Source organism: Gambusia affinis, linkage group LG11 (assembly GCF_019740435.1).
Source record: "Gambusia affinis linkage group LG11, SWU_Gaff_1.0, whole genome shotgun sequence".
NCBI lineage: Eukaryota > Metazoa > Chordata > Actinopteri > Cyprinodontiformes > Poeciliidae > Gambusia > Gambusia affinis.
In genome coordinates this window covers 13,106,480-13,171,323 of record NC_057878.1, presented here as the reverse complement: position 1 = coordinate 13,171,323, position 64,844 = coordinate 13,106,480, and the positions used below count along the sequence as shown (strand labels likewise).

Below are 64,844 nucleotides of genomic sequence, written 5' to 3'. Positions count from 1 at the left end.
CTTTCTGTAGGAGCAGCACAAGAAAGAGTGGCACCTTGGGGCCACGAAGCCTTAACAATAACACTTTTCCTACAAGGATAATGATTAATGGAGACTGCAAGATTGGGGGAAATTGTTCAAATAATAGATATCATTTAAAATAATAGCTTAAAATTGTTAAACAATCTTTCTGTGGAGGGTACAATCAGCAGTTATTTTTTATGGTACAAAGCTGTGTGAACAACCTGTGTTTGAGAAACTTCTAACTGAAGCATCAAGCTGAGCGCTGGTATGGGATCAGTACACAATACTTTGAAAACATCTTAAAAGAACTCTACAAACACAGCTGCTGTGTTCAATAGCATTTTGCTCTGAATGTCAGCGACTTTTGCATTTTCTGTCTGTGGATTTCTGTGTAAAAAATCTGATCACAGAGAACAAACAGACAGGGAGCTGACGCGGCCAAAACAGTCTCTCTTTCACTGGGAAGTCAAGTGTGGAAGACGCAAAGTAAGGACCAGATTCGTTAGATCATGAGAACAGTATTTACAGTATATAATGCAGTTTTCCAAGTTGTTAGTGGTTGAATAGATCGTGAGTTTTAAATATTTCACTGGCTGACGTAGAGACTTCAGTAATCCGCCAGAACCTTTACCTATTAAATTTGTTCAAATTCAAACTCATGTTGCTCAAGAGTTTGAAAGTCAGTCAAGCAAATTATTTTTATTTTTATAACTGAGTGTTTAATAATTTTAGACTGTTTTCCTTATATATATACCTGACAGGCTTCACTCAGCAACAAGTTTTTCAGATGGAACATTATAGGTAGCAGACTGTGGCCCAAAGTTCATTTTGAAGCACATAGTCACTCTAACCTGGATATTCTTGACATATTCTGTTTTTCACAGAGCATTCACATGTGCAGATTATTTTTATGAATCCTAAAACACCATGATCCATTAAAGCCTCAGAGGTTTGTTAGAGCACCTTCGAGAAACGCCATAATAAAAACCAGAGAACACAGCAGGCAGGTCAGGGATGGAGTTAGTGGAACATGTTTAGGCTATAACACAATACTCCAAGCTTTGATCATTTCATACAACATTGTTTAATCTAAGATCGAAAATTAATAGGAGTATGGCACATCTGCAAATCATTAAACTAAATTGACGGCCAGGGTAAGATAAGGAGAGCTTTAATCAGAAAAGCAGAGAAGAGGCCAGTGGTAACTCTGGAGGATCTATAGAGATCCACAACTCAGGATGGAAAATCTGTGGACATCTGCAACATAAATAAAAAAGAAAGCCATTACTGAAAAAAAAAACAAAAGTCGATTTCATTCATAGTTGATGACATACAACAGGTCTAAAAAAATCCTGCCCCGTTGAACTGGTTTAGAATAGTCCATGTGCATGTGGCCCAGTCAAAGCCTCCAAACTCCAAATGAGATTATGTGGCATAACTTGGAAAACTGATGTATACAGATTTTAATCTCCTCTGAGTGAGTTTGAGACCTTTTGCAGGTAGAGACACTTCCGCTATACCTCTCCAGTCAGAATTAGCTCCTCTTTTCACCAAACTAAGATGACTGCAAGCAAAATCTTCTGCTCTTAACTACTGCAATCTACTGCTCTTCATAACGCACTCAGAATTGAACTAAACATCCTTCATATTTGCATCTCAGGAGCAACAACAAGCTAGGGTTTTCGTAGACAGAGAGAGAGTCAGAGAAAGAGAGTTAGAGGTAGAGAGAGAGAAAAAACCATTTTAAACTGTGTTCTTGAATTGTATTAACCAAGTAACTGAGAGAACATAACCTAATTACTGACAATTAAACAAGAATAAAGCTAAATTACCTCCTAATTGTATCCTAACATTTATGCAGTGCATTTAAGCCTCCATGCACAGAACAGAGCCTTCACTAAAAAGGCCTCTTGAAGAAGAAAGCTTTCACTTTCACTACAAAAACATGTCTGGTTTGAGAGTCTTAATCAGTTCTCATAAGGAGAAAAGAGGCAGGGCGCACACACGCACACACACGCGCACACCCACACACATACACACACATGCTGTCACACAATCAGGCCAGTTAATAGTGTGCACACTTAAACACCAATTCATCCAATCCCCGGTTGTCTTGATTATACATTTGGGTTAGATTTGAAATGTATCTTGATTAAATATTGAGAAGGACCACTCTCGCATCGCATGTCCTCAATGTTTCACTCTTCCTCCGAGGCCTCTGAATGTCACTCTGTGAGGAGTATGTGTGTGTGTTTTTGCCCTGTAGCTAAACATGATTTTATTTATCAAGTGTCATGTCATTAGCTACTTGGCTCATCATGAGCACTAATAAAACTCCACTGCACTAAATAACCCCAGGTTATGACAACGGATTAAGAGCAACACAGTCACACATAGTCTAATTTTAGCCTTTTTAAGCTTTCACTAAATTAGAGATGTCCTATTTTGTACACTTAATTTCACTTCACAATATTAATTGGTGAATAAGACTTTGTGTTCTTATTTTAATATGTTTTAACACTTTATGGTTGACACGAGATTTAGCAATCACTCTTGACAAACGTTTTAAATTAATGCTGAAACTAAAATTCAGTTAAAGTTTCTTTCTTCGAGAACTGTGATGGACATTTATCCCATGTAAGAGTAAGTGTGGATGTCTTTCCCCCTAATTTGCAATAAAGGTGAGAAATGCACGTTTAATGTCCTGAACCTTTTTTTTCAAATTCAAATTAAATTAAAATACATCATATTTCCCTCTTTGGTACAATGTTGCCCAGGAGCCTTCGGAAGCTCTGCTGATAGCTAATAGCTTTGTTAATAAAAGATTATCTGGATAAAAAAAAAAAAAAAAGATGAAATATAGAAAAGCTATGTATGCCAAAAACTCAAATTTGTAAATCTTTGTGAATTTTGTTCATATACAGTACAGACCAAAAATGTGAACACAACTGTGTGTCCAAACTTTTGGTCTGTACTGTAGGCTAAACATTAGTAAAAATTATTCTGAAAACATTCTAAAACCTGCCTTATTTTTATGCTCTGGTTCCAAGGAAAGCATTTTCCGCTGGAGTAATTGTTCTTCAGATGTTTTAAAGGTATTTCTTTTGACTCTGTCTTCACTTTTTCCTTTTGTGCAGACCTTTACCTGAGTATCACCTGGACATTGTAGAGTGGGTGATTAAAAGATGACAAAGGAAAATAACTGGAACAGTCGGGCCAAGAACGATCCAAAGCCCATAATGAGCATTTCATGGTGACCTGTTTATGAAATAGGATAGAAACACACAGCACCTGGGAGACGGATCATCCTTCAACTGTTTTTCCAAGTCTTCATACTAATGAGTCTTTGAAAAATCACTTTATTTGTGTTAAAATTTGACAGTGTCTATGACAAACTGCTTCATTAATTTAAAGGAACAAGTTTGTCAGAAAATTCAGACTTTTCTACTTGAAGTTCGAACTTCAGACTTAACTTCTGTGTAAAAATGAAATGCTTGCCCTGCAGCCTTCATACAGGGTCAGTGAGCAAGAATTTGCTTTTTTATTTGTTTAAAATGGTTTTCATGACACAATATTGGAAATGGAAAAAGATTGTGTTTGTTATAAAAGAATTTCAGAACCATATTCAAAAATTTCTTCGTCAATGCAGCGTGGCACGGATGTGATAATTTTGTGATCCTGCTGATGTTGAAGAAGCCCAGTTGTTTTAATAGTGACCTGCAGTGTCTCTTATCTTCCTCTTGACAATAGTACATCACTTGTCTGAGAGGTCTAAGTGCTGATCAATCAAGTAGTGATACTATGACCTTTACAACAAGTATTGGTGCTTCTGGCAGTATGAGCAAGAGCAAAGTCCAGCTGAAGAAAAAGCAGTCTTTCCATGATCAGTATCTGGTTTGATAGGTAAAAGCCCATCAGAACTACAGGTTAAACATTGTATCTGATTACTGATACAAGGTTTAACCAGACAATGGCTGGACATACTCATATGACCAGCCATTGTTTGGTCTATAAATCATCTGTGTGATTTCCTGTTGAGTATTTCATGTGTTTTCCTGTATAATTGTTTTGCATGGATTAAATAATTGAGAAGAAGTGCTAATTATTGCATGTTTACATTAATGCTTTTGCTCAAATATCCATAAAATAAAGTAAAGAAATGCCCTCTATACGGTGGCTTTTGAAAACATGACTCTAGCTGTGTATATCTCCTCAACTCTTGAATAGGCTTTACTTCAAAACCAAATTATAATCAACCTTTTATATATAGAGAAATTTAAATAAACAAGAACAACATAATGTGCCGTACAGAAGAAACAAATTTGGCGGCATTAAAACGGCAGCGATAATAAAATGAAAGACTTACTGAGCTAAACAAGGATTTTTGTTTCCTCTCAAGGCTAAATGTTTTCCTGTTTCTTGTGCACCTTTTTCAACACAGGTTTTCCTTCCACACAACGTTCTATTAATGTGCTTGCAAACAACAACGTGGGAGGAGTTAGGTCTTTATTTGGAGGTTGAAGCTTTTTATTGCCCTTTCAGTAATATTCTTTTCTTTTGATCAAATTAATATTTTAAAATTTTCACTGTCTGTTTGCCATAATCATAACAATTCCCCAAATAAAAATCTGAAATATATCATTCTTTTTGTAATGAATGTGAGCTTCACTTTTTGGATTGAATTCTCGTAATATATTATAGATACCTTTTAAATTATATTACAATTTATTAAGACACGCCTGTAAATATCGTTACAAAATATTTCACAGACTATTACGACAAGACAGTTTGAAAACTTCCACAAGTTACATCCCAAACTTTTTCTACATTCCTTCATATGGAGAGATTTGCGGTAACTTATTGTAAAATATGACACCAGATAAAAACACACGCATGTTGTAAGTGACAGTATGTATTTACAATGTTGACTGTGTCACATGAAAGTGGACATTTGCTGCTGTCCGACGGTAACATTCTCACTGGCACACAGACCTGACCTAGAATTGCTACTTAGAATTTGGACTGAACCATCTCGCAGGAACGGAGGGGGAGGCGAGAGGAAATCTTGACTGGGATGTAATGGAGAAGGACCACTGGAAAGCGAAAAAGGGGGGAAGACATATTTCTATTTTATAATGTTACCGTGATAATGTTGTGATTTGATAATGTTTGCGATGTAAAGTGGAGGAAACCGGAGCCTGAGCTAACATCCCAGGTGAGTGCTTCCCTTGTTTTGTTCTCGGTGCAGCTGGAGAGTGTCGCCGCCGCGGCTCGCCTCCTGGCAACGGGCACACGCGGGTCCTCCTCCCGGGGACATCACACTCCGGTATCCGTTCTTCTCTGCCTCTGTCCCCGAAGGCTGGCTGGCTGGCTGGGGCTGCTGACTGGCTGGCTAGCTAAACCCACACGTCGCGTCTTGGCCTCGCTCACACGGCGAGCTAACCCCCCCTCCCTTACTCTTTCTCTTTTTTTCGGCTCGCAAATGACGGTTTTTGCGGCGCAACAGAAGCGGATTATTCACGATGTTTTCGGCGTGGTGTGAAACCCGCGGAGAAATATTGGTTTTTACCCCCATTATCACACCGGAGGACCGCCCGTGCTTCGTGAAAATGGAAAAAGGAACACAATGCAGCATGCATGTTCTGCATTCTTCAGGAGCTCCACGCCGTCGGTATTGTATATCATGTGTCTGAAATGTGTTTCATATGATTTATAAACGCGTAACGAGATTACAGGCCTCGGCTTGTGATTGTGTCGGCCAGCCCCTATCATCTGCCGAGCGATTTAATTGTTACATTGTTAGCGGAGCTGAACACAACTTGGGGGAAAAAATGAAGGTTTACCCAAGGCGGGCTTTGAGTTGTCCTTTTATTATCCGACAAAAAGCCCCCCAGGATGAGTCTCATTTAGGACGTGTTTTTTGGTGTGCTTGTTGTCGTTTGTTCTCGTTCTCATCAGCCGTCCACTGCCTCCCTCTTCGGGGGAAGACTTTGTTTGCGCTGGCCGAGGCTCCATGAATGTGAGCGCTGAAGTCCTCCCTTCCCCCCCGCACCACCGCCACCACCTCCACCAGTTCTCTGGCGAAACAGGAACAACTTCTTTTAGGAAAAAGGAAAAAAAAAAAAAGTTCCTGGAGTTTCAAGCGCCATGGAATTACTTTGTCCGCCAAGAGTTGTCCAGTGAGGCGCTGAGATTTCAGGAGAGGGGGGAAGAAGCCTGAGTCCCTGCAGTTGTTGCGTGAGGAGGAGGTTTAGTTGCAGAGTTTGGGAGATGCATATTTTTTAAGGACTTCCTCGAGTAAGACCCGTTTGTGAGCAACTTGTGGCATTGTCCTGAGTTATCTTGGCTGGCTTTGACAAAGAATGTCTTATTTAACTGGATCCATGAGTGGGAAGAGAATCTACAGGTCCTTTGTTGGTTCACTTACTTGCTTTCCTTGATTTGCTCCCAAAATGGCTTGATGAGATTTACTTAGTAGCTTCATAAAACTATGAACCGATCAGACCAATTTTTCTTAGATTTGTAGGGTAATTACTGATCCCACTCCTTACCCCAACTTATTAAATCTATCAAAACTAGCAACTCCCATTATTTCTGTTCCATAAATGCATAAACCAACATTTACCTTACCCACCTTCTTGAGCTAAATAAGAAAAAAACAGATAGAAGTTAGAAACAGATGTTATCATTTGCTGTTAAATCAAAAAATACTGATGCAAGCTATCTTTTCTAGATTTATAGGTCAAAGCAATCAATTTTATCGGAAAGAGCAGAAGGAAAACTTTCACATCAGGCCATACACTTAAGCGGGGGTAAAAGTGCTTTAAAAACAGACATTTTGGGGGGGATTTCTGTCCCTTCGTTTACAAAAACTTCCTGATACCACAAAAAGTGCCTAATTTAAAAAATATTTCAGATATTTCTACAAAACACCCAGCAGTCTTTTGTTAATGTTCTACCTTTTTATTTTTAGGATACATTTTGTCTAAGTGATAGTGATAATTAATAGTCCTTTAATGCAGCCAAATTCACGTTTATTGTCCTTGATTATGATGAAGAAAGTCTTCATATGTTACAAACCCAGGTAGAATCTACAAGTTCACAAACTGGGTTTAGAAAGTCTAGATTCCCTCATCTATATATTGAAACAATTTTCTGCAAACAGGATTGAAAAGCAGAGAACATTTGTCTGTAGCACCATGAAACTTGAGATGCAATTGAGCAGGTAAAACAGTTTTTTGTGTGTCCCATTTGTTAAATAAAGCTTAGTTCTCCCACTATTTTCAGTACTTTTAACCCACTGACCAACATCAAGTATTTTCATTCCCTTTTGAATTTAAGAAAAACATTGGTGACAAATAAATCTGCAGTTCACATATTTATCTAATGCTACCTTTATAATGTGACAAAATATGTGATCTGTCATTACATTGTTTATGTGACCCATGAATGAGAGAAGAACCTACAAAATCCTCCAGTGGTTTCAGTTCACTTACTTAGTCTCAAGTCCAGAGGACTCCAAAGCACGTTACATTACTTTCAGTCATTTACACACTGACGGTCGTGAGCTACATTGTAGCCACAGCTGCTCTTGGGCAGCCAGTCACATAGCGCCACTCTGATCACCACTAGCAGGCAAGGCGGGTGAAATGTCTTGCCCAAGGACACAATGGCTGAGTCACACAGAACGGGGGTTCGAACCCGCAACCCACCGTTTACATCTAAATATACACCAATGTAAAACATCAACTGCTAGGACATGCCTTGATTAACTTTGTTTTAGCTAAATAATATTGAGTTTCATGTTGGACAGATGCTTTTGATTTTCTGATTTATTTAAAACACTACCCATATAAACAGCAGAAATTTTGAATTTATCTGAAACGGCAATTTATGTTCATTTATGTCCCTCCATTTATTTTGAAACTTCTTAAACGATGATTTAAATCACAAGAAATGACTTAATTTCAACTTATGTTGTTGGATATTGACATAAAATCTTCACCAATGAGCTTCGATGAGTGTTTAGGTCCATTTTTTCCCACCAAATTATAACATTTGTTACTGTAAAGCACATCATCTTAAAAAAACAGCAACAGAGAATATTTTTGTCTGAAACAAAAAGACGTTTTATTTACATTAGAAAATTAAGCAACAAATGCTATTTTGTTGCTGTTGTGTTTACTTTATCATCTGAAATCCTCAAAATGGAATCCTGTAGTAGAAAAATTACATTAAAAAACTCTTTTTGAGAGGATGGTGGAGCCATTTGTGTAACCACCAATCAAGCAGCAGAAGCATAATGATAACATACCTTCCACTAATTGATCAGCCAGCTTTCCCTGATGGGTTCTGATCAGTCATAGGCAAGTCAAATATTGCAAAATCATCATTCACCCCTTATTTATTAATTATATCAAAACTAACAATTTCTAGCTTTTCCGGTCTGTAAACACATCAACCACAGAAGGTATTTTGAGGCATTTTTGTTGTCTGAATAAATAACAATTAAAAGTTTGGTTGGGATGAACATGTAGTTAAATGCATCATATTTTCACTTTTTAATGGGACGAAAAAAAGGTTGAAATGTGAATTGGCTCCACAGATCTCAAAGACAACGGGAAATCGGTGTCAACTCTAAAAAGCCTACCGTAGTTGGTGCATCTGTACATAAAACCATTTCTGAGAGTGGGCTTTTGACTTGCTGACCTGTTGCTCTCATTCAGAACCCAGAGTGTGAAGGATTCAGAGTCTAGTCCAAAGCCAGTTTTGAAGCAGGTTCTGTGTTTGCCCAGAACCTGCCCAGCAATCTCTTCAATTGCCGGGCAACGATGCTGTCTGATTGCATTGGATCAGTTTTTTTTAAAAGTCTTTTTATGTGATAAGGTCACAAAATGCTCAAATTTCACATAATGTAATTTGATTGTGTAATATTTTTTGGAAAACACTGCATTTGCGCCATTTCATTAATTTTGATTTTGATCTCCATTTGAACAAGTTGATTTGTTTGATTTCCAGTTTTTTGTTACTAGAAGCTTTTGGCCTGCTTATACTGAAGCAGAGGCAATGTGACATCTAGTAGTTTCCCTTTAATACCATCTTTTGCTAATTCACAACAAAAGCAAAAATCATTCCCAGTTGACATTTAAAACTATCTTGCCAACGTTTCTAAATCGAGCATCTTCAGTAACTGCGTCTGAAAGCTCACGAGGATAACACAACAATGTCGCTGTACTCCATTGAGTCTTCTCGAGATCTACTGAAATTCGCTGTGAGCTAATTCGCCCCCTCACCAATATGACAAAACGTCCCTAAGGAAGGTCCGATGTGATGTCCTGTGGCAGATGGTTCCTTTTGCAGTTTTTGTCTTCCCTTACCTATTTTTTTTTCGGGTAAGAGAAGACAAAAACCACAATTATCTAAAATGGTGACAGAGCTAAATGACCAACACCTACCAAAGCCAGCGGTCTCTTGTAGCAGCCTGAAGAAATGGACATGCCTTTGAAGAAGATGATGTCGTTTTCCTCCAACTCTATGTTTTAACACCTTTACTCGTCAAAAACTTTATGATTAAGGTACAAGTTACTGTTAGTCCATCATAATGATGCTTCCCCTACTCTCCTTGAGCCTTACCTTCTTTGTCTCCAAAATCTATGTCTGAACATACAAGATGGTAAAAGTCCGCCTAACTGGTATTCATATTAGCATGCAGAGTTTCAATCTGTAGCACTGAAAATATTATAAACTACCAAATATTGCATCCAAGCATCCAAGGATTTGTGATATCAGTATTGCAAATATTGAAGCTGCGTTTTTCCGTATTCAGTTCTGGTGTCCAGCAGGTCACTGGTCATGAACGATTGAGCTGAAAATCATCCAGTCCTGGTCGCCAGCTAATTTGTGGAGTATGTGATCTTTATATTACTTTCAAGAAAACTTAAAAAAAATGTAATTTGTACTGCAAAAATGTGTATTTTTAGTGATTTTTGCCACAAACGGATACTGATTCCTGTCTATTTCAGTTTACTTCTTTTTTTTTTTTTTTTCCCCGCCAGGGGGTCTTTTGTGGGCTCTAGTGTCCCTTATTCGAAAGTAGGCTGACAGAAAAGGGGGAAGGAGAGGGGGAAAGACATGCGGCAAACGTCAGCCGGGTCCGGGAATCGAACCCACGGCCGCTGCATCGAGGACTGAAGGCCTCCAAATATGGGTCGCGCTATCCCCTACGCCACCACAGCACGCCCCGGTTTACTTTCTATCTCTTCAAACCTTATGGCCGTGCTTCAACTGTGCATGGTCTGCAGTATAACATTTCCAATTTCCCAGTTGCTAACTGTAGCACGCGTGATGATTGTGATTTAGATCAACATACCGCGAGACATCTAGCCATTGGTTGTTATAGCGATGCTTTCTGCCTCATTCAGCATCTGAACAACTTGCAGTGCATACATATTGATTGTGTCTTGTCTGCCTCTTTGTCCCCATTAATAGTTCCAACTGGAAACTCAAAATACTGCCAAGCAAATGACTTAAGAGCAATTGGAGCATCTTCTGCCACAGCTTCGTCAGACGAAGGCATGCTACACACATCTGACTAGCGCCATACATCTGAACAAAAAATGTTGCGATGTTTTAGTATCACGAGATCTTGTGTGCTGTATTTTCCTTTACAATGCTTTCTTTGATGTCTTAGAAATCACAGTTTCTCTCTCCTCTTGGAGTAACACCAGCGTTCCTGCGATTTCTAATGTACACACTGGTCGATAAGTGAAGTATAAATGAGTGCCTGGGTTACTGTAGTCCCCAAAGAACCCAGCTGTGCTCTGGTTATGTGTTTACTACTAGCTGGTCTTGTCAACATGAGCGACGGAGTGCTTTTTCTTGCCGTTTCCTTGTTTGCGCTTCACCCAATGAGCAAAGCTCTCTCCTTTCTGTTCCAGGTGTGAATGACTTGTGGCTGTAGGTTGTCCTGAGCGGGCCAGGTTCCTGCGCGACAGCCTCCGCGGCTGACTGGGAGGAGTCGAGTGGAGAGCAGACATCAGTGCCCAGGGGACCTGAGGCCTGGTTCTCCATATGAGGCCCTGCTGAAAGGGCAGGGGGGCTTCTGAGGTAACCCAGCTTGACTCCGGGATTTTTTTTCCCCCCTCTCTTTTGTTTTCCACTTTATCATGCAGGTTTTTTTGTTTGCACGTCTTCCTCATGTTCTCAGGAATGTGTGCATTCGAGGCAAAGCGTAAATGTTATCCTCATTTCTTTCGTTGCTATGCAGCAAGCACAAGATGAGACACAACCATGTAGAGGAATAAAAGCTTAAGTATCAAACAGCTGAGTATGAAGGCAGTCAAGAGATTCGTTGGGTGTTTTTTTTCTTTAATGAATATCAAAAAAGCTAAGTAATCAAGAATAAAATGCATGCTTGTCTATTTTAATGCGTTCACCACAACTGCCATGGAAACAAACCTTGCTTTCAAAGTCCAACTGGTGCCATAAACCTACAGCTTACGGCTGCTCTGCTGCAGCAGGAACAAGCCAGACACGCGCTCTTCCTAACGCTGGTCATTATCTCTTTGACATTTATCTAAGAAGGTGCCTGCATTCTGATTAGGAGATCTTTGAGCTGTGGAGTGGGTTTTGAAGGTGAATATTCTCAGCGTTTTGGACAGTCTTTGGTCTCCGTGTGTTTTATCGGGGCGTGTTGCTGGTGGACAAGATGCTCTCCCTTAGAATGCCACGCTCACTGTTTATTTATCTACTATCTAATCCAGAAGAGTGTTAACCAAAAAAACCACAGCGGGGTGAAGGACTCTGGGAAATGGATATCGATGTGTAGCAGCAAAGATTTATTTTTGCCTCTGTGTATTGGCTTCTCAAGTTTCCATGCATTTGTTTGCTTCATGGGTTTTCTAATTAAAACTCGGTGGGTTTGTCTTGCATCTGACGTGGAGGGCCGTGTCAGGGAGTCAGTGCTCCTCTTTTTTTGCTTGTGTAGTCAGTAGGCGGGGGGTTGTCGGTTCCCTCCCGAGCCGCACAGCAGATTAGACCCCATCGCGACTGGTTGTCTATTGCTTCAAATGTTTATTTCCACTCCGCTGCATTATTATTGTTTTGCTGTGGTAGTCTCTGAAACTTTAAAGTGTTTCCATTAAGAGAACATATGAGTTCTCCATGTACCTGAGTCTTTGACTAAGAGGTTCATTCACAATTCATTAGCGATTTTAATTCGTCCACATTAGCTGTTATACTGGAGTAATTATGAAGGATTCCCCCAGGACAAATAAAAATACAGCTTGGCGTTAAAATGATGCTGAACAATGGCCAGATCTCATACTTGTGTTTCCCAGACAGATTTAATTAACAAATTGTTCTTGTTATAAAATAATCATATTAAAAAAAACTATAATATCTTACGGAGTTTCAAAGCACTGCTGGTTGGCACTGTAATTGATTTAGCTGTAACATAAAGTGTAGACTTCTTACAAATATGAGCTCAGATATCAGATTTTCATGACTTACTTTCATTTGGTTGACTTAGATCCTCCCTGATGACAAGCTGCAGTAAAAATATCCAATTTTTGTTGGTCTTACATAAAAACTTCAAATAAAAACAATGTAACATGATTTTGCTGCTTTCAGTCAAAACAGAAAAACAATTGCTCCTGATGCTGCAAAAATAATAAGACTATACAATTTATAAATACACAACATTATCATACTTTTATTAAAGGTTGTGAAGACAATTGCAACCAAGCCACATTTTCTCTGAGTTTGTATCAATTCCATTGTCACAATTCCTCCCTCATTCTTCCTCTTGTTAGATCTATGTTAGTTGTAGCTACATGGTAAGTAAAAGTTCATCTTAGTGGCCAGATATCTTATCTGAAGGCAGAAATTCAATGCACAGGACCTTCAAAATATTGTATCCAAGCATTCTTTTGCAATTCGACATTGTACACGTTGATATTGTGATGAATTGTTCAGCTAAAACTGTATTCCTTATTCTAGTTACCATAGTTATCACTAATATGCATGTATTTTCACTGTGAGAAATGTATAAATTAAAAGTCTCCTCAGTTTGGTGGTAGATTTTAAGTGCGCATGCTTATTATGTGAAATATTATATCGTTTTTTAATAAAGTAACACAAGCTGGCTAATTAGTGAGACTGTCTGCTTGGGCAGAGCCTGCAGTCAGCTGCAGAACATGCACGCCTCTTGTAGCTTGCCAACTTTTAAAGCAGCATTTCATGAATGTGAGTCATAGATGCAGCCATGAGTTTTTAGTGACCGGTCAGATTTCTAAATGTTCGACTCCATCTTTCCTGTATGTTCCAGCCGTAGTTCTGTGGCTTTGCTTTATCCAGCTGACAGGCAGTGCACAGCAAAAGGTGAAAGAGGGGCTGCTCTGTAGGACTTTGCTCAGCTTTCTTCTGTATTTGACTTGTGTTAAAAATTTTGGGGATTTTAAAATCATGTGTAAACCACGTGAAACTTCATATTGTTAGAATGCTTGACACTCAGCATTTTACAACACAGTCACTGTAATAAACTCCTTACAATGAGTAAAACAAAAAAAAAAAGCCCTCTGGTAAACCACTGTTCATTTTATTATCCAGCGTTTAGATTCCAAGGCGTACTAAATCCATCTCGAGCGTTTTCATGTCTGTATTTAGTGCTGCCCGCTTGTAATCAGATCACACCCTGAGACAAACGAGAGACGGGACACAAATACTGCCTACGTGAAGTTAAGTGGCATGAAGTTGAGCTGAAAAGGTTACAAAATAATGAACTTGTGTTATTTATCTTGTTGTTTTCCAGCTCAAATTCACCATTTGTGTTAATTTATAGCACCGAATCACACGTTATAAGATAAAACTGTCTTTTCATATCTAGAAATGTATAATCAGATCGATCATAACAACCCAATAATATATACAAATTCAAATGAAATTGTATATATCCCAATTTAATCCTTGTTGTAATACACTGCAGTCAAATTCAGTTTGTAATGCCAGTTGGTAAAAGGTTTTCTATGTCTGACTGCCCAGCTGATTGCAACGAGTCATTGAGTTTGGAGGAGTCGCTCCTCCTCAGCAAGCTTGTGGCAACACCCTGGTTTGTTACAGGGGAGCAGTAGGAGCTTCTCCCACCTATAGTTTTTGACATTACCAGCTAACGTTAGCACTGATATGTCTGGCTAAAAGACGCACTATTTTGGGTGTGTATTTGCAATAATAAACCTAAAGCATTGCATATTTTCCTGATAACTATGCACTTAAAATATGTACTGTAAACCTTAGGTAAGATATTTAAAGATAAATCATAGCTGTTTTGAAATTCTAACCTTTTAAATATCTTAGTATACCTTGATACCAATACTTAGCCCGTGCCTGATTCATCACTGATAAAATTGACTATTTTAAACACGTTCAGTTGATAAGATACCTGAAATAACAAATTTATGAATTAAACGTGATAATCGTGTTCCTAAGTCGGTCTGTAAAGATAAATTCTGCTGGATGATAAATTGCAATAAATAATATTGTTGCTTTGAGACCATTTTCAAGTAATATAATGGTAATTATACCATTCTCAAAGATCTATAGAACTTTAAATTCTGTTGAACGTTTAGCACTGGAACAGCAAGACATTTGAAATACCCAAAATAAATCAACAAAACAACAGAAACAACAGATAAAATGAATCATGAAGTCTGTAAACTAACTGTCCCTCAAAGAAAGGACTATTTGAGACCACTGCACCAGAATGAAGGCTTTGTCATCCCGTTTTTGGTAGAAAAAGAGAAAAACGGTAAATCATACAAATGGAAATGATTGAGTTCATTTTAATTTATCATGCGATTAATTGATTTACTGCTCATTGCGACAGGTCTTTTCCTAAGTGTGAGTTTCATTCATTTTTGATGAGCTTCAGCTTAAAGTACTGGAGATTGACAACTTTAGAGTTTCGTAATAATCGTAGCATTAAAAACAGAGCAAGAATTGGTGACAAAAATTTCTATAGGCCGACATACGGCAACTGCTGGTAAATAAAGTATAAATGTGTTTGTTTTCTTCTCTTACTGGGTGCATTTCATATCTTTTGGTGTATGAGGTCGTGCTCTTGTGTGTGTGTGGGGGGGTGGAGGGGAGAAGACGGTGGGAGATGGTTGCCCATACAAGATCCTCAGGGATGTGTCCGCTGAGTCAGAGTGAACCAGTCCATCCGTTTTCATGTTTCTCTGCTGTGATTGACATTCCTGACGCAGACAGGGAGCCCCCAGAGGACGGGTCTGTGGCGGTAGAGTTGCTGTCTGCTGGAGCTAACCGGCTGCTATAGCTGGGATTCTGATCAACTTTGAATGCATGATGGACAAAATAGGCAATTATGTAAGCTTAGGCGCTCTTTAGCTAGCATTAAAATGTTGGAAGATTTAATTGTCGTGGCTAAAATAAAATAAAAATAGAAATAACATTTTAGAAAAACATTTGTGAGGGATTTGTTCACTACGTGGTGCCAAATATATCTAAAATAAATGCTTTTTGAGCCAAATCTCATCTTATTTCTATTAAACCTCAGTTTCTGTTTTAACATAAACTTTCTATACTTCACATCATTCAAATGGCTTAGTATTGAGTTCTGTGTTATTATTGTTAACAGTGTAAATTGAGGTCAGCCCACTGGAAATAAGTCCCTTTCTGTTCTTTGAGCTCCCGATGAGGGATTTGTTTGAGTAAATCAATGATTTGTTGAGAATTTTAAGTTGAATTTTTAATAATAAGCAAAGTCTAACAGGTGAACTCAGCGTGCAGGACTAGTTGTTAGTATGCTTTACTGCTTTCTAGAAAATAATCTTGAGAATTTTTCTGGCAGGCATCTGAATGCTTTTGAGGGTAATATGTTTATATATGGTGTGTGGTTTATGCTGTGTGGCTGTACACCGCTCTCCAAAGAACCAAGTATTTTATATTTATGGTTATGTATTGCCATGTGGGAATCTTTCAGGTCTTGAAATTCAATCGACAATTAAAAAAATATCTTGCTCTCTTTTGTTGCATTTGACAAAATGACAGAAAGTTCAAAAATGTCTTTTTGCTATGCTGATTAACCTTTAAAAAGGTAATTTCTGCATGTTTTGGTACTTCCTGCAGAAGAATTACTTCTGTTATTTTAACAAAGTGGTAAATTAGGTAGATTTTGATTAATTCTACCAAATAAATTTGATTGGAAATGTGTTGGCTTTGTACTATTTTATTTAAGATTTATGTAGAGCTGCATAATATGTCAAATCTTAATTATGACACTCAATGACAACAATATCAACATCACATGAGACTGCTTGAGCTCATTAAATATTACATGTTCATTCTGTGCATGCCAATATCTCATCAGTTTGATACACCTCATGTAAAATAGAAGAAAGTTACTCAGATCCTAAAACTCAAAGATGGGATGTAATGATGGAAAAGACAGAGGAGATCAGAGGGGAAATGTGGATTAAATCCAACCAACATTGTTCTTGTGATGTCGGCGTTCTCCAACTCCAGTGCTTCATACTCCCTGTCCTGCAACATCTCTGTTCCAACACGCATTAAATGAATGACTCATAGTCGTCTCTGCAGAACCTGATGACATGCTGAGCTCATTCATTCAAGGTTTGATGGAACAGGTATGTCATAAAAAGATTTAATGGAAAGTCAGAATTAGTCAAACCGATGAGCAAGGGTGTAAAACGATGTTTGGATTCAGGGACATCAAAATAAATGAGCTGGTTGTTCCAATGCCCATTCTACCTGGTACATTTAGCAGGTAGCACTGCATTTGCACCATATTAGCATTGTGGGCGAACAGGTTTTGTAGCTATGGATTCAGAGTGGAGGAGCCTAAGAGAAGCTCGGACAGTAATGCAAATGAGCACGCTGTGACTCATGGGAGTAGCGCTTGCCATAAACCTCACTACATCTCGGACATTATTGGGACAGCGGAGTACTGCTGCGTGTGGGCATGCATGTGTGCATCTAGCTGCATGTTGGTTCTATATTTAGTTGGACAGATCTTCAGTGTAAACTTAAGTTAGTCATGAAAACACTCTGACTTGGAGCTAATTTACTTTAATTATGTGGTGTAATAATGGAATCTATTGTGTAATTGGCCTTTTTGTGACAAATTTGTTCAGTACTAGGGCTGTTGTAAACTAATATTTTAATAATCGAGTAATCTAGAGATTATTCTTACGATTAATCGAGTAATCGGATAAAAAAAATTTATAAAATAAAATATTGGTAAATCTGGCTTAACACCGGTGTTACTATCGGATATCAATATCAGTCCAGTTTTTCCATTTTTGAGAACCTTAACAGTTACTTTTCTGTAGTTTAGAAATCTAACCTGTAACAATAATAGTTCACCTTCTAAGTTAACTTGAAGAAAAGTTACACAAAGATCTGAAGTTATATTCAATTTAATAATAAAGAGGCAGGCTCACAAATACGCTTATAAAAAATGTCTGACTCCAGCTTTTGGTTTATGTATTCATCTTCAGTCAGTTTAATAGATGAATTCTCACCTTGCCCCATACATGTCGAGCTTTGGGTTTGAGAGTACGGGAAATGTCGTCTGGAGTGGGGTGGGTGGTAGGCGAGCGAACGAATGTAAGATGGGGGTGAAATAGACTAGGGGAACTTAAGTCTGGGGACCGGTAGACCAGGGGACGAAAGTACGACCGGGGTGGATCAATACGGGATATTTGTTCGTCACACTCAGAAACTCATCAACCAGCCATGTACCACCATGATGATTTCTGCCACCTTTTTGTTGAGACCGGGATGATATGAAATTTATTGTGCGGTTCGTCCGTAAAGCTAAACTTACGGACGTAAGTTGATCGCTAAGCATCAACTACTCAGTCTTTCCGCTCACCTGTCTAAATAATCCTGCAGCGCTCTTCCCGCCGTTAGGTGGTTATGAACCATCAGCTTCCGGAGGAGAAAGGCTATCATACTCCAGGCATCGTGCCATTCATTTTAAGCATGACTATTGGTCCCCCAAAAACAATGAAAACCCAGGCATTATCATCAATCAATAAAATCCCCATAGGTCGAACTTCAAAATTGTACGTTATGCCGCTAACACTTAGCTTTTGTCAACAACTCAGAGGCGGAAGTCAGAGCTCCGTGCAACGCACATAATGTTCTGGCCGGAACACAGCGCGCTAAATAATAAAACATAAATTAACGAAGCTTCGAGGCAGGTAAATTTTCCTTGAGTAATTTTAATAATTGAGGTACTTGAATCATTTGAGGAATCGTTTCAGCCCTATTCACTACAATATATTTTGGTGATGGTTGAACATGTTGGTGGAGAATCCTGAACTGTGAGACACGGTTTTACCAGTTGTGAAACCGGCTACTTCACCTTCCCTTTGGTTTTGATGCTCAAAAATATTTTTTCTTTAGCTGTATGCTTTCTCTATGTGACAAGTAACCAACAGATGTCTTCTACATTCTACCTCAACGGTCTGCTTGGCCTCTGAAAGTCCTTGCTGTTGGGACTTCCCACAATGCTTGTAGTCAGAGGGAGACGTCCTCTCAGCATGAGCGGGGCAGGAATGTGGCCAGAGTGTGGGAGCGAATGTGCGGACAGAGGAGGGGAGGGGGTCACGGACCAGAGAGAACCATTAAGGGTAGGGAGGGTAGACGAGGGTCTCTGCAGAGGGCAGCAGAGTTTCTCTTTAGGGGTCTACAGGTAGGGAAAGGTCTCAATAGGGAAAATTTGTGCATCAGTCCGTTTTACATTGCAGTATCTGCTGTTTGCAGGAAAAAATGTTCACTTTGCACAGCATCACATCCTGAATCAGCTTTTCAACAGGAGGTCTTATTGGTTCCAGCATTTCTTACCGTAGAAAACTTTCAATAATCATAGAAGACATTTAATTAAAAATTTTGAAAGATTTATCTGAGCTAATTTGCAGCTGGACAGACTAGCAAGTTCTAAACGCTTTACAAATTTTGTGCATTTATGGTTTCTTTAGCATGAGGAACTCCCTAGACAGAATCATTATTAGCTGCCTGTGACTTGAGCTGGTTACCAATATAAAGGTACAGTATATCAAAGTTTTAAAAAGTCAGTTTCAAAACCACTAAAATCTTTTGTCTTTCCTGCAGCTTAATAGCTTTTTAATGAGATGGACTTTTCTCCATCTGGATGGACCATAAGTTGCTAAGCACTGCCGGTCAGCTCGCTGAAAAAAGAATAACCACGCTCTGTGATTAACATAGATTTTGTCTGATTTTACTATAAACCATGTTATGGTATTATCTGTTTTTCCAGTGCAGTAGTACTCCTGCAGGTGGAGCACCTCCACAGTGTCAGGACATAATCTATGTAATGGCTCGTATTTCAGACACAAAATCACAAAAACAGCTTCAAGGATAAAAAAAAGTTCTGGGAAATAAAGCAATGGAGAAAGCTTCCAGGAACTGTATCGTAGAAATGTACCATATGCTGCTGGTTATTATAATTCTTCAATAATTTGACCAGAAAATATGAACTTTTTGTAGGAACAAAACTGTAATGTTAAGCAATAGAGTGCAGATTTGTTGCGCAATCATCAGAAGCCGTCTTAGCTGCACACACCTGTGGTTAGCTTCTAGAAGTTAGCATTAGCTCAGCTTTTGGTTTGTCATACTAGGCTTTCCTTGAAAGCCAACCTATCCAGCAGAGTTAGACTGAGGGACTATTTGAATTTCTTCAAAGTATTGATGAAAAACAAAAATTGTTATATATCCCCTCTAAAACGGCTTGTAGCAAACTGTTTTAATTGGTCACACACCAAATATTCCTGAATATGCATTAATACACACACTGTGGAAGCTGTCTTAGCACATCTATGGTCGTCCTTATCTCTCCTCCTTGGGGTACAGCCAATCAGCACCAAGCAAATGAAATGGCTCTCCAGGATTGTTTACTTTTCAATTGGCAAACAATACTGTGTAAAGTTGCAGTGGTATTTTGGTATAACTAAAGCTGTGTTTTAGCTCCACAGCTGCATTTTCTTTTGACTATTTTAGATATATGCTCGATGTGAAAAAAATCTACAAATAGGCGGGTTTTCCATGACTAACATGGAGTTGCATTTTTACAGAAAAATCTGAAAGCAGAATCTGCAAATGCTGAACCGCGATTGTGCTTGGGTCCACACTCCATAATGATTTATGCCTGCTAGCATTTTAATTTCAACCATAGGCTTAAGCAAAATTATAGAATAGACATCTGCTAAGCTTTGAAGTAGTTTATTGATTTTGTAATATTATCCCTTTCAGCTGTGCTGTTTAGAGAGTATAGCAAACTAATATTAGCTGGATAGCTATTTTTTGCTTTGTTTGCTAGTTTGCAGTCAGCTGCTAAGCAGATATGCCTCTCATACCTCATCAAATGAAGTTTTAAAAGTTACCTTGCATGACAGTAATGGTTGTCAGTTAGTTGTAGCCTCTGTTCAGCCAGACACATGGTAGCAGGCGGAAGAGATGCATTACTCTGTACTTTGTACTTTTTCTTGCCTTTGATTAAAAAAAAACTTTACACCAGTGGTGCACCAATCAACCAGATATAAGAATTTTGCTGCTTTTTCTTTAGTCTTCACATGATACTTTTACTTTTTAAGCTGCCAGTGAGTGCATTTCGCATGCCTTTTGTTTTAAAAGATCACAGTATGTAGTTTCAGTACAGTCATAGTGGACAAAATGGTATGAAGATTTGCACGCAACACATTCGTTTTGTTTATGGCAGTAAACAGCTCAGCAAAAACAGTGTGAAATCAACTACAAAGAAGAATCACATCCACAATTATGCAGTCTTATTTTATGCTGACATTTTAATAGAGATGCACTAATTGATTGTTACTGAAACAATTAAGATTTTTTATTGCCTCAAACTAAGAATTCCAACCATTTTCGGTCAGTACGTGCACCAACTAGCAGTGGATTCCTTGCACTTTGTCATGTTATATAAAAATCAAATAAAAATTAAGGACATAAGTTGTAATGCATGCACAGGAATAATGCACGGTAACTAGAGAAATGTATCTACCAAAAAAGTCCGATTGGTGCATCGCTACTTTAAATTGTAGGAGTTGTGTGATGGAAAGTGTTGGCAGTTTTGAAACCATTGCAAATTAAACATCTGTATTTCCTGATGCCATTAACAGGCTCCTCCTTGGTCCTAAAGCTAGTGCATATCACATATTAATATGCTATATTAATATGTAATACAAGACAAAGGTAAAAGCACTGTCATTGAAGCACAAATTATGCAAGTTTCTTGGATTAATTTTCTTGTTTTTAAGTAACAGTGTTTAATAATGCTACTCAAATTATTGTAAAATACTTATCCTTCATTCCAATTTGACATTTTTCTATCGATTTTACGCCCCTTTTTGCAACCAGAGGTACACAGTTGCTGGTCTATCAGTTTTATTGTTTCATTTCCTTTAGAAGATCGAGTAGTTGTGCGAGAAAGACCTCTTGTTGAGGAGACGAAGGGCAGATGGGCAGAGATGGAAGTGCGAGGTGAAGTGTGTGGGTGTGTGTGGGTGTGTGTGCTAGACAGAGCGAGCCAGGGAGCCGATTGCTAGGTCTGCTGCTCGAGCTGGCCGCCACACATGGCACCGTGCCCAGCTTACGCTAGCAGATGTGTCACTAGTGACTCAGCTGTGTGTGTGAGCGTCCACGTCTGGGACACAGACACCCACCCTCTCGCTCTGTGAAGAGAGGGAGTTGTTTAATGACTCCCCACCTCTTTCCCCTCACTTAGAGCAGTAAATCTGTGTGGCATCCCTCTCCTGTCCTGTTTGCATTGCCACCTCTGTTCTTGTGACGGACATGGTGAGGCTTCTGTCAGCACGTTTATATATGACAGAATGTGACAGTATACACATGTCGCCTCCCTGGGGATGGAGGGACATCGTCTGCTGACCAGAAGAGCAGAGGAGCCAAAAGTGAGGGTGACGAGTGAGGAAACGCTGGGCAGATCAGCAGAAATAGCTGCAACTAGTCCTAATGATTCAATTCAGGGTCAAGGTAAAACCTGGGAGGAGGAGGAAGGAGCTGCATATTTATTGTTCTCAGGCTGAAGCTATTCAGCGTGGAGAATGCGGAACAGTTTATGAGTTCATGGTAAATATTTGAATGACCTGGTTTCAGTGGGGACAGGACAGCCGTCGTAGATTCTGAAAGTTGAGTCTCTGTCTTCGTTTCTGTCAGGGAAGATGCATCACATCAAATGCTGAAGCTCTATCTTTAGCGACACGCGGCATTCCTCGCATTCTGTGTGCACCGAGAGCTAATGATGAGTGCTAATGCAGGGTGTGGCGTGCTAAAATAGTGTTCTCAGGAAGTCACCTCAACAGGTGAGTGTTTCCTGAGTCAGAGGGGGAGGTATGGCTCTCTAACCGATGTCATTGTTCTGAGCATTGAGCAAGTCCTTATTTGCATTTGTGTTATTGCCTCATGTTCTGCCTTTTGTTGCATCTCAAGCAGAGACATGAACAGCAAGTTGTACTGCAGGTTTTTGTTTTGTTGTTATCAATAAAGACCCAAGTACAAAATGGATGTCCTCAATTTATTATTGACCCTAATAATTCAGTAAACACACTTCACTGCTAAAGGTATTGTACTTGAAATGCAGTGTAATACAACATATATAATATAATAATTATTATATACTGGTTGGTAGAACGATTGCCTTCAGCTTGAAGGCTATTGGTTTAAATCCCACAGTGGGGTCTCTCTACATGGAGTTGCCAGGTTTCTCTACTCAAACATGTGGGTTCTTCCCGGGTATTCCTGCTTCCTCCCACAGCCCAAACACATGATTGAAAGGTTAGTTAGTTACTCATAATCGCCCAATGAGTTTCTGTATCCCTTGTGTCTCTTTGTATCACTGTGGAGAACCTAACCCGATAGATCGCTGGAGAGGATTTGAGTATTTTAACAATTAAAGTCTCCAGGTGTGTGCTGCTTCAATAAAGTTTTTTTTGGCTCTGATCCCATCATCTGTACTTGAATATCTGTTGAAACAAGGCCTGCGTGACATCAGGAAAACATGTAATTGTGTTATTATTTCTGAATATTGTGATGACAAGATTGAGTATAATTAACCTCTATTTTCCTAATTCTTTTCTTTTTTTAATTATTACAATTGCATCACTATTTTTAGGCACCTTCAACATCTCATCCACTAAAAATGCGACAACCTAAGTGATTTATTTTCAAAAATAGTCCATATAAACTTATGGTTTCCTGTGTTTGAGGTTGTGGTTTGAATTTTGTCTAACTTGCTTAAATTTTCAAGTTATAGGCATAAGTTGCAAATACACTATTTGATGAGCAAGTTATTAGGTGAACTTATCTATATAAGTTCACCTATATTTTCAGGGGTTTTGTGTAGAGAAAAAGTGAATGCCTGACACCTTAAACACATTCAACAATAAATATTGCATTGTTTGAAATATTAATATTATTGATCTTGGTAAAATACTTGTAATATATTACAAATACAGTGCTGTTCCCTTGAAAGCCTCTGGATCCAGTGACATTACTTGGTAACAGTTCTCCTGCAGTTAAGTGTTAATTGTTAGCATGTGAATGTAAAAGACTGAAAACGTGGCACCAGAACCAGCCCAATAAAGAGGAGCTGTAAGATATTTGTGACACAAAGTCAGAAATGCATAAAAGTGACACTTTTGAACAGTGTTAGAGACTTTTGTGGGCGATAAGCACCGTTAGCATTGCTAACTGTAAGCACTGCCACTCCCTGTACTTACCAGATGGAAAATATTTGACCTGGTTTCTTCCTATGAGCTCTTGACATTTCCAGTTCTTGCACATTTTATGACAGAGACTTATAATAATAAAGCAAATTTCTGAAAGCCACCTTGTTTATTAGCCAAAGATAATTTCGTGTCTGATATAACTTTAAAAGCTCTTAATGTTTGCTCAAAACACACAGCAAAAACTATATGTAAAACTGTAAAGCTGTGACATTACCATGTATAGTTTAATTTTATTTTTTTGCCTGCAAGCCCAACCCTACAGACTAAAATCGGCCAAAAGATGATCTGCATATCACAAAACCAGGGACTCTGGATCAATGACTGTTACCGTGGCATCAACACGATATCAGCTCTATGATTGACCATCTCTTTTGGATACAACTTTGATATCCGATTGGATCCATGCCACCTGGAGTGCGTTGGATAAAATAGATGTCACTAAAAAAATAATAAAGTTGATTCTGATGGATTCGTAGAAAAGTATAAATCACTAATAACTGCTTTGCTATCTGTAGCTTCTAATCAAAATTCGATGAATCATCCTGGTAGAATTTTAGACATTGAACACAAAAAATAAGTCATTGGAGAAATATTTTCAACAGGTTGTGTTCTCAAGTTTTACATTACTCTCTTGATTTAGTTTGTTCAATCACCAGCAGGGTGCAAATTGTGATCCCGTGTGAAGACACACAGCGGTTTTTCTACTATTGACAGTTAGCTGCTGCTTCTTCACAATGTCGCTGATGGCCGCTTGTTTTGTGTATTCTTGTAGAAAACTGCGGGGAGAGGTGGAAATAATGTGTCTGATATCGCCCTAAGCAAATAATGGGCTGAGGTGGCTCTTGAGATGGAGGCCGAGCAGACAGAGGGCGGGTAGGAGAGAAATGGAGCTAGAAAGAGAAACCAATACTCTATTTTGACTGAACTGCAAAATGGGATTTGCATAAATAAGGCTGAAACATCAGTGGGGCCTTTTTTTGCAGCCAACAGCGAGGCTAAGATGAGGGAAAAGAGATGATTTGTGTGTTTGTATGTGTGGGAGATTTTTTTTCCCTCTCCTCACTTTAAAATGAAAAACAAGCTGGCAGCAAGGTCAGAGTTTCCTTCTTCTTTTAATCCTTCACCTTACCTGTGGAGAAAACTGCCGGAAACGACGCTGATGAAAAGCTCTTATTTCCTCCCTCTCATAAGGAGATTTGCTGACGTAGCTGGGAGGGCTCTACCCTTTAACCAGAGTACCATGACTGTTACATAAGCATAAAATAAATAAACCCCAAATCCAATCAGACTATTTTCCGCCTTCCTTTTCATCTGGCGCTCCATATTTATAGGAAAAAAGCTCACATTTGGAGCCTCATTATGTTGTTCTCCCATTACCTATAATGAACTTGAGCGCCACGTCTTCCTCATGATAGACAGTTCAGTTTCTTTTACTGCAGAAAACGCGAGACTGATCTCTCCGATTACTTGAATGAAGCTTTGTTGTCTTTGTGCTTGTAGAGTACACACCTGGTGCGTTTGTGGATCAGTGTATTCCTCGTGACAGTCATGTCAGCAAGCTCTCCAATTAGTGTCTCGTTAGTGGGGAATTAGAGGCAACAGATGATTGACACTTCATACTGTTTGTGACTCTGTGCGGGCACATCCTCGCTTCAGACACATTTGTGTAAAACTTCATGTTTAGGCTTTGATGGAACCGCTGGAGGGCACACATGCCAGTTGGGGCTGAATGAGCTAGAGGCTGGACCTTGATTTGCTATAAATTATGATTCAAAGAAACAAAATAGGATTTTCTGTGGATTCGTTTTTGGAACTGGCACAACTGGCTTCAAGACCTTACTTGGATAATTTTGCTGACTGGAGAAATGGAGGATGGAGCTGAAAGTGGAAGAGTTTAAGTACTGGTTAAGGCCTCCTGTGTCAAAGCAGGCATGAAGAGATTGCCTCTTTCCTCCACCCCTGAAAACAACTTAACTCCAGCTCAAGTCTGTGTGTATCTCATATTAGGCAAATTATGAAATCTTAGCTTGGATTCTCTTCTTTATTTTTATTTGAAGGTGCAACACATATAAAACATCCAGGTGGACCAATGTCATTCTTAAGTAAATTTCATTAACCAGATATTCACATATTGCAGTGAAACTGTGGACCAGATGTTTATTGTAGGTTTTTGAGGTTGTTTTATACCGGTGTTACAATAACTGACTTATTCATCTGAGTCATGTAAATTCCTACATCTGTACCAACCCACTAAGGTCTAATAGATTTAGTTTTCGGTGTTAGTGGACAGAATCTTGAGGTGTAGTCATGAAAAGAAAGGTGTCATGTTTGCTTTTTTGCAGATGATGTGGTTCTGTTAACGTCTCAGCTGTTCAGAGCCAGGCATGAAGCGGCTGGGATAAGAGTGGGTCTCATTACCTGTCCTGTTGACTTTATGCAGTGGAAAATCTTTTCTAGGGTAGTATAATGGACTAAGACTATTGGACTGCAGTGTTTGGTCTCAAAAAGATTGAGCTGATCCGTTTTGTTAGTTTTAAGTGGTAGGTTTTGCTGTTAGTGTTGCCTAGATGGGTGAGTATTTTATAGTTTATTTAAATCTGATATAAATAAACTATATGCCTCCAGTGGAAACCATTATTACAAATGTGAATGGGAATCTCAAAAATTAAGGGAACTTATCCTTTAATCTTCTTTGTAATTCACTGTTCATTACTATCTGGACTTTTGAAAAGCCCTTTGTTTATGTAGTCAATATGCCCTTTATATTTATATTTTCCAAATGCAATAATTATTTCTGTCATCTGTCTATGTCTGCTTTCTTCCAGTTTCTTGAAAACCTAGAGATTCCCATGTGTATCTTGGGAGATAATAAGGCTGCACTGTATTAGAAAAGCATAAGGTTGCAATATTATTGTTGAATATTTCAGTGGTGATTAACCCTCATTTTCATGGCTTTTTTATTTTCCATCTTCTTTCAGCATCTTGATGAATATCTGTTTCAGGTTTGGGTATCAAGAACCCATCCAGCTATCTAAATGTCTAATCTGCATGCAGATTATAAAAACAGGGCAACTCCTACATCTCTGCATCATACGAAGACTGATGATTACAATCTGGCATAGTGAAGCACTAAATGAAGTCCAGTTACACTAAAGCTCAGTAATTTGGATTGTGAATTTTATTTGATGATCAAGTCTTTATGGTTTCTCTAAACTTTTACGTTTTTTGTTTTATTTCTCTTTGGGCCGGCTTGTGTCTAATCACTTTTATCTCTGCCTTTTACCTTCATTAGCTTAGTCTGTTGAACTCCCATGATGCTGAGTTAGCTTTGGCTTGAAACGAAGCTCATCTTACGCTGTTTTGGTGACACGTTTTTGTTCTGTCTGAAGAGGATCCTCTCTGGTGTCCCACAGTTTGATTTGGTTTCGGTGAAGCCGGCTTCTGTTTGTGTGTAGCAGCTATCTGCAGCGCTGACGGTTGTAAATCACTCCTCCTGTAGACCAGCTGAGAGGAGCGTGTTGCTGTCCAAGCAGGAGCCGCTGTGTTTGTCTGCCCCCCCCTCTCAAACACTCCACACAGTCTGCCTCTCTCCAGGGGAACTCTGGAGCCAGTTACAATGTTGAGTGTTTTTGGAAGAGCTCCTAAATATTTGCAGGATGACAATGTAATCCGACTGCCTGGGCTGCCTTCTTTTTTAGCAGGATTGTGCTCCTCGTTGTTCAGACACGGGCTAGTTTGGAGTGGATTGCAAACCTGGGCATTTGATTCCTCGTGATACTTTAAATTCAATCTCTGTTGTCTCAAAGCGTACTACTATGATATCGTAATCATATTACAGGTGGATTATCTTAGAGACTGTTCTGTTTTTCATGGGGAAAAATTAATTTTCTTAAGTATTTAAAATTAAGTAGTTGTTCAGCAACCAGAGAAAAAAGGCAATATTTAGTGTCTCTGTCCAACATAGTATATGCTGAATATAAAATAAAATATAATGCCTGACGTATTAGCAAAAGATCCATCTTCACAAAGTAATGGTAAAAATATTGTGCATGATGATTTCATCAATGAAAAAAATTACTTGCTTACAGTTTTGAACCTGAATAGAAGAAAGATCTTTTTGGGATTAAGAGTTTATCACTTTCCAGTCAACACTTTTGACAATTCTACAAAAGTTAAGCAATTAGAAAATTGTGAATTTTGCTTAGAAAATTAAAGCTGCAATAAACCTCAAATTTTTTTCCACTCTACTCTGTCATCTGTCTTGAGCCCTTTGGAAACTGTCTTCTGTCTAAAATATGGGCATCTACTTCAGTGAGACAACATCCGTAGGGCTTACAATGATTGACTTGAAAAATATGAGTTCATGAAGCTTAGAAGATAGTCATCTCTTCTTGCAAACATTCCAAATAGTCCTTTGCAATGTTAACATTGTGCTCCCTGATATTGCAGTCATGATATACAGTCTTGTTCAATAAATAAGAATATGTGTTCCAATAAGGCTCATATGTAAATAATTTTTAGGCTGGCATTAAACATGCTTTTCATTAAGCTAACATTTCCATAACAATGTTTATTAATTGGTCTGATGTTATATTCTAATCTTAAATGTTGTGTTTTCATTAGCTGTAAGTGGAAAATCATCATAACTAATAGAAACATATATTAAACATCAGTCTTTGTATAATTAAACAATATAATGTGTTTCACTTAGTGAATTGAATTACTGAAATAAATTAACATTTCAATAACATTCTACCACAATCCTGGCCTCCATCTTATTACATAGAAATAATATTCATCCTTGTTTATACTACACTCACAAAATACAGCACTATAAAAATCTGAATGCTTGTTTTTTTTACTGTTCTGTCAATTTTTTGTCTCAAACTTAGATCTTTTGTTGGGTTTATAACTTCAAAAAAAACCCCTCCACATTCAAAAGGGAAACGTCTTTCTTTGACAAACTGATAGAACGTGCTGTTACGCACCAAAATTCTCTGGGGATAAAAATCTCATTTTTATTGAGCATTAGTGATTTCTCCATAGAGTGAGTAAGAATTTAATTTGCTGAGCTGTTCTTCAGGGGGAAACTTTCCATACTCGTTTATGTGATGTGATAACGACCAGAGTTGAATTGGGGTTAAATTGCTTTAACAAAATATATACACTCCAACCCTCTGAGTTTGGCTGAGTTCAGTTTTCTCAGCTAGCATCTTTTTTTTTTTTTTTTTTTTTTTTTTTCTCTTTTCACCAACAGGGACAGAAATGTTTTGCACTAGTCCATGACTGAAAGTCTTAGGCTCCATTCACACCAAGCCACTATTTAGTCAAACCGTAACATTTTTGTGGATTCAAAGGACATTTTCCTAATCAACCTCTGAAAATACTATCAGTTTCCAGACAGCGGTCTCATGTAAACGTGCCGTTGGGGGCATTCAGACCAGGAACTCCAGTGTTGCATTCTGGAATCCAGTTCATCGGTATTTAACATGTCCCGAACCATCGCAGTTCATGCAGCTCGTACAAGCCTGTCTCCCGTTGTTGGAATTTTGTTGAACTACAACCACAGTTGAAGCATGGCATTTATCAAACTCCTAATGACAAACACGTCCTCTCAGGATGTGTTTGTCTCTTTTAAAAAGAATCAAAGATTTTATCAATAAACTAACATTCACTGGATTGTTAGTTGAATCAGTCAAATCGTGATTGTGTCACCGGTTTTGAACTTTGATCAACGCTTCACTAACAAAAACAAATTTACTTTAGTTGAGTTTCAGCCGTTATTTAAAATGCTCAGATTGTAAAACAACATGGGTGGAAAATAAGGTTGACACTAAACTGATGTAGTCAATACCAGATCGAGCCTAAGGAAATTAACAACTAATTACCTTTTTTTTCCTTCTTCCTGTTGATGACTGAATATGTATATTTTTAAAGGGGCCTCATGAGTTTATTCTGGTATCCATGAACTTGAGTCGACTCAAATCATAAAATAAAACTTTTCCAAATTTCAATGTAGCAGTAATACTAAAGTGATTGTAAATGAAATACATGTTTAGTTTTAAGACTGTAGCCCCTCGTTGACTTGCTCTTTCTTTTCTATCCGCAGTGTGCCCAAGGGCCGTTGAAAGCCCCCTTGGGGGAGTTTCATAAATACACAAAGAGAAGAAAAGGCTTCTGGACTATAGTTTTTGTTTTTACACACTTTCCATCTCACACACACACACACACATACACACACATCCACATACACACTCCCACTCACAGACAAGGGCGTAGGGAGAATGTTGGAGGTGCAGGAGGAAAGGCCAGCGGCGGCAGGTACAGCAGCGACACATTTCACCAAGAAGGAGCGAGCAAAGAAAGAAAGAGAGGAGGCCAAGGACGGCCGGGGGAACCTGTCCAACATCACCAATCCCGTCTCTGGCTCCAGGAACGTGCGTGCAAAAGCGGCACTCACACACACAGGCAGCCCTCACCAGCTCATCACTCCACCCTGTTCTGTAGTCCTGGGAGCCCCATCAATGCACTCCAATAGGCTGAAGAACTCCCCGTCCACCAACACGCAGAGGTAGGCGGACTTACACACCCGCCCACCCTGGCTTTTGCTTGCTTGCAAAAGTATTGACACCCTTTGAAATATTTCACAAATTATGTTATTATAACCCATTCCGTGTGTTTTATTGGGATTTTATGTGGTCGGAGAAGACAAATCGGTAAAAAAATATGAAGTGGAAAGAAAAATATAAATACGCTCTTCAATGTTTTTTGGGGATGAATTAAAACTCTCATCCCCATTTACTCTGCTCCACCTAAATAAAATTTAGATCCATCAGTTGTTTTTGGCTAGTAGATGGAATCCACCAATTTATTTCTGGTATAAACCCAAACAGTTGCAAATGCCTCACAGAACATTGTTTATCATGAAGACCAAGAAACACCACAGACGGGTCAGGGAGAAAGTTGAGAAAAGTTCTATTTTACATAGGCCCCATCTGGCCTTTAAGGCTATCGCTAGTGGGTTTATCCCTCATGTGCAGCGCAGCACTGAAAAAAGCTTGGTCCATGCCCACCTACTGGGTGTGCCCCTCCCTGGTTTGTATAAATAACAGTCAGACCAGACAAACGGCTCCCTCTTTTTCTTCAGCATAAGATAGCACTGTCTTAAGAGCGAAGTTGTTTTCTAGTGGTACCGTCCGTTTGTGCCCGTCTTGTCAGAAAGGGTACATCATTCCCTTTGATGGGCACTGGATCTGCAAGGGATGCCTGGCCCCCCAGCATGCCAACCTTGCCCTGATGCCTCAGCCCTCTTGCCGCTCCTGTGCTCTCCTCCTGCTGGAGGAGAGGAGGCGGGGACTAGACTTTTTCCAAGGCTGGCGCTAGGTGGGGCGATGGGCCCACCGAGTCTGGTTGGTGCTCGTGGGGAGATGCTAGCTACGCTGAGCGGGAATCGAACCATGACGACAGCGATGAGGATGACAGCAAGAGCAGCAGTGGTTCGGATGGTTCTTCCGCAGTGGAAGAGAGGCTGGCTGAGCGGATGTCCGATTCAACCCCTCTCCCAGCTGTGGGCTCGCTCCTCCTCGAGCTACCTAGCTTGATCGAGGAGGCGGCTAGTGTTAAGGGGCTTTCCGTCCCCCAATCTCCCCTGCCACGTTCGAATGAACTGGCGGGACGGTTTGGCTCCGCCCCGAGTCGCCGTTTGGACCCCATCTGGCCTCACTTTCCCGCCGTAATGGCTTACATAACTGAGGCAGCGGAGCCCATGAAGCCGAGCCCGCCTGTCTCCACTTGTGTGCCCATCACCAGGGTGGAGGGATTCACAGAGCGGAGTTTTCCCTCTGCTCCCCCTCTGGATCCAGGCTTCACTGACGGGTTTCAGCACGATCAGCTGATTACCAGGTTCTCTGACCGGGCCCACCAGTGTGCCTATCAGATAACGGCTGCCACCAATAATGCCGCTTTGTTGGCATACAGCATCTCCAAGAGGGTGAAGGAAGCTGCCTTACCAGTGGGGCTAATGGGCTCTCACATAAATCCTTCTATTTTCCCCTCAAAGATCTGACTTTGTACTAGACTGGTTCAGAGAATCGGGTGTGAAATGGTGAACTCCATCAGTGGTAAACTCAGCAGAAAATACAATAGTGCTGTCTTTGTGGAGCGCAGCAGATCCAGGAAATGATACTCACGCCACTCTGTGAAAAATTGCTGTTTTGTTTACAGCTTCTGGAGAAAAAGCTGATGTAACTTCCTGTTTTGTGTTGGCATCATTGCCCACTCATAATCAGGTAGATCTTCAGTATTGAGAAAGGGAGCAACAAGGTATAGGCGAGTGTACCGAACGTGTGCACTCGCTAGTAGTAAATGTTCCAAATGATAACCTGCTGTGTTGCACATGCTGCAACTTGTTCGTTTTTCCAGTCTTACTTCTTATTGCCACAGATTCAGTTTGTGTGGAAACACCTAAAACTTGACACTTTGTGGCTCAAATGTTAAATTTTGTAGCTGTATAAAAAGTATTTGTTCAAGCTGCGGTTTTGATGTTCCACATCCTGCATCCTGCTGATGCAAAATAGGTATGTTTGCTTAACTTACCTCTTCATATGTGATGGCGAACTGTTCTGGGGTCAGGGAGTCTGCTGGGCTTGGAAGTTCTCCCCGCTGACTCATGGTTCTGGAGTCCCTGGAAACGGCTGTCTGGACTGCCAAGACTCTGGCTTTGTTTTTCTTTCTGCTAGTTGCGCGATCATGTGTATGTTCATACAGTTGCACCAGGCTTGTGGCTTTAGTCTTTGGACTTGTTGGTTTCTGCTTCACACTGCCTGTTGGGAGTCTACACTGTTTGTGTGGAAGAAGAGACAGAAAGATTAGGGTGTGGTGGGGACGTTTTGTGCCAGTTGCATGGTACAACTCCACTGCTCTCCGTAAGAGAAGCCATTTTCTGGATGGTCTATGAATCTCAAGTGTGCCCTGGATCAAAGAACTATGCAAAACTATTCACGCCCCTTTTATGTTGTCACATTTGGTCACGTTCTACTCACAAACGCAATATATTTACAGAGTCTTTTATGTGATAAAGATCAGTGAATAATTGTTAGGTAGAAGAAGAATGATTTTCAAAGTACAAATCTGAAAACTTTAGCATGCATTTGCAATTATCCCTCCTGAGTCATTGCTTTGTAGAACCGCCCAATTCTCCATTTACAGCTGCAAGTCTTTAAGGTCTATGTCTCTGCCGACTCTGCACATGTAGACCCTGGCAGTTTTTCCCATTTCTGTTTGAAAAATACGTTATTGTATTTAAGTTAGTCGCATTAAGCAATTTATCAATTAATCGCACGATGAATTAAAGTGAGCTTGATAACTTCCATTACGATGGTTAATATTTTTTCAAGTGAAGTTTTGTTTACAGAGACTTCATAGTCCATGGAAATTATGGTTTTATTTGTGTGTGGCTTTATTAATTGTTTTAATTTGCTGTGTTTTATTCTAGATATTTAAATTGTTTTCCAGTTCCTGTGTGGAGTGTTTTATTTATTTATTTTTTTACAAAATTAAAGTTTATCAGTCTTTGAGAATCGGAACTTGCATTATTATGCCGCCATCAATATATTACTTGAAAATGGTCTCAAAACAACAATATTCTTGTTTATCGCAATATTTTATGGAACAATTTCTCGTCCAGTAAAATTTGATATGGTGTTATGTTTTTGCTCTCAGTTTTTTGGACTTTGACTGGTCCATTTTAATTATGCTATAGTAGATCAAACTGTGTGTTTTGGGTTGTCCTGCTGGAGATTGACTTCCTATTCAGCCACAAGTCATTTGCAGCGTTTTTTCTGTTTGATCTCTCTATATTAAACTCTGCTGAAGAAAGAAAATCCCTACAACATAATTCTGCCACCACCATATTTCACCAAGGGGGTAATGTATCCAGGGTGGTGCACTCTGTTTCTTATCAGATCAACTCACCTTGACACAGTTGATCTTCTCTTGCTTTTTTCATTAACTAGGTGACATCTGAGCTCCAATTGGTTGACTGGATTTTATTTTGGGACATCTGGTTGAAGTTTGGGTTATTTATCCTCCTAAAACTCTTTTATTTTTGTTCCACTTCACAGTTAGATGTTTCTTTATTTTATTTCATTGAACTATTATTTAACCATTTCTACTAAGAACAAATTCATATTTACGATAACCTTTCTTTCGATCTCTTATTTTCTGTAAGTAAAAGAGATTGAAGCTTGTGGTATAAATGTGGTAAATGAACATTTTTGTAACTTTGTGCAGCCTTTTTCCAATTCTAGTAAATGACTTATTGTTGATAAACATTTAAATAGTTAAAATTAATAAACAATTTTTTTCTCACCTCCTGCAAATAGAGAGGAAAAACATCCCTTGTTTTAAACAAAAGGAGAAAATGCCTAAAGTAGGTATCTGTTTAGTAAATCTGTCCTCTGTGTTTTCAGCCCTAAACCTAAGACGGAGGCCATGGTACGATCCCCTCCTGTCATGTCCCCCTCCACTGCTGCCCAGATGGACTCTAAAATGCCCAATCAGAGTAAACCAGGGAGTGCGGGCAGCCAATCACAGCCCTCCTCCTGCGATCCTAAAACCATGGGTGCCAAAGCGGCTCAAAATGTGTCTGGGGGAATGGGACTAAAAAACGGCCAGGGCCTGACGTCTGGTCCCAGCTCCAAGGTGAAGGCCAAGAGGGAAAGGAGTACCTCAGTGGAGTCGTTCGAGCAGCCAGAGAGTGGCACGCCCACCAATGAGGACAAAGGTAACAACTAAAATGTTTCGGCTAAGATAAAGGCGATATCAGCAGTTTGATGCAACTAGGTATTTTATTTTTGCAATTTCCCAGATGTTTCAGTGCAATCTCACTCCTTTACCTTAGAATCCCTGATAATTTTTGACACTTTTCAACCAAGCTGATGAATGGACTGTGTGTGTGTGTGCGTGCGTGTGTGTGTACAGATAACAGCAGGGCAAAGAGGATTTGTGTTGCAGAGAGGAGGCAGCCGTACAGTGGAACTGACTGGTGCTCTGGTGGAGAAAGTGATGAAGACGACAGAGGTTTTTTCAGTAAGTCCGGCAACATCCCGAAACATGTGGCTTTCCTTCTGCTGATTACCTAAACAGAATTGGATTTCTTAATAAGTTTCTACTGCCTCATAAAGTCACTCTCCGCTATAATTTTTAGATTGTAATTCGAGCGAAGTGAATCCCCAGGACACACATTCTACCTCCAATGCCGGACTCAGTCGCTCCTCCACGCCTTCCCACAATACACTGGGAGGCCAAGGCTCCACAACAGAACCTACCAGTGGTCAAAAATCAGGCTCAAAACTTGTCCGTGTCTTCTCCACCGAGATGGCAAACACGTAAGGAAGCAGCTAGCTTTTTGTTTGTTTTGATTAATCACATAGTTATTTTGAGTACTTCCAATTTCTTTTAGCTGTTTTTCTCCTTTTTTATTTGCATGTTTTCATCATAATTGAAATTTTGCATTGAAACAAGAATAGAATAAAATAATGATTTGAAAAGTGCTAAAACATAGTAACCATTTTAGGTTGACATATTTTTGTCATTTTCTGGAAAGTAGTAAGTGGAAAGTAATTTTCAGTTCTGATTGAAATGAGTCAATAGTTTCGCAACATGATGAAATAAAAGTTTGCTAAAATACATTACAAGTTTGAATAAATACACATTTCTCGTCAATAAAATATTTTGCCCGATTGGGGAATTTTCCCTGAGGTAAATACCCACACATGACACAGATAACAGTGTCTCAGATACTAAAAGTCACAGAGAGCGTAGGATCACACAAGAACGATTGGAGATAGGAAAGTGTCTATTTATAACTGATATTAAAAATGTTCACAATTTCGTTGTTCTGGTATGATCTTTTATTATTGTGCTGCTCTGGTGTCAATTGTGGCTTTTGAAGTAATCAGAATCCAAACTCTGGCTTAAATAACATGAGGTAGAAAATCGCATGCTTCAAATCAAAATATGCCAAGTCACTTGTCCACTTTAGTATGCATTTAAAAAGTTTATTTCATTATACCTATTATATAGGTCTATGTTTCACTATCTAGCTGCTGGATTTTTGTCAGTGTATATTTATTTACTTATAATTATTTATTTTTTCCACCAACTTTATCTTTTATCCCGTCCATGGTCAGAATTGGATGTTGGTTTGTTTGCAAAAGGTATTTCAAAGAGCAGAACAAAATGTGGGCCTATTTTTTATTAAAACTTTCATTTATTTAAATTTTTTTACTCGCCTGTGCCTTTTTCAGTGGACAAAAGTTAGGTTCACACCTTAGAATTGTGGACAAATGGCATGTCTAGTAACATCTGCATCACTGCTGTGCTATATCTGATGACTGATATCTGACTGTCTTCTGGTCCTCAGGGCAGCTGATGCAGTACTAACTGGCCACACAGAAAACATCATTGACTTCCACATTAAAAACTTCAAGGATAAAGCTCACCTGCTCTTGGTAAGGAATACAAGCTTCAGAGAGTGTTGCACACTTAAGCTTGTGGTTTAATAACACCTTTATGTCGCTTCTCCTCTGTCAAAGAGCAACGCATCTGGTGTCCTGCGAAATGACTCGAACCCTCCTCAGCAACCTCCGTCCCACGCCCAAGATCAAAGTCACCAGCCAGGGTCGAAGCCGTCCTTATCTGGAATGTCGGAGCAAGCGCCACCCCAGGCCTCCAGTCAAGGGAGTCAACCCTCTGTTCTCCCGCAGGAGGGATCATCCTCCGCTGGCACAGAATCCAAAAACATCCCTGGCAGCAGCCCTGGGAACCCTTCAGCCCCTGTTGACCAGGCTCCTGTTGCCCAGCCAGAGGCTGGCCTCAACCCGCCAACGTCTGTTGAAGGAGGACCTGGTGGAGGCACGAGTGGATCAGGTTTGACGCCACAGCAGCAGCAGCAGCAACAACAGCTGGCCCAGGAGCTACTCAACATGGAGGCCAACACGGAAGGCCTGTCTCAGGAACAGCTGGAGCACCGGCAGCGTTCCCTGCAGACCCTACGGGACATCCATCGCCTGTTTTTCCCTGACGACCACGACGCCCCGCCTCCTGGGCCGCCACAAGCCCATGTTGGACCTCATGACGGAGGCCCGGATGGTCCACCTCGGCGACCGGAGCAGGGACCTCTACAGGCCATGATGGCACAGTCTCAGAGCCTTGGACCGCCGGGTGGACCTGGAGGACCTCGTCCACAGGGACCCCCCTTTGGGCCTCCACATGGCCCAAGGGAGATGCCTTTATTTCCCACCGATGACATGGTCCCTCCGGGTGGCCCTGGAGGGCCAGGTGGGTGTGGGGAAGGGGATCAGATGACACCAGAGCAGGTGGCATGGCTGAAGTTACAGCAGGAATTTTATGAGGAGAAGAGAAAAAAGCAAGAAATGCAACACCGACCACTTCCTCCAGACATGATGCATCCTGGTCCACGGGGCATGATGCGAGGGCCCCCGCCCCCTTACCAGATGGGTCCAGGAGAGATGTGGGGAGGACCAGGCGGTCCACCAGAGCATTACCCGGAGCGAATGGGTATGGGGCCCGGTCCTCGGGGTATGGGCCCTCATATGCAGAGGATGCCTGGCTTCTCCGGCATGATGAATCCTGAGATGGAGGGCCTGCCAAGGCCAGGAATGGGCTGGCCGGACGACATGCCTCCGAGGATGGCAGAAGCCCGAGGCTTCCCCGCGGGGCCCGCAGGAATGTTTCCTGGTCCGGGTGCCCGTGGTGAGCGTTTCCCCAACCCCCAGTCAGTCCAGGAGGCAATGTTCCACCAAGGAATGAGTGGGGAGAAAGGCCTCCCCCCTGGGATGATGATGGATGTTCAACGGATGATGGGACACCAAAGAGGTGGAATGGAACCTGGTAACGGCATGGGAATGTTTCCCAGAATGCCTGTCGATAGCCCTATGAGTCCGTCATCGAGGCTCCAAGCGATGGGGGGCAGAGAAATGGGGCCTGAGTTTGGCATTGGGCCAGGTCCTGGCCCAGGACCTCATATGCATCCATCCAAACTACGAGATGGACCCATGAACATGAGTCCTGACGAAATGATGAGAATGAGAACAGGTGGAGGACCGCCAATGGAGAACATGGGGCCACAAGGCAGGCCGATGCAGGTCCCTCCCTTCCCTGAGCAGACACCAGCAGACTTTCCTATGGGACCAGGGCGGCCCTTCCCTGGAGGCCCTGGAACATTGAGGGGTCCCCACGCAGACCCAGCTTTTGGTCCAGAGCACAGATCAACGCCATCAGGAGGAAATGGTCGCATTAACCATCTTTCCTCCGCTGGTGGTCCGGCCCAGGGACAGAGGGGCCGGAAACCAGCCGATCTAAATGTCCAAGCAGGAGGGGGAAACTCCCCTACTGTCAACCCCCTCAAGTCTCCTCCGCTGAGGCAAGTTCAGTCCCCCATGATGGGCTCCCCCTCCGGGAACCTCAAGTCTCCTCAAACACCATCCCAGCTTGCTGGCATGCTCAGCGGTCCCGCGGGCCCCAGCGCACCTCCGGCTCCTCCGACATCTGCACCAATGAAATCCCCCCACTCCATGATGGGGTCAGCAGGCGCCTCTCCTGTTCACATGAGGTCCCCATCTCTTCCAAACCCCTCTCCAGGGTGGGCCTCCTCACCAAAACCACCCATGCAGAGCCCTGGAGTGCCCCCCCAGGGTGGCAAGCCTCCACTAAGCATCACTTCACCAAACATGATGGGGGGAATGGAGCCGGGTATGTGTGTCTTATCTTTATCTAAGATCAGACACACGCAATCTAAAAGTTATTTTTTCTTCTCATTTTCATGTAAATTTGTTCTTATTTAGAGTGTTTTATATAATTCTCAGATTTTTTTTTGTCACAATTATCATGTATTAATGGCTTAATACAAAAATAGGTTTCAAAATTCAAAATAAAAGCTGCAAGGTGGTACATCACTTATTCAGAACTAGACCAGGGTGGGGTTGGTTATGGTCCAGTGGCTCCCCCTGCTGGCCACCAACTTGAGGAGCTGTACATCATGTAGAGCCAATCAAAATTTTGAATTAGAAACAGATATGATAAAATTTCTATGTGTCGTATATTGCAAAAATAATTATAACATAAAGCAAGCTTCTGGTACTTTGAGCCATTTCTTTATGTCATCTTTGTTCATTTTGTCTTCTTTTAGGGGGCAATGGGCCTCCCTCGGCTCCCTCATCGGGGGCTCCATCTGGCTCCATGTCCCTCCCAGGCAATGTCCCGTCTGGCAGTCCGTACACCATACCACCGGAACCAACACTCTCTCAGAATCCGCTGTCCATCATGATGTCGCGCATGTCCAAGTTTGCGATGCCCAGTTCGACCCCGCTTTACCACGATGCCATAAAAACTGTAGCCAGCTCGGACGACGACTCGCCCCCAGCTCGCTCTCCCAACCTGCCTTCAGTGAACAACGGTGAGTCATCTTCTTCTTGTTTAATATGGGGTTTCAATTTGTTACATGGCAACCATGAACTTCAGTGGGTTTTGTTAGGATTTTTTTTGAGATAAACCAGGGATCTGCCTGTGACTTGCAAGTTTGACCAAACATACTAAGACATTTTATGCAGAGATCTAGAGCTCAGGAGGTAAAATCTCTTATAAGAAAAACTTAAAATTATAGTCCCCACACATCTGGTTTTTATGAAAGACTAGAAAGAAGAAAACCAGGCAACTTTTAGAAATCCTGTTTAAAGTTAGCCAAAATCCACCCAAGAATCAAAGCAAACTCTGGTAAGATGGGATCAAAATTAAACTTTTTTGGTCTACATGCAAACAGAATGGCGCAGTTAAAGTCAAGACAATTGAAGTTTCTATTTGACTGAGCTTGACCTATGCTGGCAGACACCAAAATACCAGCTGTTGCAGCTAAAGACGGTTCTACACCGAGTTGACTCAGAGGGGAGCAACAGAAATGCATTCCACATTTTACTCACCCCCTAAATATTTTGAAGCTTGTGGTTGTAATGTGACACGTGAAAAGGTTTATGAGCTATGAAAGCACTGTTGATTAACTGGTTTCTTCTTGTGCTTTTACTGAAAACCAATTTTTCTTGGCCCGCAGGTATGGCAATGAATCACCAAGGAAATCCTCGCATGATGGGACCTGGAAACACTGGACCCATGCCTGCGCTCAGTCCTCTGGGCATGAATCCTTTGGGTTCCCAGCCTCTTTCTCATGGCATGCCCCCTCAGATGCCCTCTCCGAATGCCCCCAATATGGGCCCAGGCATGATGTCTCACGGCATGATGATGCAACCAAACCCACAAGACCCTGGTATGCCAAATCCTCAAATGATGCCTCAAGGACGGATGGGTTACCCTCATCGAAACCAGGGTTATCCCCTCACACAGTCCCCATCCCAACAAGGCCCTTTTTCCCCACACAACGGCCCAGGCCCCCAAGGCTTCCCTGGTCATTCAATGGGGTTCCAGGGCGAACCGGGACCTATGGGAGGACGGATGGGTAACATGCCTCATGGGGGAGGGGGTGACGGGGGCATGTGCAAGCCAAATACCCCTGGTGGGCCGGAGTTCAACAACATGCAAGGCGGATTTGGAGATGCAGACCTTCATGAAGTGATGCGGCCGGGAGCATCTGGCATTCCCGAGTTTGATCTGTCCAGGATAATCCCGTCGGAGAAACCCAGCCAGACTCTGTCATACTTCCCCAGAGGCGGAGGGGAGAACCCCGGGGGTAAACCGCCTCACCCGTCTGGGTTTCCAATGCAGGCCATGATGGCCGACGGTCCACCAAGGATGGGTATGCCCATGCAGGGGATGGGGGGTATGTCAGGTGGACCCGGTGGGGGAATGGGCCCCCAAGACATGCCAATGGGCAACCCAGGTCACAATTCAATGCGACCACCAGGATTCATGGGCCAAGGCATGATGGGCCCTCAGCACCGGATGATGTCTCCTGGGGGTCCGGGAGGGATGATGCAGGGGAGACAAATGGCCCACCCAGGCCCCGGTGGCTCACCTAACATGATGATGTCACTACAAGGCATGGGTGGCCCTCCACAACAGACGATGATGATGGGGGGCCAAATGAGGCCTCGTGACATGGATATGGGATTCAGTCCGGGCCATGGAATGTTCTAATCCAACAAAAACCTTGTAACTAGAATGTTCTTGGACAAAAACATGAGGAAGATAAAAAGGATTACGGAGTGTAGCAAGTATTCAGAAACAGACGAACTCAAGTCAATGAGACGAAACACAAAATGAACGTTATGGAGCGAACTTGTTGCCTAGTGATGTCTTGTGGGGGATAATTCCAGCTACAGAGACTAAGATGGGGCCTGGTTTGGTGTACTTTTTCTCACACAAACATTTAATTTCGACTCAAGAACTCGCAGAATGTACGAGATTGTTGTGCATCAATTTCGCAGAACTGTTCGTGGGTTTTTTTTTGTTTGTTTTTGTTTTTTTGGTTATCTGACTGTAAAGATGACTCTGACATCAAAGAGGAACAAACCTTAAAACTAAAATGTCAGTGTGGAGATGCTACAGTATATGTCAACTTTTTTTCAAATTAAAAAACAAACAAAAAAAACAAACAAAAATTTGTCACAAAAGTGATATGGAACCAGAGAAAGGAGGAGGAATACTTTGTGCTTTGTGAAGACTTTAGTGGAAATCCATCTTGTCTCTCGCTCCATTGTTTTTTGACTGTTTCTGTACAGTATATACGTGAGGGTGTGTTTGTGTGCTTGACAGATTGTATGTTTGTGTGGTATGTGTGTGTCTGTATGTATAGGCATTCTATCAGTGACCTCTTAATGCCTCTTACCCAGCTTTCATTGGGGTGGAGGAATGCCCCCTTAAAAATACTGTACGGTTTACCATTGGTGGGCTATTCAAATTTTAGTCTATTTTAATTTCCTTTGTAACTCCAGTGTATAACAAACCAAACTATGACCTCATTAAGATAATAGTATTATTAAAAAAAGCACAAACATGGACCATCTGCAGAAAGCGTCTTCTTTTCTGTTTCTAACATGCACTCAGTGTGAGGATCTTGGCAGCTTTGCCACACCATCAAACTATTTTTGCGCCTAAAACCTTCAGGACTTAGCCGGCGTGAATAATATTGCTACTACCCAGACGTGCTATGTGTCTTCTACTTGTTCCTGTTGTGTTCCTGTTTTGTTTTTTGACTCTCGTTGACTCTGGGTAATAATCATTCCCACAGCAATAATCCATGAAGAGATGATGGTCCGCAGACTGGGACGGGAGCCGCTGAATGCAGGAAGCAGGATTGTCAGGTATTCTAGAGTTAGCGGTAGGTAGATCTGGTTAACATTTTAGCGAGGCAAGACGCAAGGAAATGTAAACACGTACTGCTTACCATCCAGTTGACTTCTTCTCTTTTATCTATTGTATAAGCTTGTCATGTGTTTCTCCATTGGCTTTGGTGCAGAAGAGCCTAACCAGGGCTGTTGGTGATGGACTACAAATAAAAGATATTGTTTTGGTATATACATGTTGTCCATGCAGTGTGTGCGCGCTTGTTTCTGTGCATGTGCTCTTGTCATGTGGACTCCTGCCGGTCTTTGTCTCTTCTTGCATGTTAAACCAGCTCACCAGCATTCTGCAGGTATGAGCAGAGCAAGTCCAACCAAGAAGCTACAGCAGCATTGATGAGGGGATTCATTATGGAGGAAGAAGAAAGATAGAAGAAGCCAAACCAGACCTGTGGAGTATGTTAGTACACGGTTACACATTTGAACAGGTATTGCCAGTTTGGCTATTCACCAAGACACTTTGTACCTGCCAATGGGATGATCCATACCTGTTTTAACAGCTAACAATTTACACTATTTTACAATATAGTCTGTTATGATGAAGTGTGATCATTTGATGCAGGGGGGCCCAGGTAGAGTTCTCAAGAGCCAATATTCTGCAGCTTTCAGATGTCATTCAGCTCTGCAGAAGCCTGGTAACGAGCCACTCATTTCCTCTTGTGGACTGGACTTGGGCACCCCTGGATTAATGTTTCCTCATGTCTTTCATTTAAAGATTTTATTGGCCTTCAGAGGGGTTAGAGCCAAAATAAGTGGGAATAGTATATCCACAGAAACTTTAAGTCAAATTCGTACAATTTAATCATTTTGTACGACTGTCATTAAGTCATGGGAAACATTTAAGCTCAATTGACATGCAAAGTTTAATTACAAGGATATATCTTTAAAGGGATCAAATGGCAAATTGACCTACAGGCAACTGAATGCATCCATATTATTTTTTTAAACCAAAAGAGCTCTTCACATTAACCTTTATTATGTAAAAAAAGAAAAGGAAATCAGACTTAACAGAATAAAATCTGCATTTTTATTTCATCCAAACTTGATATTTACAGCTGAAACAACATGTCGCAAGAAGTTTCACGTCATGAATATAAGATGTTTCACAGCAACAGTCAAAAATATTAAGATCTGTTCATATAAGTCATAGTTCACTCAATATATTGCTACTGGCGCTGTAAAGCCATTTATTAACATTTCACTTTGTTTTTCTACGTTATATATTTCCCTGATGAATTAAAGCTGTAATCATGGGGGACAATAAAGCTTTGATGACACACAAGGGCAATGTACAACAATGCTGTTGCCTTAAGATTTAGCTGTACACTAAAAGGTGCAGTGGGAAAACACCAGCAGTGACATCAGCAATTGTTGACCAACAAAGTCCATTCTTCCAATGTGAGGAATTTTCACAAGTGCAAAACAAGACAGCTTGGCAGACATCCCAGTGCATTTTTCCCATGATTATGTAGAAGTTACAAAGATTGCTCCATATCAGACTTTACAGACTGCAGACAGTATTTCAAGTGTCACAACTTCAGGACAATACAATCAGGAAAAAAAAAAATCTGAGTAAGTTTGTGTCTTACCAAGAAAAAGTATTATCTTTATAAAAAAATAATTGCAGCTCTACTTGGGTTTGCAAAGCTGAATTTGAATGAACCACTAGATTATATCAGAGATCAAAGTAGATATCAGAAATCTAACAGCGTCTAAGTAACCACACTTCGAACTAGTTGTCAAGCATGATGGAGGGATGATGATGTGAGCTAGTTTTGCAGCCACAGTAACTGGTTATTGAGTCGACTGTAAAATCTGCTGTGTCAAAGTGTTCTAGAGTCAGAGGAAAGACAGGAAATACAGCAATGATTCCCTAGGCAGAAAGAAATATACACAAAAGGCTTATTTGGTATAATGATGTGCAATTAAACCTCAAATACGTTCAACTGCATTTGAATGTATTCGGTTAAAGTCTACAAACATTATACTGATGATGAAGCAGGTGCAACTGATTCAATGCAAAACATTTCTGCTAGAGAGAGCACCTGGTGTAAACACTACACTGCAAAACTTATTCAAATAATCATTAAAACTAGATTTATTGTTAAAGATCATCAAGTTTTTAACATACGTGTGATACTAAGGTTATTGGATGAAGGGGAGCCTGAGTTGCACTCAAAGTTTAAAGTCGAGTGGTTTTGTGTTTCTTGAAAGATCAGGGTTCAGTGAGTTCTGTGCTGTTGCAACGAGAATTGTAGCTTTCAGAGCTTAGCGCGTATGCAGACATGACCTGTTTGAACTCCTGCAGGGGGCAGTATACTCCACTGCAACCTGGTATGTGTTGATCCTGGGGAGCATGAAGCAAACTTGACTTAGATGGAAAAAGACGTGCACATCGTTGGATTATTTAGAGGCACTTCTTGTGCTCCTTACCTGACCAATGTATGAGACTTTCACAAAGGCATCGCCCGTCTGCCGGCTTTTGTGCAGCTCCAGTGTGACAAAGGCAGCATACGGAGGCCACTTCCTGTCAAAGATCTCCAAAGCCATGAGGTACGGGATAAGGGTAGTGTCATGAGCCGAGTACAGGAATAACTTCCTGTTGAGAGAGTAATATTTTAAAAAGACAGATATAATTTCTGTAAGACGTGAGTGTGGTCCATCATGAGATGTCCAACCTGTTCGCCTCTGCCGAGTTGTCCTGTAGTTTCTTCTCAATGTTTTCTAACATAACATGGAAGAGGGCTCCCACCGACAGCTGCAGCGCCTCTCTGTTTCAGACGCAGCATTTAGGATTTAAAAAGGGCTCAATGAGCATAATGGGCACGCTTCATGTAAATCACTGTTTTAACCTCTTGTTAGGTTCGTAGAGGCTGCACATCATGTCCACAGCTCGCTCTTCCACTTTATTCCTCCAGGAGCTCAGAACCAGCGGGCTGGGAAGGCCGTGCGCCTGACGATTTCAAAATTCAAGTCAGAGGAATTGTTGCGTTAATAAAGCACAGTAAAACAGTGCTTCAAAGTTCGCAGTAAGACGTTTTAAGACTATTGTAACTTTAATCTAAGACACCCATCAAACAAACAAAAAAAAAAATACTGCCAACCTTTTTGTTATTCTGGGTAAAGAAAGCATGCAGTCAATTTAAACAGATTTTAGCCAACTATATTTTTAAATGTACATTCACATGTGACTTTTTTTTAGTTTCCTAAAACTGCAATAAGCCATTTTGAGATCCTTTGAGGATTCTCAAAACAGAGAACACAGAAATACACATTAATAAATACATTTAAGCTACAGGAAAAGGATTTTTAAAGCCTACAGTGAAAAATCTGATGATTTTTTTGAGTTTCAAAGGCCTATAATTTAGGTTATTAAATCAGACTTCTTTCTAAATTCCTTTATGGTAAAAACCTCAAATAAATTTCCTTCTGCATGCCCATGTGTAGATCCTTAAAACCTACACCCAAGACATACATAAAATACACCATCCAAACATGTTCCTCATCACTAATGCTCACTAACATCTCCAAGTTGTTAAAGAAAAAGGAAAAGTTGTAAAAGAAAACCTTACAATGGCTGCAGAAACATTTACCTGTGGCAACTGTAATGACTGATCAAAGTTTGCCCATGAAAGCTGTGACTTTATTTGACCATCTAAACAAAACATGTTCTGGTTTTAACTGATTAAATTCAGATACACAACAATGGAAATAGATCCCATGCTGCCTGATGATTTTAACGATTTTGTTAGTGCTTGGTTGTCACAATAACTGGACTTTAAGCTCAACAACATTCCCAATTATGGCTGACAAATAAATGATCAATCTGCAAGTGTCCAAAAACCTGTTGGACTGCACCAACACATCCAGCAGTTAGGAAGTGTGCAAGCTGAGGTAAAGTCTCTGTAATAACTGCCTCTAGACTGAAAAGCCTGTGGTGAGACTCAGTAAAAAGTCACATGGATCACAGAGTCACAGTGTCACCTCTCTGGCAACCATGTCATCCCTAATGAGGACGAAGTCGACGTGCTGGTGAGCAGCAATCCCCAGTGCACTCAGGATGCTCTGCAGGTCTTCAGCGACGCCAGGCAGAGCGGACGACTTAGCCCAGCGGGGGCTGCAAAGAAGAAGAAAAAAAAAAAACCCACACACACATACAATGTCAGCGAAGAAAAACAGACACGCCATGACAACCTGTCAAGGCACCTCCACTCCAGTCTGTTTATAATTTTGTACTGCACATTATTCTAGATTCCAGTTTGGGTGCACAGAATGGCCTGAGAGTGACGTGGCTCTGTGGCAGGTTGGAAAATTGGACTTACTCGCTGAAGACTTTGAGCAGCTTGCATCCGTGGTAGTTAGGGTAGAGGATTTCAGATTCAGCCTCTTCTGTTAGGATGGACACAATATCTACACATCAAGAAGGGGAAAATAATTGTCAAAACGAATGGCAGAGAAATTGGAAAAAAATGAGGACACAAGGAAGTAAGGGAACAAGAAAGTTACAATTAAGTAAAAGCATAAGGGCACAAGGAAGAACAGATTAAAGAACGTATGGAAGGTAAGAAGGGCAGGGATAAAATGAATGTATGACAATACAAGAAGACAAGGACAGAAAAAACTAAAGTATCCAAGAAACCAATTACAGAAGACATGAAGAACACATAGAAGGATATATAAGTCAAGGAAAGGACACAGAAAAGAGAAGGATGAAAGTACAACATTTAAGACAATCAGATGGAAAATAATTCTATCTGAAAAACAAGTATTTTATTCAATCTTGTCCAGATCAGTAAATAACTTACATTTATCTGCATAATATGGAGAATTACAGCATAATTCTCCATATTATGTATCTTCTAACATGCATATACAGATGTCTACTCTACCTTTCTGTTTTTGTTTAAAGAGTCCAGCTATAAGGCACTTGGCAGATTCAATTGTCCTTACAATGTTAGTAGAGCGCACGCTAAAAATAGAAATGACAAATTAAGCAAGAACAGCAGTTTAGAAATCGCTACACATTTAGTCATTAATCTAAAAGTCTTCCTCATGATTACTCACTAGACCTCCGTTGAGGTAAAGGTGGGGCTGAGGAAAGGTGTCTCCTCTATATATTTCTTCCTCAGCGTTTCACCCAGCTCATACAACTGCTGCATGCCTACTGTGGTCAGCTGACCAGCAAATGAGCCGCCCTTTAAAATGGAAGAAAAAAAAGGTCAGATGAACAGATTAACCCAGATATTTGAATACTGCATTTAAAACAGTTCAGTGTTGTGGCTAAAAGACTATTACAGGACTACTTTGGCTCACACTGAACACTGCCACTTCTTTCTGGAATCTGGACTTCTTGATCAAGAGAAGCCATAGTGTCCCAATTGAAAAAAAACAAACAAAAAACATCAGCAGCTCTATCACTTGCTAAGTTTAAATTGCGCAATTTAAATTAGCAACCAGTATTACTAAAACTCAAAAAGGTCTCAACTTTTCTAAACTCAGCAGAATTAAAATCAGCCAAACTGTTTAAACTAAATTTGCTGTACTACATTTAGCCTTCTGGTTAACTTGTGAAGGTTATTTATTGGTGCAGTTTGGCCTCTTCCCGCCTTAGTAAACCTCAGACATCTCATAGAAAATGCAGCTTTCTTTTTAAAATGGCTTCTAACATCTGTGTGCTTCATCTAACCTAATTTTGACCGATACTGGAAATGGCTACCAGTCAGAAAAGAAAAAATAAATAAATAAACTGCAGAAGATTCCGGCTAACAAATGATTTCGTCAAACATTTAAGTAACTATTCTTAGTTACTTGGTAAACTGAGGAACCCATAGTGCAGACTGTTAGCATACCAGCACAAACAGTGAGCATGTAGCAATCTTTCTGCTGTGGGAGGGCAGTTTCTTTATTACCAGCAGATGGTTTAATCCTCAGCCCAAACATGAATATGTGTCCTTAGAGAAAACACTGAGTTTACATGTTGTGACTCGGATGAGAGTAAATAATATGACTAGAGTGCGTCAACCACAACTACTGTTTCTGTATGAGTTAACACACTGAAACAAGCTTTGTAGCAAAATGTAAAGAACACCTACTCACACTCAGTATGTTTTTCCGATAGTTGTCTTCTAAAGGTGATTGAGGCTGTGGTCCTCCCTTAAGATCCGTCACCACGTAGTTGATGTGTGTGTATGGTGGGGCCTCTAGGATCGATGGGGTCCACCGAGCCTTTAAATTCAGACATGAACACATAAATAACAAGACATAACTGGATGACCAGAAGAATCCAGGGAAACCAGCAGAGTGTTACCTCCATCACATCCGGTATAGACTTGAGCGGCGTCCGAGCGCCATGACGGAACAAGACCTGGATTAGCTGGAGTTCATACAGAGAAGCAGGGCATGCATCATTTGGGTTGGGGGCTGCGCTTGAAGTCATCGGGTTTGACTCGGTTTTCTGTTGTGACCACCAAATCGATCCAAAGGCCACCGACACCGAGCCAAAAAAGCCTGCTTTGGTCAAAAGGTTCCTCATGGGTGAACTGCAAAACAAAGAACAAAAAAACAGCAAATAGTCACGAACTCCAAAAATCTTTATGCGGCCTTGATGTAAAGTGGAAGCCATCAAATGAAAGCCATGTCTGATTAGACGAGACCAAAGCTGAACTTTGTGGCCTGTATGAAAGCGAATATTGCACAACACCCTGGAAAGACGGATGGAGCTAAACTAGGGTCAAAACTAGAGACAAAAAACAACAAATTAAAATAACTAATAATTACTTTGCTTTGTTTTCCTATATCATCAGAAATTAAACACATAATTCCCTAAAACATTGGTGGACGTTATGGAAAACAAGCATGTTTTCTGAATACTTATTTATAGTATAAATCATTCAAAACAAGTTTAAATTTCTTCTTGTGAAATGCTTAAGAAATTGTGGCCCCATATACTGCCTGATAGGCAACACACATCGTCTTAACATTGAATTTCAAAACCTACATTTGTTGTCCTTTGATTTTCATCAAAAAGCATTTTTATTGTTTTATTGTCTGGCACTAACTTGAACTTGGTAAGAAATCTATTAAGAGTTTCCAACTGTGTCACTTTTCAGCAGGATGACAAATCTTATTGTACAGCCAAAACAACAGTGAAATCCATATATTCATGGGTTACAATGGCATAGTCAAAGTCCAGATGTAAATTTTGATCAGAATCTGTGAACTTGAATGTGTATATTTTCAAGTTATAAATTGAAAATATTCATAGATTTTCAATCGTATTATATATATATTTAGCTTTCTTTAAATCAAGAAAAACGTTCAGGGTTAATGAATACCGAGACAACAGACTGATCCATAATCGTAAAAATCAATGTTTAATCCTGACATTTCCACTGGAGCACTCTGGTGGCTCATGTCTAAAAGAAGATCTCTACATTGCAATAACTAATCATAAGACTCTTCTAAATATATAATATTTATATAATATATATAATACAAAACATATGTTGTTACCAGTTTTTCTTATTTACAAATAAACATTCATTTTTACATACACACATATGTATTTAATTTTCTAAAATTGATTAAGAGTAACCTACCTTGTTTTCAAATTCCTGTCAAATTCAATGAAGGCGATCCTGAAGTAATAATACTTCAGTGAATTTCCACAGCTGTGGGCTTTTATGGTGTTGCAAAGTTTTATACATGACAGTTCACGTGTAATAAGTCAACGGTAGGGGGCGTAACTTTCTCTCATCAAATATTTATATTACCCTGTCTGGGTGAATACAGTAAGATTATAACTATTTACACAGCAGTTAGCCAACACACACTATTTCAACACAAAGTCACACCAAAATTAATCTTGTAGTTACGAAAACTGAGCTCAAACACACAAACAGTATTTCAAACCATTGCATCACATGATGACACAGGAAGTTTAACACTAGGAGAGTAAATCATAGTGGTAGTATAAGGCATCTCACAGCTGGCTCTACTCAAATTACTTACTTTTTGAAAGCTGGGGTGAACTGAAGGGTTGCCTTCGATATAAAATCCGGCTTTACTGCACATTCGCTCAAGAACTCCGGATAGGATACCGGCGGACACAGGTGGACGTGTCGCCGGGAAGTGTAGGCAAGTATGCTGCAGTTTACAGTGACCGTGATTGTGACTCAAAGGATCTATAAACTACATATCCCGAGGTGGACTAGCACGTGTCATCTTTTTCTTTAAAAATGTCTAGAGCGCGTTCAGATGCAAGAAGGTGCGCCGGCGCCCTCTACAGGATAATGAAATTATTTGGTGGGATTTTTGTATTACTTTTCTTTTTTATCCTTCTGTAGGATTTCTTTCGTTCACATAAAAATTTTAATTGTTCATTCTCAAACTTACTCAAGTGAGTTTATACCAAAATGTATTTGGTATAAAGGTTAGTAAAGTACTGATAGCTAATAACATACAATTTATTTTGTAGGAAAAAAGTACTCAGACACACTAAGTTATAAGCCTGAAATAAAAAAAATAAAATGAAAAATTAGTAAAACATAACTTTTGTTAAAAAAACAAAACAAATCCACATAGAATAAACATCTTTTCAAATCTTTTTTTTTCTTTTCACAAATTATTTAATACTTTTATATTTTATATTTTATACAATGAATCTAACACTTACAATAGTTTGTGTACATATGTTAAAACAGTTTGAAGTATTTACCATGAGCTGTGTGTGTGTCTGATGCTCTGTCTACAGCAAGAACAGAAATTTTAGATTGAAAAATGCTGGCAGGAGCATTTTTATTATGCTTCAATCTCTCTGATATAAATTTGAACACTTAGATTTCTTTCTTTGTTTCAAAACAACACAGAGAGAGCAAAGGAAACTGTTCATTTGCTGCACAAATTAAATAGTATAAATATCACAAGTATAAATATCCTTTTTCCATGTTCAGCTTTTGAGCTTAAGTTAAGTGGTACACTCTTGCTCCTGGCAGATAGAAAGAAAGAGAAAGAGGAAGAGAGAGAGAGAGAGAGAAAAAAAAGAGAGAAAGACAGATGCTTTCTGTGTAAATATCACTGATGATCCTCCGTCTGGCACCTTCAGACCCTGAACTGTGACAGCAGAACGTCTACAGCTGGTGTTTGCATCTCCTGGTTCTTATTTCCTGCTGACTTCACTATGTTTATGAATTTACTACATATCTCAGGAATCTACGAAAGATTTTTTTTTTCAAAGAACCAGACAACAAAAATTGAACACACTGTATGGAGGATGATTTATTGGTTTGTTGTGGACTACAGAATATGTGAAAGAACAAAAGAAAATGTACAAAATTCTTTTGCGTAATCTTCAAATGTCTGATTGTAAATATATCTATTTGCACAGTTATTCTCTATATAGTATAAAACTAGACTGTGAAGCAAAATGTATTCAAGAACAAAAAAATCAAACACATATTGCATTGGAATGGCTATTTACAGCAATAAATCCAGGACACCATCTGAAAAATACAAGTGCATTGTCGCCACCTAGTGGCTAAACCTGCTCATTACGCTTCACATCAGCAGGACCACATCTTTCAAAATTAAATCTGAATAACTTTAAATAGACAAAACAAGAAGCTACATTCTCACATCACGTTCGCTAGTATAGAGGAAATATGTCACGGTTTTATTCACACATTAAAAGTTAGTATTGTTTGTCTTTTTTAAATCTAAAAATGTAGTGCAATTGATTTAGTAGAGGACACATAAAAAACTGTATTTGCAGTGAAGACATACAAATCCTCCTTAATTTTTCAAGGCACTTTTTATTTTGTTTTGCAAATGTAAAAAAAATGTTCACAGTTAATGCCATAACTCTTTCTCAATTTATTATTTACATTTCCCAATTCAAGAGTTGTTAAAATTATGTATTTAAGTCAAAGGTATAAATGTAATTCAGAAAATAACTGAGATGCATTTGATTATTTAATTAGAAAAGAAAAGAAAAAACACACCCCAAGTCCTTCACACACGCAATTTTGCATCCTGCCCCCTTTCCACTAGTTTTAAATAAAGGAAAGCATGTGCAATGGTCAGGTACCACACATGTTACCCTGCTCTTGTTAATCTCTTTTTGCAGTTTATTTACCATTTTTATATTCAAGCACAGAAACACGCCTGCTTATCCGTTCAGACAGCATTCGTGTGTAATGTTTATGTAGTCTTTTCACAGATTTTAGTGTGTTTTCAAATGAAGATTTCTTTAATCAGCTGTCCCCTTTGTTAAAGTTTCCACAGAAACTCAGGTCCAGATTGTCTTTTAGGAATAACTGCCAGGCTTTCACTGTGTTCTGCCAAGGTATTATTACTCCTGGATGTTTTTTACATGTTGCTACGTAACAAACAAAGACTTCAACAGGTTTTATAGGGACTTCATGAGTTTAACCAACCCAAAGAAGCACAGAGTCATGCTGTCGATGGAAAAGGATTCAAGGTTTTCTTAATCTTTTACAATAAAAAAATCTGAAGTGTTTGTTTTCTTTTTCACCAGCATTTTACTCCTGTACCCCTAAACACAATTACTACCCAGAGATCATATGTAGAATATGTCATCAGGTACATCAGAGAATGCCGCAGAGTCCCAGCTCATAGTCTGATGAGAGGACGACTATTAATGAAGTGCTGCACTAAACTGCTCTTTATGGAAAAGTCAGGATGATGCTGCCATTAAATATACTGCAAAGAATTGATGGATAAATGAAGGTGTCTACATGATGAAGGTACCTGAAACCTGTTGGAGTTTGAAACACAAACTTGAAATGGAGTTAGAAGTCCATCTTTCAGCAGGGCAAAACCCTTAAACATACAGCCTCTTCAGGTGTTAGAATTGCATACATCTTAATATAATTAAGATCTTTAGCAAAACATTTGAATTTGAAGATCACAGACCCTGTCGGTCTAATACAATTGATGTTTTGCAAAGGTCAGTGAACAAGATGTTAGTCTCTATGGAAAGCTGCTAGATGCCAGATGCATGCAGCTGGTGTGGGTGAAGATGTACACCAACACTTCAGATTTCATGAATCATTTTCCTTTCCCTCACAATCACAAAGTTAAAAAATTAAAGGAAATATCTTAAAAAGTTCTGGTTGAAATGTAGCAAAATGTGAAAAATGTCTAATTTGGGTTAATACTTTTACAAGGTGTTAGAGTTGTGTTTGTAAGTGATACGTCTGTCCTCACTCTTTGGCCCATATTGGACCTACACTGCCAGGTCGTCTTGCCGCACCCGGCTGCTGGTGCCGCTGGTCCTGCTCAGGCGCCGTTTGTCCTTCAGGAAGCCTGAATGGAGCAGCGGCAGTGGCGAGCAGCCGTTGGGAAGCTCTGCAGGCAGCTGTTCGTATCTGATCCTCAGGAAGTCCTCCTCGTCCTCCAGGTTGTCACAGCTGTGGTGTCGCTCGGTCGCCAGGTTGGCCGAGTTCTGCTGCAGTGCCATCCTGGTGTTGAACGGGTGGGAGGCAATGGAGGTCATGGGATTCATGGATCTCGGCGTGGTCAGGCAGTGATCGAAATCCGGGGGTGGGGTGCAAGAGGCGGAAGGTTGTTTGTTGGATTCCAACCCTGTGGACACGGCCACTGTCACGGCTCTGTGGTTGTTCTTCTGCAACGTCTTGTTGCGTACAAACTTCTTGATGCTCTTCCAGCCAAGGTGGTAGAGTTCCAACACGGACAGCAGAAGAGACACGCCGGACACCACCAGCATGAAGACGATGAAGATGTTCTTCTCTGTGGGTCGGGACATGTAGCAGTTCACGGCATTGGGACATGGCCAGGTCGTGCAGAGGTACATCGCCTTGAGGAATACCCCATATATGAGATACTGCACCACTATGAAGGTGACCTCCATCACTGTTCGGAGCAAGATGCTCAAGATGTAAGTGTGGAGCAGGGCTCCTTTTAGGCGGACACGACCTGTCCCCTCAGCTGTAGTCTCTTTCTGCTGGAGGAACGCCTTCTCCTTCTGCAGGTCTTCTCCATCGTCCCCTCTAGCCTCCCTCTCCTCCTGCTCCATCCTCTTCCTCTTCTCCTCCATACGCACCGTGTGCATGGCGTGGCCCATGTAGATGAGTGAGGGGGTGGAGACAAACACGATCTGCAACACCCAGTAGCGGATGTGGGCAATTGGGAAGGCACTGTCATAGCAGACGTTGGTGCAACCGGGCTGCTGGGTGTCGCACATGAAGTCGCTCTGCTCGTCGCCCCAGGAGGACTCCGCCGCCGTGCCCAGCACCAGGATGCGGAAAATGAACAAGATGGTGAGCCAAACCTTCCCGACTGAAGTGGAGTGCTCCTGGACCTCTTCAAGGAAATTCCCAAGAAGACTCCAGTCTCCCATCTCTGCTCAAGGTCCAAAGACACACCTGGAATGAGGATGTGAAAGAAATAAATAAATAAAGTTTGAATTCCTGTTGAATGAAATGCCCTGTGTGTCAAATCATATGTTCAAAAATAGCTTCTCGGGCTGTGGAAAGCTTGAGGACTGGACACAGTGGAATGAAAGTAGCCAATTTCCCATGAGTGTGGAGTTGAGGAAGGCTAGGAGTCATTTAAAATAACATACAGTGGCTATAAAAAGCCCTTACTAAAACAACAAGTTTTTATGACGTAAGAAATGAACGCATGGTGAAACATTTTCCAGCTTAAATCAAGATCGAGATCACAAATGTCTTCAGAGGACGGTCATGGTGGAATGTGTTGATAAATAGAATAAACTAGTAAAAGTTCTTGAAATTAATATTTACCTATGTAATTTGGCAACATACAGATAAAAACAGCTTTGATTTGATTAATAAAATAATATTTAAGCACATCGATTATCTTGAAAGTTATTTTTATGTGTCCTCCTAAAGTCTAGAGGCCCACATGGCAATTTATGGTGGGCCAGATTTGGCCCCAGCGCCTTGAGTTTGACACATATGCATTAGACCATTAATTTGCTGAAAGACTCAAAAACAACCCACTTTGCAGGACACACTAGGCTGTATATGAAATAACCTGGTAAGCTTAAGATATTCAAGATAATTCTTATAAACACTAGAGGCTGCCTATTGAAGCTTTGGCAATTTTTGTCAGGTTGTGGTTTACATGCGACAACAATCTCCTGTATTTTCCATCTATCTAGGGTTGAAAGACCCAAGACTTTTCTTCCCAACTTGCCTAAATCTCCATCTAGAACAAAACGTTCTGGTCTGATGAAGCTGAACTTGCACTTGTATTATTTAGAAAGACAAGTTAGACGTAAAAATAACATTGTGTTGTCAGCAGAAGACATGTCCACAGTGAAACATGCTGGTGACAGCATCATGATTTGGTTTAGCTTCTTCTCAGATTGTGTTTTTTGTAAACATGGAGTTAATGCTTCGATGTGTTTACTTCCCGCTATGGAAACCAGGCTCTTATATGGGACAAGCACTTGAGCTAGCCGGTGACTTCATTTGCTTTAGCTAAAGTGTCTGAGCACTACCTTTAACTACATCAAATGTGAAATTCAACAAAATTACATTTTTATTTTTCATCATCATGGGAGCAACAAAGAAACAAGAACCACCAGTGCTGGGGTGTGCAGACTTTTTATATCCACTTTAATACTTTTATTTAAAGAGAAATAATTCAATTTCATTTGTGCACAAGAGACAGGCAGGCAGAGACAGAGAGAGTCAAAGTCAAGGCTAGAGCGAAGACTCTGTCCTTTACAGTTGTGACCTGGCCTGAGCTGCAGGCAGGCAGATCACCATTAGTGCCAGCTTCAATGTCCTCTGTGTGTTCAGCCTCCCACAGATCCGCATCTCGACGCGTCAGTCAGTTTTCTACATCTAACCTCTTAAACGGTACGTGAGAACATGCCGCAGCTGAAGCACGAGACCCAAACATGGCAGTGACGAGCTCTCGGCTGAGAATGACCCTATAAGGCAGCTCAACAGACAGCTTTATTGGTGCCACCGGTAATCTCCAGCCCCCCACATCATTAAAAGGTAGAGAGGTGACCTCTGACGCCGACATGCTGCACGTACGTGTGGCCGCTTGTGGCTTTCACGGTGATGGATGAGCTGCAAGAAAGTAAAAGCTGAGAGGAAGAGTGAAAACATGACTCCCATTTTAAATCACTACCTTACTTGGTGTGGTTATACAAAATGTGTACATTATTAAAAGCTTTAATGGCGTCTGAAGTGGGGAAATGGTACACAATTTAATATGTAGCAGAGAGTTAATGTTCTCTTTTATTAACTCTTGGAAGTGATCCATTAATGGTGATTTCTTCTGGAAGCAACACTTTCGTCCAGTGTTGTTTCTTGAATGAACACAACCAGCTTTCCATTCTCTTTCACCATCAGCAATTCCATCATAATAAATTCAGCTTTTATTGCAGCTGTATTATCTCTAAAAGATTCTTAACAGGAATCCGACATTTAAAACGATGCTCATTTATTCGCTAGGAAAATAAAACCCATGGTTGTAGATTTTTGTTGCAAAATGAAAGCTGCCACATTTACTCTATTATTATTCCCATTTTGAAGAATGCAAAAGACAGTTTAAGGTATATTTGTCAGCTGCATGAGGACCTGTAACAGTTTGAGTATCTTAGCTTTCCCTGCAGCCATGAACACATCACTCACTCCCTGACTGACTTCACCTGCTCTGCTGCTCATAAAACCTACTTGCTGTTTTCTTAACAAAATGGTGCGACGTGATCGGTTTCCAAGAGAATCTTCCTCTTCCTGTGGATCTGACCACTTTTTAAAAGTCTTAACCTCTCCTGTCTCTGCCGGATATGCACATTTAAATTTGCTTGGATCAGACCACTGCTCTCTCACTGGCTTGAGTCTTTTTGGATCAAGGATTCTGGATTTTCATTTGATTTAAAATTTGGATTTTTGGTTTTGTATTAGTGATTAATGAGCTGGATCCAGTTTCGTTCAACTTCTCACTGGTCTGCCCCGAGCGTCTTATCTCAAGGTCTCCTCTTCCCTGGTTGCTGCCCTCTCCTAAACCTTGGGCGGCTGCATAAGAACCTGGAAAAAAAACCCTCTAAGCTTCCTCTTGTGGTTTTATCATTTTGGATTAATCCAGTTTGGGTTCTCAAAAACTTTACAAAGATCCACTTTTATGAATAGGAAGAGTAACTGAGAAAAACAAAATTTCCTAACGTCACAGTGTGGCAAAGTGCAGCGTATTGTAGTCACCAAATTTTCTAGGCAACCGTTAGTCCTACCCTCACAAACACAAATATGACGTTCAATAAACAATTCTGGGACTTGGTGAGTTGAGGTTAAGCTTGAACTTTTCACCATCAAAAACTGAAAAAATCTAGATGTGAATTTTTGAGACCAGTTTTTTTTCCACAGACTTTTTGGAGTGCCTGTTATTTTGAACAATTCTATTAAATACCAGTTTATCTTACAGAAATACTAGTGTGGCCTGTGTGAGTACAGTCTTTCAGCAAGTTATTTGTTTAAATGTTTGCCCAAATCGACACAGAAAAGGTTCATTTTGAGGACTTTCTTTTACATCAGCCAATAAAGGGTGCCCGAACATTTGGAAATTGCTGTATATAAAGTAACCTGAGAAAACCAGGAAGAAATAGATCACACTTATGAAAACATTTGCATAGACATCTAAACTTCCAGGTTTGGTGAACCGGTGCGTAACGTAGGACAGTTTGTTTGGTCTGCTGCTTTGTTTCCTGAACACACCCACTACCTGCGACACGCTGTGGGGAACTGGCTCACAGCCTTTCTCATATGAGGTTGATGATCTTTACTGGAAGTAAATCACAAACAGGCTCGGAGCTGAAGGAAGGGAATGAGATTCCAGCCAGCACAATGGCAGGAGGTCGCACATTCAAACAGCCAACGCTCTTATCAGCTGATACTGACAACAGGCTTCCCTCACCTGGGTGAAGCCTGCAAACAAAACATCGCCGCATGGAGAAGCACAAATTCAGTTTTGAGATAAACTTCTTGTCCTCTGGGTGAGAAACAAAGGCCTTTGAGGGAAGCAGCTTTGTTTTTAAAGAAAAATCTTGACCTAAGTTGTAACAACGTGAGACAAAAGGACACAAGATACTGGTGGACAAATTAGATTATAAATGTTGTTTCTTTCAAATAATTAAGTCATATTCAGCTTTGAAAGGTCCTTAGTTGTGGGTATTTACTTGAGAAAACACAGGGGTACTACTTTATCTGTTGAGGATAATACACAAAAGTAATTTAAATAATTACACAAAATAAGAGGTTTCCAGGCACAGTTCTTTCTGGATGCTTGGGGTAATAACACGCTTTGCTACTTCAGGGTAGTCAGTGGGCTACCATTCCCTTGCCTGCAGCTGCTGGGGGTCAGATTGTCGTAAGTTAACTATATGTCTTTTCCTTTACCTGCAAAACAGAAACATTTGAGTGTTTTGGAAAAACACCCAAAAAGCAGCTCATCTGTTAAACAAACTAACTGCTGCCTGGTTACCTGAGTAGATAGTCTAAATAATTAACCACATAACAATAACCCGTGTGATGTTTGTGCTGATCTATAAAGCAAATTTAGCACCAGAAAATGTAAACATTTAGCAAGTCTATGCAAATAAATTCTTTAAACATCATCATTACATAAGTAACAGTCAATATGTCAGAGTATTCTAGCAGTAGTGACATTATTAACGGCTTTGCTGTTAAATCCAGTTGTCAACTTTTGTTTTGCTTTTTGTTGAACACAGTGTACTATGGAAAAGTCTTTTTTTTTTCTTACACAAGAGCATCTAACTTTTTTTTGCACTGTCCTAAAATTTAATTTAGACAACATAGTTATCACATGACAGTCAAATACTAAAGTGCACTAAGTTGTACCTGGAATAAGCAGGCGGTTTACTAGGGAGACCTGTCAGTGTCTTCCTGCTTTGACTGAGCTGTTCTCACTCTCAAAGGAAGCAATCGCAAACAATATGATTTCCGCCAAACAAAAGCGTCGGGGTTCTAAACTACAATTGACCAGATGTGAGAAGGGGCAGAGGTTACAGTCAATTTCTTTCAGTAATTATTTTTGTAGCGTAAAAATCTCTTTCTAATTGTCTGTCATACCTGTGCAGCTAGTAATAACCAGGGATTTACTATGATCCGTCGTGCCCTTTGCCGAGCAGCCTGGTTGGCCTGCATATAATCATCCTTGTCAGGTTTACTTAGAATCACAGTCAGGGTAATAAAGAAGCAATGAGCTATTTGGTGAGGGGGGTATTCAAAGTGGTAAATTTCCTCATATAAAATGCACCTGGTTGTCTTACATTTTGCATTATGCACCTGTGACGTATTTCTAAATGAAACTGAAAATAAAGTCAAGGTTGACTGCGAGTTTAAAGAGCCAAATGAACAATAAAAATGAGAAAGCACATGGAATTTCACCTCTTAATTAGTTGGAGGTCAACTAAAACTCAACTGTGTGTGTCTGAAACTTGTCTGCACTGACACTGAGCTGGGGTGGACTCCAGGTCAGAGAGGTGACAAGATGAAAAAAACAGCTACTTCACTCAGTCACCAAACGTGATCGCTCCTGCTCATCTGACGCGATGCAATCATAACTGGAGAAACGCCACGTGCCTTTTCCTCCTCGTAAAACGACCATAAATCCTGCAGTATGTTGGACTCTCCTCACTGTTGCCTTAGAGGGCAGTGGCTCGGATTCAGGAATCTGGTAAGCTAGGCAGCTAACAAGGCTGGAGAAACCTTGCAGACAATTTTGTACCACCTTCAAGTTATGTTTAGATGACTACCCAGCAAAGCACTGAGCAATGGTTTAAAGTTCTACAGACTGTAACTCTTAATTGGTTTCCAGCAAAAGAAAACAGAGGCAGTAGCAATGCTGCGATTTCTAACACTTGTCATGAAACATAACTAAGAATAAACTCACCACATGACTTATAAGTTTGGGCACAAGTGCAAAACAGTGATGAGGCTGATTTGAATGCTTCTGCACCTTTCAGCGCTGACCCACCATGTTATTAGACTCACGATCCACTTAACAGGCTGGAATACATTACTTGCTTTGTGCCATCCTTTTAAACACACAGGCGTTTAGATGGCATTGTTTACAATTCCTTGGGTTGTCTCAAATTGTCCAGGCTTGTTTAGACTGCAATCAGAGGAGGAAAAGGTGTGTACAACGGATGGTAAATCTAGATTGTTTTGTTTCAAGCTTACCTCAAATTGCTCTGATTGAGGCGAAATGCAAGACAACTCAAACTTGTAGACTGACAGTAACCAATAAATGCATGTTACATTCAGATCTGATATAGTTTATATCAATTTTGACTTTATGTTCAGTAATGTTCTTTTTGAGTCCTTTTAATGGAGGTAATTTTCTGCCAAAATTTTACAAACAGATTAAACATACTGCACACACAAAAAAGCATATTTTACAAGCTCTTGTTAATTACAAAAGAATGTCTTCTCACATAAAACACATTCTGCTAGCACATAAATATAAATTTATAAACTCATCTTGCTTTAACTCCACACCACACCTCAAAGCTCTGTTTGTTTTTTTCATTATTATTATTAATTATTATTATTATTATTATTATTATTATTATTATTATTATTATTATTATTATTATTATTATTATTTTTTTTTTTTTGTTTTGCTAAAAACAAGAAAAATCAAAGATCAGTTACCTTCTTCTGCACAAATATGCAGTAGTGTGTGTTGGTCTAAGACAAACATTTTCAGCAAAACACATTTGTGTAATTTTGTGGAAATAATGTGGCATTACGCGTTACGTAGCTTAAGGGAAATTAACTAATTTGTAAGGCACCGTAGAGGTAAAATCAGCATTTTGCTTTTATAAGATGCTGCTGTTTATGTCTGTATATAATACTTTTACTTTGTAAATACAGTGGATCAACCACCATTTGCTGTACAGTGTTCACCTGCGGACTGATTCTTTTTATGGAGCATATTTAGAATATTTGAAACAAAACGCAGCTTGGGAAAGTGAAGCATTAGTGCCAATGCTTCTTGGCATGCCATTAGCTGAATTTGGCAAAGTGGATAATCCAGGAGCGCCATTCCTTTTCCTTAATGCTGATTGGCTGTAGCTCAAAGAAATAAGAACAACCGTAGGCATTAGGTTCTGCTGTTGTGCTAAGACAGCTTCCACTCTGCTTACTAATGCACATGAAGGTGTATTTGGCGTTTCAACTGTTAAGATAGCCCATTGTAAGACTTTGAAGAGGTAGTTTAAAGTATCTTAGTTATCTGTAAGCGTCTGTGCTGCCCAACCTCTGCAAATACTGGGAATCCTCTGCAGATCCTTATTTATTTCCTCTCTTAGCAGTACAAAGCTTAATTTGGAGCTTCACTGTTGCATGGGATCCTGATTTTTTTTTTCTTTATCAGCCACAGCTCCCTGAACTTAAAAGGTTTCATTAATCTCACTTGAAACAGACATCAACAGCTCTGTAGAGGATGTGAAATATCCAGACTGTCATTTTCAGGCTAAGACATTGTTTTTTTTTTTTGTTGTTGTTTTGGAGGACTGACATCATTCTTTTTTAGTTTTGTTTGCAAAATATATTCAAGGATTTTTATTTATTTTTTTGTCAAAGTTGCACGTAGCACATACGTTAAGTCCCCGTAGTTCTATATTTGAAGCATAGCTTTGACACTTGCTCAGTTTTAAAAGTACAGCAGCTGTCTGGATGCTGGGCTGCAGGGTGGCGTGTATATCCTTCCCTGGAGGATTACAATCAACAATGAGCATGGTTAAGTTTAGCTTGTATTGACTTGGTGAAGCAGGGAGTTGGGGATTGTGTGACCTAGAAAGTTGATCTAACGCGGAATGAGGGGGAGAACGGTTCCCTCTAATGTGAGTCACCTGTTGCTACCCTCCACACTTCCAGCAAGCATCCAGGCTGCCATACATCAGTCAGGCCAGCAGAAGCTAGCGGGCCAACATGCTGCCTGCTACCTTACATGGCTCTACGGCTGTTCATCTGCCCACCGCTTTACACAAAGCCACAGCCTCGTTATGATCTATTGTTTAGCTGTTTATGGCAATACACTGGGACATTTAGAGCACACAGCTGAGAGGTGTTTAATGTGCGGGACGTTTGGATGAACTCGCTCCCAAAAGAAATTTCTTTGTTGCTGCTATTTGTGGAGGGGGAACAAATTAAATGTTTGGCACAATTTCATTCATTTTTATCTGTTTCACTGTAGTCAGATATAAAACATTCATCCCTGGCAATCAACACAATTTGTGTTAGTTTACCAGCCGTAAGGTTCATTTACACAAATCGTTTTGCTTTTGTTCTTTATACTTGTACTGCACGGACAGAGGGGGTTTTACGCTGGTGTTTTAGTCTTAGCGGTTCCAGTGTAAGCTTTAAAAAAGTAGAAACATTTCTGATTCTCACCAAGATTAAAATCGAGCACTGATGTGACTGTTCAACCAGAGTGATGATCCAGAAACATCTTCTGCTACACTGCAGGTAGACAGTCTGATACTTATTCAGTTTAAATGCGATGCACCAGGTTGTTACAAAGATAAAATTAAAATATCCAAGTCTAAGCCTTTATGCTTTATACGTTGCTTAAATTTTTAGCCTGTATTCATCTGTAAGGTTACATATAAGGTTCATCCTAGCAAAATTATTACCCTTTTACAATTTGGTTTTCAAATGAAAATATTAAATACCTTTCCAGCTCAGTGACCCACATCTTTAAATGAGTGTAATGCTGCAACTCTTTATGATAAAATTAATTATCATGACTTTTATTCTGTTAAATATCTGCTTTTTAAGCTGTTCCATAGATACTCTTGGATTATTTCGTATCTTCACCGGGAAATGGTGCTACAAATATTGCAACATATAAACAAGTTAAAAATATTTAATGTAAAAAGGGACAAAAATATTGACATGTGAACCACAGCAAAAAATATATTTATGGTACATAAAGTACATGTTTTGATTCTTAAAAAAAACATTTTGTTCACAATACCTGAAAATTTGAAATTAAGTAAGTTGTTAGTTGAAGGTTTCCCTGAATAAAGTGATGTATTTTGGAGTAAAACACTTTATTTTGTGATGTTTATACTTTTGCTATAATGCAGAATCTCCTTCAATTCCTTTATTAAAGTTCTTCTTTCTGTTTAAGTACAGAAATTTGAGAAGGAAATAAAATAACAGATTTATAAAATATTGACTAAAGGTAATCTTAATGATTAATCCCTTTAATTTTTTTATCTTGAACACATTGAATCCTTTACGCTGATCTATTGAAGAACTTAGATATTTTTTATTTGAATATATATACTAAACTGTTTATCGTTTTCTATAAATCAACACTTTCGCTGATTATATTATTATGTTTCTGCATGTAATAAGAATAAAATCAAAAGATATTTGTGAGATATAAAGATTTTTTGTAAAATAAATCAATCGATTTGTATTTATGGATATATGTTGATCAGGTCATAATGAAGTGCAACAAAAAAAAAGACAAACAGAAACAAGAAATCCCAAAAACATAATGAAATAAACAAAACCGAATCCCGGGGGAAGAATAAAATGTAAAGAAATGTGTAATTAATTGAGCTGAAATTGGGAACTTAATGATGATATGGAGACATTAGAGGTAGATATAACAACCTTAAAAAAAAATTGAAGTTCTATAATTGTGAGAAAATTGTTAGAACTCGTGACAAATAATAAAAAGAGGAATAAAACAAATAAATGTTCATTTGTCACTACAATAAAACAAGACAAATAGAAGCAGTAAATAAACAATTTCATATCAAAGAAGGAAACTGGAATAAAACAGATTAAATGATTGCAGATAAAATTTTATCAGAACTAAATAATCTCAATCAGTAAAAGTTAAATAAAACTGAGTTAGAAACCCAATGTAGAAGTATTAAGTTAGAAATGTCAGTTTACTCATATGTGCTAGTAGTAATAGTAATAATCTTTTACTATTATTTGCCATGTCATGAATCAAAAGCGATGAGCAATGTGAACGCACTAAATTTCATTTTGGGCTGTCAGATCATGAGACAATCCTGACAAACTGTTTCCTCTGTGATTTACTAAGTAAACATCGTTGGTGGCTCTTGGTTTAAATGTCCCCATTGCTGGTTTTTGTTTGACTCTTTGAGTCTTTTGTTTGTTGAGAGTTATGAAGACAGAAGAGAGCGATCAGGTCAAAAACTGTACCTGCCAGGGAGGACAGCGACTCTAACAAACCCCAGGCCTCCATCAACAAATCATCCCCGACCTCACAAACTCCATCGCAATCTGGCAGCAATGTCTGAGAGTCCCCCGTTCTCTACAGCTTCACAAAACGGAGACCTATCACATTTATAAACATACATACCTTCAGGTCAGCTTGCCTTGACTTCTGCTCAGTTAGAAGGTCCTTATCTGTCTACTGATGAGGAGGTCGAGTCCCTCTTAACTTCTCGGTGAAGATGAAGAGCGCACGGCGGTAAGTGAGGCTACCTTCTTCTAAGGATCATCACGAGGAACTGGTTTTAGCAGTGGCATTTGAGCGTTGACTTATTTGTCCACACCAGAAGAATAGCTGGGGCATCACAAGAGAGAGTGTGTGTCCCTCTCCTCCTCCT

The 64,844-nt window shown here is 40.0% G+C and overlaps 3 protein-coding genes across 7 annotated transcripts; 1 reads left to right on the top strand and 2 right to left on the bottom strand.

Moving 5' to 3' along the window:
• Positions 1-5,037: 5,037 nt before the first annotated feature.
• Positions 5,038-41,852, top strand: bcl9 (BCL9 transcription coactivator). 4 transcript variants are annotated; one of them, XM_044131282.1, is made up of 11 exons: positions 5,336-5,674; positions 10,492-10,575; positions 10,941-11,109; positions 29,935-30,396; positions 34,295-34,608; positions 34,806-34,913; positions 35,032-35,212; positions 36,250-36,337; positions 36,422-38,600; positions 39,037-39,303; positions 39,952-41,852. In XM_044131282.1, exons 4-11 carry the CDS (start codon positions 30,110-30,112, stop codon positions 40,989-40,991), a joined length of 4,464 nt encoding a protein of 1,487 aa, XP_043987217.1. In that variant the 5' UTR covers positions 5,336-5,674; positions 10,492-10,575; positions 10,941-11,109; positions 29,935-30,109; the 3' UTR covers positions 40,992-41,852. The 4 variants fall into 4 exon arrangements, with proteins under 4 accessions (XP_043987216.1, XP_043987218.1, XP_043987219.1 ...); XM_044131281.1 differs by lacking the exons at positions 5,336-5,674; positions 10,492-10,575 and adding an exon at positions 5,038-5,218; XM_044131283.1 differs by lacking the exons at positions 5,336-5,674; positions 10,492-10,575 and adding an exon at positions 5,260-5,329.
• A 1,342-nt stretch (positions 41,853-43,194) lies between these two features.
• acp6 (acid phosphatase 6, lysophosphatidic) lies at positions 43,195-50,341 on the bottom strand. 2 transcript variants are annotated; one of them, XM_044131278.1, is made up of 11 exons: positions 50,207-50,341; positions 48,504-48,735; positions 48,293-48,421; positions 47,261-47,391; positions 47,086-47,165; positions 46,519-46,606; positions 46,181-46,313; positions 45,049-45,149; positions 44,875-44,967; positions 44,630-44,795; positions 43,195-44,543 (listed from the first exon to the last, which is right to left on the bottom strand). In XM_044131278.1, the coding sequence occupies exons 2-11, from the start codon at positions 48,726-48,728 to the stop codon at positions 44,412-44,414; spliced, it is 1,278 nt and encodes a 425-aa protein (XP_043987213.1). In that variant the 5' UTR covers positions 48,729-48,735; positions 50,207-50,341; the 3' UTR covers positions 43,195-44,411. The 2 variants fall into 2 exon arrangements, with proteins under 2 accessions (XP_043987213.1, XP_043987214.1); XM_044131279.1 differs by lacking the exon at positions 50,207-50,341 and adding an exon at positions 49,795-50,183.
• A 1,111-nt stretch (positions 50,342-51,452) lies between these two features.
• On the bottom strand, positions 51,453-54,596 carry gja5a (gap junction protein, alpha 5a). The gene has a single exon (XM_044132447.1). The coding sequence runs from the start codon at positions 54,573-54,575 to the stop codon at positions 53,442-53,444; it is 1,134 nt and encodes a 377-aa protein (XP_043988382.1). The 5' UTR covers positions 54,576-54,596; the 3' UTR covers positions 51,453-53,441.
• Positions 54,597-64,844: the final 10,248 nt, after the last annotated feature.

Coding starts and splice junctions, on each gene's coding strand:
- bcl9 (XM_044131281.1), top strand. CDS start 30,110: ATGTTGGAGGTGCAGGAGGAAAGGCCAGCGGCGGCAGGTACAGCAGCG. Junction 34,914..35,031: donor AGACGACAGAGGTTTTTTCA/GTAAGTCCGGCA, acceptor TATAATTTTTAG/ATTGTAATTCGAGCGAAGTG. Junction 39,304..39,951: donor CCTGCCTTCAGTGAACAACG/GTGAGTCATCTT, acceptor CTTGGCCCGCAG/GTATGGCAATGAATCACCAA.
- acp6 (XM_044131278.1), bottom strand. CDS start 48,728: ATGAGGAACCTTTTGACCAAAGCAGGCTTTTTTGGCTCGGTGTCGGTG. Junction 47,166..47,260: donor TTTACCTCAACGGAGGTCTA/GTGAGTAATCAT, acceptor TTCTATTTTTAG/CGTGCGCTCTACTAACATTG. Junction 46,314..46,518: donor CTGCTCAAAGTCTTCAGCGA/GTAAGTCCAATT, acceptor TCTTCTTTGCAG/CCCCCGCTGGGCTAAGTCGT.
- gja5a (XM_044132447.1), bottom strand. CDS start 54,575: ATGGGAGACTGGAGTCTTCTTGGGAATTTCCTTGAAGAGGTCCAGGAG.